At 48.8% G+C, this 70,700-nt stretch overlaps 2 protein-coding genes across 2 annotated transcripts; one reads left to right on the forward strand and one right to left on the reverse strand.

Moving 5' to 3' along the window:
- Positions 1–8,591: 8,591 nt before the first annotated feature.
- Positions 8,592–31,809, forward strand: LOC311197018 (exocyst complex component 3-like protein 2; the record flags this gene model as incomplete). Its single annotated transcript, XM_084270705.1, has 12 exons — positions 8,592–8,877; positions 10,553–11,147; positions 12,976–13,093; positions 17,080–17,154; positions 19,348–19,448; positions 20,474–20,566; positions 21,939–22,071; positions 23,270–23,380; positions 24,895–25,050; positions 28,075–28,196; positions 29,704–29,889; positions 31,778–31,809. 11 exons carry the CDS (start codon positions 8,592–8,594, stop codon positions 29,882–29,884), a joined length of 1,971 nt encoding a protein of 656 aa, XP_084126831.1. The 3' UTR covers positions 29,885–29,889; positions 31,778–31,809.
- A 23,168-nt stretch (positions 31,810–54,977) lies between these two features.
- Positions 54,978–67,925, reverse strand: LOC311196948 (tumor necrosis factor alpha-induced protein 2-like; the record flags this gene model as incomplete). Its single annotated transcript, XM_084270621.1, has 11 exons — positions 54,978–56,866; positions 57,271–57,392; positions 58,450–58,605; positions 59,509–59,631; positions 60,592–60,715; positions 60,900–60,998; positions 61,083–61,183; positions 61,993–62,118; positions 63,365–63,479; positions 65,041–65,668; positions 67,586–67,925. The coding sequence occupies 11 exons, from the start codon at positions 67,923–67,925 to the stop codon at positions 56,725–56,727; spliced, it is 2,076 nt and encodes a 691-aa protein (XP_084126747.1). The 3' UTR covers positions 54,978–56,724.
- Positions 67,926–70,700: the final 2,775 nt, after the last annotated feature.

Below are 70,700 nucleotides of genomic sequence, written 5' to 3' on the forward strand. Positions count from 1 at the left end.
GAGTCTGAGCTCTTGATGACCAATAAGTAACGTGTCTAATGGCATGGATAACATGCTTATTCACGATGGGAGGGGGGGGGGGGGGAAGCCTGGTTCCTTTTTTTAATTTGCTTGATAATTTAGAAAGATCCTCACAAGTTACCTAATTTTGATTCCTCGAGGACCAGATCTAACTCCTTTGCAGGGAAAAACTTGCTGTGAGCGCTGAGCGCTGGCAGAGTGGTTGTGATGAAGGCGGCAGAGGAACGGGGCCAATGTGCTGGCAGTGGGAGCTGCACAGCTCTCTGGAGCTGGGTTAGTGTCTCTGAATCTTTTTATAGTGCTCCCTCCACTATGCTGAGAAGTGGGAAGCAGCAGAAGGATGAGATACATCCTGATACTGGCAGCAGATGAAGGCATTACAAATGCTCTTCCTTTCCCTTTCCTTCTCCCTGCCTGTATCTGATGCCTGCCCACCACGTTCTGCCCACCTCTTGCTTTGTCACTATTTCTTTCATTCCTGTGAGAGAAGATCAGGTCAGAAAATGTTGAAGACTCTCAGGGAGCTTCCACATCATGTAGCAGGGCTGAATTTTCTAGTGCCATGCCTTCTCTAAATGCTCTTCTGGTTTGGGGAGAAAAGAACAGTGGTGGCATGAAAAGTTTTATCCCCGTGTATTTGGGAGGCCTGCTTTATTTGTCCTGAACTTGTGCTGATAAAAATTCAGTGCTTCTCTTTGTGCTCACACAGAGTTCCTCCCCAGGGTATTTTTCTGAAACAGTTTGAGCAGATAACTGGCTTTCCCCTCGGACTCTTTTGGGTTCCTCTTGCTATAGCTGACCCCACACTGTACCTAGCTAGCTCCAGTGGTTAGAGATTGCAAAAATCTTTCAAAACTGACCTTTTTGCAGCATGACATGGCATCTTCTTTGATATTCTCAGCTTTATCAGGGCTAGTGGTTAAACCAGCTCCCTGCTCGCTGTGGGGTGGGGATGGAAGTGACAGGAGGAGATGCTAGGTGCTGAGTCTTCCTGCAAATGTGATTTATTTGTGTGTCTATACAGAAGCTGATCTCCTTTCTCTCACCTCCTCTCATTGTTCAGCAATGAGGACAAGGGCCCTGAGCTGTAAGTATGCCCCATCCCACACAACAACTCCTTGACAGTGCAGGTTCCTGCTGTAGTTTGTAGCCAGAGATACCCACTGTGAGCGCTGAGGGGAGAAATGGTCGAATTTCGACCTTGAGTTAATATTTAAACGTGCTCAGCTCCTGCCTGAGAGGTCTGGGGATGTCCTGGAAGCCAGTGTGTAGTTATGAGTTTTAACCTCCAGATGGTGCCTGACAGATGTGCCCAGGGAGCTGTGCTGGTACCATGGGGTGAAACACAGGAAATGACACAGTGACCAGCCCGTGGCAGCAGGGAAATCATGTAAATGATGTCATGGGAATTTTCGGTCCCAAATCTCTGCATATGCTGCTCCGTGCAGGGCTGTGGGTACAGATGTGTGTAGGAAGTTTCCTGCAAAGTTGAACCTGAAGTTTTTACTGCTGGAAAGAATCTATGTAAAAATGCACAGAGGAATGAATGCTGTCAATCTAAGCCAAATGAAAAAGACATGAATAAAATAATTTCAGGCTCCTCTGTCCAAATGGAGATGGAATATTCATGATACAAGAAGAAAATCCTCTGGATAAAATCATGAATCATCTTGAAAAGAGGCATGGTGATGGTTGAAGTAATGCATTCTTTACCACCCTAATGAACAATACCCATGGTTTATTTTTTCAAAAAACTCTTTTCAACCCAGGGACAACATTTAAATTGTAGTTTTCCTCCAGTGGACTTGCCCCATGAGCCTCCCTTGGATAACTCTTCTGTTAGCTCTTGGGATTAGAAACCAAGCTGTTGGGTGCCTGCTCTTCTGGGGATGTGGCCAGACTGACACCTGTAGCACTGTGGTGTTGCTGTGGCAGAAACGTTTCCCTGAGCTGCTGCAAACAGAGCTTGCAGGACTGGGGCTGAAGTAACAGGAGATAAGACATGAAAAAACTACTTCTGGGATATTTTTCCTTCATATTTTCCTCATCCCTTTTGAGGCAGAGAGGCCAGGTCACCTGTCCTTCAAGGCCCTTCTGATTGCAGTACACTTTGCAGTTTGGCATGGGGCTTATATTGTTTATACAGAGGTATCCATGGTAGGAGAACATGGTGAGACAGTATCTCTTCTCCACCTGCTGCCCACACAGGACTCCAGAAGCCCTGGAAAACACAGATTTGGTCAGCCTGTCTCACTTTGTGCCCCTGATGTTTTCCATGCCAGCTGTTTTCCTTGGTACCTTCTTGTCCATGGAGAAATTGGAAAATAGCCTTCAAACCTTTACAGGAACTTCCACATCCTGCCCAGCCCACCCTGTAGCAAGTGGAGTGTGTGTGTGGGCTTCTACCAAACTGGAGTGCATGGGGAGAGGGGATGGAGCCCACCAGCTCTGTCCCCTCTCTGACTGGGGTCCATGGGCTCCCTTCTCTCCCACTGTCCCTGCCAGTGCCACACAGAGGGCTGCAGTCCCTGTCCCTCCACACCAATAATGCCAAACCAGCTGCTGGCCTCCTGCTGCTGGCTATTTCTGTGCCTCCCCACAGCTAAATATAACCTGGCTCTGAGTGGGGCCTTGGGCCTATTAAACAGGGAAAATTAACGAGTTTGCTTTGAAATATTAAATTGTCCCAGTGTTTGGTTGAACCTTACCACCTATTTTTGTGGTCTGGAGAAACTCTTTCTTTAACCAGTCTGTGTTGTGTGCTATATACTCTGGTGGGTAACTTTTCCTCACTCTCCCGCTGATGCTGAAGGAAAACAGGAGGGATCTGCAATGACTACAGTGTTCTCAGTCCTTGCAAGAGACCTGCATGGCAAAATCAGAGAGTGGGAATTCCCAGCTTGGTCTCAGTTTCTTTACTGAAGACTAAACCACTAGATCAGAAGTATTGCTTTACTCTGCTTTACATGGATTGCAGGGAGATTCAGGCTTACTTTGAATGTGCCTATTGCTTGGCTTTCTACAGTTCATCTTTAAAATTTTGGGGGGTTGTGATTTATTTATTTGTTACTACTACTGTTGTTACTGTTGTCAGAAGGGGAAACAGCTTCCTTAAAGCAATGCTTGTTTCATTCTGGAAAAAACCCTACCAGAATTAGGCAGAATCCCCAGGAATTAGCTAAAAATGTTCTGAAGGAATGGCAAAGTAGGTTACTAATTAAGTGAAAATCGAGGTCAGTTTGCAATGGGGTCCTCACAATCAGGAGGAAAACAGAGCCAGTGAATTTGGACTTGATGTACAATTGGTTTGAGTATTCAGGGCAGGGGAAGGGGCAGCGCTCAGTTCTTCGGGGAATTTATTCTTGGGACATCAGTGTGGTTTCTGAAACTGCTGGGGCCATGCAGTCTGTAAATCTATCTGTCTCCTTCTAATAAACCAAATTCCTCCAGTTTCAGAAAAATCCAGAGCAGGAGAGAAGTCCCAGATTGACCTCAGGAAAACGTGATGAACATCAGCAGCTGAGCAGACTGGAGCTACTCAAGTGAACACCCTCAGTAAGAGAAAGGAATAGGATTCTTTCTTTCCCTTTTGCTCCAACCATGGCAGTTGGGCAGCAACAGTGGCTCCAAATTATCTCCAGACTTGCAGCTTTTTTGCCCATTTTGGGTAACGGGGATGTTGGGAAGGGAAGGGGGTGCAGCTGGTGACAAGGCACCACCAGGAAGCAGCTTCATTTCAGCTGTTGCTGTGGGAAGGGTTGCTTGTATTAAATATTTGTGCTGCTTTATTTACTCTTGCACACATATGGGTTAGCTGCAGAGTAAGCAGGGGATTTAGTGAGCAACAGAGGCAAGGAAACCATCTCTGTGTACCTTCAGATTGAGTTGCCAGGTGGAGTCTCTGATGTCTAATAAAGGCTGAGTTCATGCCATGTTTTGTTCCTCAGCAGGAGCAGTGAAAGTCCCTCCTCTCTCCTCAGCCATGTATTTTCACAAAGTGGTAAGGATGTACTATTTTGTGCCAGCCACCCCTTGTCAGTTTGATTAAAACTAGCTTTAAAATTGGTTAAAACTGACTTAAAACTCACTTAAGTGCATTAGGGCAGGAGATCAGATGGAGAGATGCGTGCAACCTGTGGCTACACTGTCTCATCTCCTTAGGAAATGGGGTTATCCTCAGAAAATAAAAATAAATATCAGCTTTCCACAGCATGATGAACAGCTAATTTTGCACGAATAGCAAAACTGCCTCTTGCATATGACCATCATGGCAATGCTGGTTGGCAGTGTCAGACTGGTGGGGAAGGGGCTTTTTGTTTGTTTGTTTAAAGCCCACCACCTCACTTACAATACAGACTGGCTGTTCTTTGACTTCTGATGAAATCAAAGATGCTGTGAGTGGGTGGAGGAGCACGTTGTCAGACCACAGCATCGTTGCACAGAGTGCTTTTCCATGGCTTTATAACCTAAGGCACCGCCGTGTTTCTGTGCCATGACCTGCATGTTGTATTGTTGCAGTTAATATTCTTTTCTGCCATCTTTCATGCCTTTGGTTCAGAGTGGTGGAGAGTGCCAGCATGTTCTGGAAACAGAGAAGGAGGTGGAAAACCCCTAGATCTTTGTCTCTCTCTCTCTCTCTCTCTGCAGATACAGCACATCCAGCTTGCCTGTTAGGATTCAAGTGCGTTTCATAGAACAGATGCTCCTGAGCACAAAGTTTCTGTTGTTTATGCCTGACTGTGCTCATGTGGAGTCCCTGCAAAGCAAGCAGGGCATCACTGCGTTGCTGGAATGGGAATATTAATGTAATCGGACTCTGGCAAAGTCATTGCATTTGAAGTGCTAATAGTCTGACTTCATCCCATTAGCATGCAGACCGAGCGGCTATTGTTCCAGTCAGGCACACAATCCACTTAGTATGAAGAGATTTTATCTGTAGGGGCAAAAGAAATGGGAAGCAGCAAGATAAAGCTTTAAGTCAACACAGAAACAATGTAAAAATGTATCCAAGATATTAACTTGTTTAGTGAAAGATCCCAAAGACAAAGGAGCTACAGTTTTTCCGAGATAGAAAGACAGTCTTGGTGACGTGGGGAGGCTGTGGGCCTTTCCAGGAGCTCCAGGCAATGGGGGAAAGCCCCAAATGCTGGGGGTGTTTCCAGAGGACCATTATGCAGAAGAGAAAATGCTTTTCTTTTTCAGTGAGCATAGCAAGGGTCAGCAGAAAGGAGAAGGACCCCAATAGAGAACATGACATGGTGGATAAATAGAGGCATTGAAACACCAGGAAGGTGTTTGGAGGGGCAGGGTTCCAATAAGTGGCTTGTGAGGAAGAAGGTCATTTGATACACCTGACAAAGGAGAATTGTGCTTGTTCCAGCGCTGTGTCCGTGTTGTTGCCTACTGCCCTTGCCCTTCTTTCTGCTTGGAAGGATTCTCCTTGGGTGGGCATACAGCAGCCCATGGAAGGGGCATGTGAAATGTAGCAGTGCCCCAACTGCCCTGCTAGAAACAATGGGTTTGGACAGCGAATAGTCCCTTTGCATTATGTTAATGCTTGGTGAAAGACTTTTGTCCCAGTTTGGTCTTGACATTTTCAGCTCCTCTGCTGTAAAGGTGTGGGTTCCCTGGGGGCTGCACTTGTCTAGATAAAGCCATTCATGGAAGCACTGTGGTAGAGGATGTTCCTATGGGTGGATTCAAATCATCCTCATGTTTTAGATGGACAGAGACTCTTTATAGGGGACTGGAGTGATAGGACAAGGGGTAAGGGCTTTGAACTGAAGAAGGGCAGATTTAGATTAGATATACAGAAAAAAATCTTTACTGTGGGGGCAGTGAGGCCCTGGCACAGGCTGCCCAGAGAAGCTGTGGCTGCCCCCTCCCTGGCAGTGTTCAAGGCCAGGCTGGGTGGGGCTTTGGGCAACCTGGGCTGTTGGAGGGTGTCCATGCCCATGGCAGGGGGTTGGGACTAGATGAGCTTTGAGGTCCCCTCCAACCCAAACCAGTCTGGGATTCTATGCAGAACTTCAGCCTGAGCAGTAAAAGAGCAATAAGAGACAGAGAGGAGAGAGCTGTGCACTCCACATGTGTGGTTAAGGCACACAAAGACAAACAGGTTGCTGGTGGCCTTCTGGCAGCTCGTCTGTGGTACTGTGTACTGTACTCTGGACAGTGCATTCCAGCTGACTGACACCATCCTTCAACCTTGCCTTTGGAAAGTAATGGTGGGCTGGTGTATCCAGAGTGTGTAAAGGTGGGTGGCGGGTCCTGCTGCAGCAGGAGGGATGGGGCATCACCTCGTGTTGCTGAGAGGAGCTCAGCACCCATGGTCAGAAAGGCCATCTGCAAATTGCTGTCCCTTCTTAGGGTGTTCATAGCAGCTTGCTCCCCTAAGCAACTGCCTGCTTTGCTGATACAGACACCACACCTGATTTGTGAGCCAGGTAAAGGTAGAAGAGATGAGGGTTGTCAGCGCTGTGGTGCTCTGATGGGGTGTGCCCTGAAGGGATTCATCTTGGGGAGCACTGACCATGGCTTTGATTGAGTGGATCGAGTGGGCCATGGAGCAAGAGATGGTCCTAGCCTCAGGAAGGCTATCCATCTCTGCTCAGCCACTCCCTGCTTTCCACAGGCTCGTATTATGTTACTCCCTTGAAAGAAGCTTTCTGGGAAAATGCAGCAATTCCCATGCATCAGGTGTGGCATGATCTGCAGTTGTAGTGTGTTCAGAATCCGTGTGCTGCAGAGAATCTTGCCTGCAGGGTTGGCACTTTGACATCCAATTTCCTTCTGCAGAGAAGTCTGGGGAAATTATTTTTCTTAGAGCTGGTCTTGTTGGAAAAATGCTGATGAAGTGAAACATAAACACATTGTGTTGGAATTTTCATGGGAAAACATTGCTGAGGGGTTTAAGCCCGCCTGGAATGTACTAACCCTCTCCCTCTGCCCTGTATGCATATATAGTGCAACTATAACCTTCCAAAGGAAACATTTTAATGATGAGTTAAAAATTAAAGTGAAAATGGAATGTAGATAAAGCTTCTCCATTTTCGACTCTTTTCACAGCCTGGGAAAGCACTGTGTTTTGCAACCTCAGTATTTCCTACTGGCAGTAGCTCAAATGTATGACCACTGCTGGAATTTCTGTTTGTCCATCCAAATGAAATGTATTTATTTCCTCCTTCCTACCCTTCCTAATGAATCAAAAAGCTCTGTGATAACGTGCTGGTGGAATTATGCACTGAGTAAAATAGCCAGAACAACATAACATTTACTTGGTTTCCAAGTAGGAAACTAGTGGAATTTTACTGTCATGAAAATGTAGAAAATCTTGGAAGAAACAGCAAGCATCAAACTTGGGAAGATGAAGGCATGTATTTGGATTAATCTAGATGCTGTGTAAAGAATTGTCCCTTAAATTCACAGCCTCCAAAATAATTCCTGAACAGTGTAGTGATGTGAATCAGCACAGCTTGTAATGGCCAATATGAGACTGTCCTCAGCTGATGAAAATCCTAACATTCTCAATTTCATTTTATGGAGAAATAAAACCCAGTTTGTAACTACCTATTGAAGAGAAGGTGGTTAAGAACAGCATTTCAGCTTATCTCCAAGTCCTTCTCACAGCAGTGCAGGGACTTTTTCAAAATCTATGTTAAACGTGAGCTCCTGGAGCGAAATGGTGTTTTCTGTGTAGGAAGCTGTTGCAGGTCTGTGGTGAGAAGCCCTGGCAGGCCTGGGCTCACTCCTGCCATCCTTGTTTCTCTCCACTGCTGATGCTGGCTGGCAAATAGACCTATATGTGTGCACACACACATTTATGGGGATTGCTGTAATGTTATGCCTTTTATATATATGTATATCTGTGTGCATATAAATATAAAATAATATATAAAAGTATATATGTAGTTGCTGGAAAATGGCACAGTCCAGAAGGCTGAGATTGCTCTTACCTCCTCTGAATGGTTCAGACAAAATAAGAAAACCAGCACCTGTTCTCCACAGGGCTTGACTTCCCTGTTGGCTAACAGTAGGCTTTCTGGGATGTGGGGAGAAATTTGGCTCCGAAGCCAGGCATGATCTCCTTGCCAAAGAAGAACTTGGGTGTAGCCGGGGCGCGTGGGGTGGGTGGGGAGTGAGGTGTGCTTCATAGAAGCTGTTAATAATCAACTCCCTTAAGCTGATAGGATTGTCATCAAAATAACTGGCAGCATGCAGGGATAGTTTAATGATTTAGAAAACGCCAAAAATCCCACTGGCTTTCCCCCAGTGCTTGTGGTGAGATTGTGTGCATGGTTTTTGACATTATTTTCCTAGAAGAGAGAGATTACATAAGAGGGCTGGCAGCCTATATAAATGTTCTCCCTCACTGCGGGCAGAACCAGGTTAGACTTCTTAGAAGGCAGCTGAAGCCTGTAGGCACACACAAAAAACCATAAATCCCAGAAGAAATATCTTCTCTGGAGGACAGCTGCTGAGATCCCCTGGCACAGAAGGGTTTCTAACTTTATTTTTTTCATCTGATAGCATTCTCAGTTGGACAGAAAGTGTCTGAGTCTGCTGGGATCATGAGGAAGACAAAGTATTCCTGGGGAACCTTTGTGGGAAGAGGCAGCAAGTGGGAGAAAATGGCCGGGGAAAGCGCAAGGATGCTGCCCAAGGCCGTGCATGAGGAGAGGAAGAGGCAGGAAGCCAAGAGGAGAGGGAAACTGAAAACCATGGCAGGCAAATTGCTGAAGGCTGTGGGTAGTGGGAAAGAGGCAGCAGAGAAGAAGGCTGGCGGTGAGGATGTGGCAGGGAGCTTGCTGAAGGTGCCCACCAGTAGGAAGGAACCAGAGGAAGAGATACCTGCAGGTAACCTTGAAGTTATCTCTGTGTCCAGCCCTGGACCTTCTCAGCTTCTCCCAGCCCTGCAGGCTCTTGTTCTGGTTAGCTTCTGGAGCAGGTGCTTTACACTCTCCTCTTCTTCACCCTCCACCTGAGTTCTTGTGCCTTCTGATCTCTACACTGGCTCCTCTGGAAAATTCCATTTCCTTTTCCTGTTGCCTCATGAGTACTTCATTTTGCTATTCTTATTTTTATCCCTGCAAAGACTCCTGCTGTGTCTTGTGAGAAGGATGATGTAGGTGGGACTGACACCCTGTTGGGTGTGAGTGTGCTGTTCTTCTACAGATGAGGAGGGAGAAATAGGTTGTACATGAGCTAACTGCATGGAGTAAACATTCCCGATGTGTCGCATGTGTCGAGGCAGGTCGAGTGCAGCTGCTAGACCCTTCCTGAGCAGCTTGCCCATCGCTCTGCTGAAGATCCTTGCATCAACCATTCTCCATTTTGTGTCACGTTCCTCCCTCCAGTCCTGTTTGATTGAATCCTTGATGCACAGACGAGGTGGTGTCATAGAGGAAAGCAAGGATACGGGTGAGAGATGAAAGCTCGTGCTCTTTCATTCCTCACTCCACACCCAAAGCTGTATCCTGAATTAATTTCAGAGCCCCACAGCTTCTGGCTTTGCTTAATGCTCCCTGGGTTCTCATTGAGTTTGATATTTCCTCTGGGCTCTGCTCCAGATACCTTTGGGCAAATCTTGCTAACCCTTTGCTGCTCAGTTTCATTGTCTGTGAAACACACAGGAGAAAATGCAAAGCTCTGTGCGGCTGTTGTGAGGTTGTGTTTAACTCTTCGTGGTGGGCTGTGTGTGATGGATGAGATACTTTGGAAGCAAGCAGTGGTGAAAACCTTCTCCTTCCAGCTTCTGAACTTCAAAGATTTTGTAACTGCCTTGTTGGGGTGTCTGGTGATGAGGGCAGTGGCTCAGTCACCACAGCTTCTTGCAGACATGGAAGTCATGGGGAGTTATGTGAATCCCCGTTGCTGAGACGCTGCGGATAGCCAGCTCGCTTCCTTGGTTTTCACCTTGGTGTGGAATAGCACACGTAGGTGTTTGGCTTAGTTTAAAAAGCCCTGGTAAAGAGGGGCTCTAGCCTGCGCTGACCAGCCTTGGTCTAAGATGAGAGCTCACTGGCAGGGGTGATGCCCTCTGTGTAGTCGTGCCAGACTGCAGCCAGGAGGGAGGAACACTGAGAATTTGCAGCACTTCGGTCCTGCTAGGTTTTCTGTAGAGAAGACAGAGGATTCCTTCTAGGCTTGATGTTCAGCTGCTGGCTGTGTCAGAAGATGTCTTTTCTCTAATGCTTTTCTTGTGGACAAAAGGTGCATTCTTTAAAGAAAGACTGTAATTAATGAACCTGCATTGCCTACATGAGGAGGTCTACTGGGATGATGACAGACAGCTGCAGAATAGTAGTCTGCAGGCTTAGTTAGCCCGGAGGAGAAAGGATGAAAGAAAGAAAAAGAAAATGCTTGCTCTGAGGAAACTCAGAGTTCCTAGTGCTAGAGGTGATCTTGAGTAGATCCTGAGGAACTTCTGGATACGTGTAAACTACATGCTTCAGTACTCAGATATTAAAGTGATGGATGCTATAAAAGCATGAACAAACATCAAGTTGTCTTGCTACTCTCTCTGTTGCAGAGGAAACCATCTGTGGATTCATTGAGCAAGGGAGATTTTTTGAAGCTTGTGATCATATTTATGATCTGGAGCATTCTGGAAGCGATGGTGTGGGAAAGTCTGAATCACTTTATGCACTACTGGCTGAACGAATGTGGACTGTGGTGGGAGAAGCGCTCAGTGGAACTGGTGGGATGCTCCTGGAGCCGTTGCAGTCAGTGGGGAAATCACTGAAGTGGGAGAAGCAGAAAGAAGTGGAGTTGCTTGGCAGCTGCCAAGAGATGGAGTCTGTTTCCACCTGGAGTCCAAACTTCTGGAGGAAGGATCTGGAGGAAAAACTAATACAATACATGATGGCCCAGATTCCCCCCTTTGGTTCTTCTAGTAACACAGACCAGACTGCACTAAAACAGCATCTGAGTCAGCTGGAAACGACATTTCTCCCCAGCCTGGAGCACAGAAGTGGTTTCTTCAAGGAAGCAGGACTGCTTGTCACCTATGCCCATTGCTGTAATGCCTCTTTGTCTTCTCACATTTCTGCTCTTACTGACAGTGACCATTTCAGCTTCAGCCAATGTCTTTTAGTTTATGAATGGGTCCTTAAAATGTACAAAAGGTATGTTTGAAGGATTTCTTTTTCTCTACAGTTTTTCTGTCTCTCTGTTCTTCAGTTCTAAGCACAATCCCTGCTTCCTATTAAGGCAGTGCTGCTCAGGACTCTTGCTGAGTTTAGACTTGCCCACTGCCTGGTTTATCTTCTGTGCTCTCAGAATAAGAGCCTTTTTGCATTGCAGTACTGCCTCTTTCTAAATCCTTAGCATCAGACTCAGGAGTAGGCAGGTATTTCTCCACTGAACTCCTGTTGGATATGCACAGTGTCCTGCTTTCCTGAACAATTCATTTTCTTGCATCAAACCTTCTTTAGCAAGGTCCATAATACTCTGATTACTCCAGAATGTTCTTCTCTTGCCTTTATGTCAGCATTATTCTCTGTGAACTTCTCTTGCCATCTCCTTGGTTCTCCTGCCACATTATTTGGCTTGTAGTTTGACCACTTGTTTCCATATTTCCTGCACTAATGTCCCAATCACAGGAAAAACACATAGCAGATCATTAAATTCTGGCCTGACTTTGGGGAAACGGATGTGGCTTTCCCCATGATCTGAAGAGCGACACATCTGGGACCTTTTGGCCCAATGTGAATTCAAAGCTTGTGGTTGTCATCAAAGCCTGGAGCTTTCTTGTGATTTCTTTTTGTACCAGAGCAGTAGACGAGGTGTTTAATTCTGTGTCCATGGTTACTTTGCTACTTTACAGCTCCAATCCACTTCTTTCCTAATAGTTTTCAGCCCTTTTGGGTTATCTGATTGCTTCCATCCAACCCTAGAGCTTCTCTGTTCCTTGTATTAATTATACTAACAAACCCTCGATTAGCTCATAAACTGTTCATCGGGTGGGCTCTTCCCCTCACCAGCTCCCCAAGGAGGGAGGCAGGGAAGTGTGTACACGCTGGTGCGTGCTGTCCTCAGACACATGGGAGACACATGGCTGGGATGCATCCCTTCTACTGCTCCTTTTATGAGTTTAAAATGGTAAAACTTTGGGTTTCACTAAGAGTAATGGATTGATGAAATATTGAGAACTTACATGAAACTGGAGGTTAATAGCTGTATGATGGAAATACATAGTGAAAAGCCCAAAGATAGGGAAAGATATAAGTGTTATGGTTTCCTGAAAAAAAAAAACAAACCAAACTTGGAACTGTATAATGGTCAGAATGTAGTGAGGAAAGTGGAAATGAGAAGAGCAAAGATGCCAGACATAACTATTAATATTTTCCTCTCAGAATAGTTACAACCTTGATGAAAGCTCCTGTCCAGATGCAGTTATCCTGATATATAGCTGCTTTTTATTCCATTGTAAGAGAATATGTGACACTTGCAAACTTGTGCATCTGTGGAAGTGTGTTTGGGTGACTGTGGCCAAGCCAAAGGAATTCAGCAGCAGGACTGAGGAAAGGGGAGAGGGAAATGGTGAGCCAGAAGTGTCATTTGGGCAGCAAATTTAGGAAGAAGGAAAAGAAACAGCACAAAAAAATAGCTGAAAAGAGGGCACAATAAAGGTCATCTACCATGTTGTGGCTGCCCCCACACTGCAGACACCACCGGTGCTTGCTGGGCACCCAGTTAGCCCGAGGCTGTGGTGCCAGGGTGTGGGTGTGGGGCAGGCTGTGGTGCCAGGCTGGGGCTGCGGGGCAAGGCTGGGGGTGTGGGGCAGGCTGTGGTGCCAGGCTGGGGGTGTGGGGCAAGGCTGGGGGTGTGGGGCAGGCTGTGGTGTCAGGCTGGGGGTACAGGGCAGGCTGTGGTGCCAGGCTGGGGGTACAGGGCAGGCTGTGGGCCAGTGGGGAGCTGCTCCTCTGTCTGAGTTCTTGTTTCTGTACGCAGTGGCGGCGAGACGTGCCTGAGCCCCCGGCAGACCCCCCAGCCCAGCCTTTCCCTCGGCGTACAGCATCTCACACGGATTGTTTTGAAGACTGAGGAAAGGTTACTTGCAGTCGCCCAGGTAAGAACTCAGGGGTTTTACCCCAACCTGCCTGGTTTATTCCCACCGTTTTAAGATAATGAATGCCCTTGTTAAATTAGCTGCTGCCTTCTAGCTGAGCCAGTTCTGCTCAGTGGTGCATGAACCCCAAGGTCTCCGTCTTGGCCGTAGTTCAGTGCAGAGCCCTGCTCTGAAGATCCATGACTCTCTTCAGCCACTGAGATGCTGCTCACCCTGTCCTTACTCCTTAGCAAAGAGATGTGGGGATGTTTGCAAATCTCTCTCCATCCTGTTGCTGCATCTTCGTGCTGCTGCAGACTACGCTGCTCAGATGCCGATGTATCTGGAGAAAAGGGAGGCTATGGGTGAAATCTTCTCTCCAGCTGTTAATGAGCCCAGAGTGTGCAACAGGGTGTGGGGTTTTGTGGGTTTTTTCCCTTTCTTATATAGCCCTCAGCTGTGCAGGGTGCTGGTGTGTGGAGCCCTCTCAGCACTCTCCAGCCTGCTGCACTGACACTGCTGAGGTTATAGAAAAGATTATCTCCAGAGCCCAGCACAAGAAATCATGATGCTGGTGCACACCCAGCACAGCTCTCTTATAAGGTTGGAGCTGAGTACCCTGCCTTGTGAGGTCCCACGGGTCACCTCAGCTCTGGGGCTGTAGGATTTCTTCCTTTTCTCAGCAAATCTCCTCCTCCTTGAACAATGCTGGAATACAAACAATGTGGGGAAGGTGCATTGTAGCAATGGGGAGCACCAGAGGAAACCATGCTATTTGGAAAACTCAGCGGGGTTTTTAGTATCAGCTTAAACCTGAAATGCAGCAGCAGAAGTTACCACACTCATCTCTAGCTTTCCCTTCCTGCCAGCCACGGGGAGCAGCGGAGGGGAAATGCCATGGCAAACCTCTCAGTCACCTCAGGGAAAGTACTCTAAATTGCAGAAGTTTTCCTCAAGACCTCTCCCTGAAGGAGAACACCGAGGTAGTCACAAACAGGGAAGTAGAGGTGCCAGTTGGTGACAATATGCTGAAAACCTACTAATTTCAGTGTTTTACATTATGTGTTTTCAGGGGATGTTTCTAATCATTACCTAGGGAAGACCACATGTTCCTGAGGTCTGTTTTTAGCACCTATTTCAGTAAAAGAAGTGACTTTGTGCAGGGTAGTGCTGGTGAGGTTATCTTAGAGCATGGCACTGAGTCATTGTCAAGCTCTCACAGATGCTGAGTAACAGTGACAGAGAATTTAACTTTTTTAGTTCCCTCTCATAGCTGGAGAAAACTTTTGTTTACCCTGGGCTTTCAGCTTTCCCAATACCCCATGTGCTGAGCAGGCTCACCGCTGGCAGTGGTTACAAGCTCTTGTGCCATGCTGCCCTGAGTTGGCTGCGTTTTCACATGCTGCCTTGGATCTGGAAATGTTGCAGCTCTACAGAGTGCTGCACTGTACACAGACAACAGAGCTGGAAGTGCTGGAGAGCATGGTTACAGCAGTGCCTCAGCTCGCTTCAAACCTGGCCAGTTTATGACCAGCTCCATGTTCAAGCTAATGAGCTTAAGTGGACAGGAGCTGACTCCATATGGGAAAATTATGGATGTCCCTTCACTCAGCTCAGTGGTGTAGCTTAAAAAGCCTGCTTTATCCCTCTATTTCTTCTTCCAGTATACTCCAGCCCTGTGTATTCCAAATATACAGGAGGCTGCTGTTGAGCAAATGCCCTGTCAGTTATCTCTGAGTGATTGTGATATATAAGCGTGACTGTAAACCACATGGTGCAGGCTTTGCCACTTCAGTGGATGGCTACATTTTTCTAAATGAAAAGAGCCTGACCAGAACAAGCTGTGGTTTGCTTTGCCTATGAATACCTGCTCCATCACTGGGTGTGCCAGCCTGGTATCTGTGCAAGCTAAAAGCACTTAAAGCAGAAATGAGTGACGAGAACTGTGTCCACATCTGAAGGTGCCGAGAGCTCAGGTGCCACGTAGGGTTCAAAACCACTTCCAGGCACCGCTGAGGGGAACTTGGCCAGCACTACACACCTGAGGGCTGGGTTCCCTCAGCCTGGATGTGTCTAGAGCAGGGGGACTTAGTGCCTTTTGGGGCTGCAGGGTTGGTGAAGTGGTGCCATTGATTGTGTTGTTGATGCATCAGCCCTGCCCTTGCTGTGGCAGGGAATTTGACGTGAGTGCAAGCTGAACCTTCTGGCATGACACCAGGGTTCATTCTGATACTGAGAGGTGGAACATGAGCTTTCTGTCCCCTGCTCCTGCAGCTTCAGCTCAAAACTGACTCCTTGTCCAAAACTGGAGATGGCAGAACCAGGCGTCCGCACCTAGACAAAATCTCAAGGAGTATTTACACTGACCTGCAAAGGATATTCGAATCTCTGTCTCCCTCCTTCCCTTTTTTCAAGTAGACAGAAGGAGACCTGAGAAGTGGTTGTGCTTTGGAGCATTTGGGCTGAGGACCTGCCACTTCCCAGAAGAGTAAGGCTGGGCGGTTTTCTGCCCACCTGAGTTCCCATGTATCAGTGGTGCCTTCCCAGCCATGTTGAGCATCTTAACCAATTTTGACTGCACTTGGTAATGAGTTAGAGGTCTCAAAGATAGAAGTTCTTGCATGTTTTGAAGTAGCAACTGGAAAAATGGTAGGGACCCAAGTTATAACTCAGCTCCATGTAATTTCTGAAAGGAAGCATCTGGCTGAGCAGTCAGCACCAGCAGGCTGGCCACCCATGGATCCAAAGCTTTATGACATGGTGTGTAGTGTCTTGGTCAGGCAGTGAGGAACAAGGAGGAAACTGGGCCTGTTTGTTACAGAAGAAATTCTGGTCCTCTCCACCTTGGTGTTGCCACCAGAGGAGCTACGTATGTGCAAGCTCATGCAGACACATCATCTTATCCGACATAACTAAGTGCTGTGGCTCAGCATGTTATTGCCTTGCAGTTACTAACTAGATGTGTGCTTTGTCTCACTGGGGAGCAAGACCGTGTTGGCTTTAGCTGACACACTTTGCTGTGCAGCTGGGGCAGGCTTGATGTATTTGTGCAGCTCGGCTGGGATGTGTTATCTCAGCACATCGTGTTCACACAGTTGCTCACAGTCAGGTGATGGCACTCGGGAGGAAAGGAATTTTTGGGGGGGTTGTTTACATCTGCTTATTTGTCTTTGATTAACAGTTTTCGACGAGCATGGCAGAGCAGTTGTTTTGAATATACTTTTGATTAAGTTCTTCAGTGACAGACACAAATTACCTAATTCATCAGACAGAAAAGAACAAAGACAAAATAAAGATTGGACTTTACATTCTTTCTAATTCCTTGGAGGAAGATACAGAAATGAAAAGAATAAATAAGCGAGCCAGGCTTTTGAGTTTAAAGCTTCTCTAAAGGTCAAATCACCTTTTAAGCAATGAGCCCTTTCTCTGCAGTGTTAGTTTTGTTTTTACGCCCATGCAAACTAACATAAACCAGCCAAGTCTTGGGAAATTTCCCATTGTGCAGCTTCATGGGGCTCACCTCACGGTGACAGTAGCTCTAAACACTAACCCAACTCCTCTTTGCCCTCACAAGTCCCTGGCTCAAGTGAGGGAATGCTTTTAATTAGCGCTGGCTGGTTTATGTGGGTGCCAGTTGGAGCTAGGAAGGGTGGAAAATCTCAGCTACAGTAGCTGGCAGCCCAGCGTTGTGCCTAAGCATTGTTTTGCTGTGTGGGCGCCTTCATTTGAGCTAAGCTAACTAGGGAAGACTGTAGATAACCCGAGCTGACACTGGGATGAAAGGAAGCAGCAAATCATTTAAAGTCAAACAAACAATATAGAACAAAAGAGAACAATGTTATTAGGTCAGCTGGAAAATAGCCAGGCTTTGGGTTAAAGGAGGCGGCCGAAAAAATAAAGGCAGAAATTCATCTAGTCCAAACGCATAACGAGAGGCTGGGAAGCCTAACTCAGTATGAATGCCACTGCACATCAACTGTTCTTTTTTCCTTTCTTTTGATATTTAGGAGGAAGTAGGGAAAGCCCTGAAAGAAGCCTTTGCTATTGGGAAACCCCCTTGTGCAGATGCTGCAGTCATTCAGGTAAAGGGGGGGGACGGGACAGGACGGTAAAGCTCTCATCCTTGGGGCAGTCATGCTTTTGCATCTAAGTACACAGGTATTTGGCAGGACATGGTCTTGGGATAAGCTCAGTGTTTTACAGGCTTGGAAGTTCACTGCCGGACTTAAACTGCATCTGTTTGCTCCCACACCTGTTTTTTCTCTTGTGTGTGTGTGTAGACAAAACTAAACTAGCTAAAACAGTATGTGCCTGAGATTAGCTGATGCCTGCTGAAGCTGTGTTTTCCTTACTGCGCTTTTATCTCCATGTAACCTTCTGGGAAGTCATGCTGTATGTTAACCAGACTGCTCCATGTGGGTTCTGTACAGCACTCACATAAAAGCAGAGAGAGCTGCTGAGCCATAGCAGGCCCTTGCATCCAGCAGTGCAAACACAGGCAGCTCGCTGCCCACTTACGTGCTGGGTGCAGCTGCAACTGGTGCACTGAGGACAGGCTGGGCAGTGGGGGACTGTGGCAGAGCAAGCGAAGCCTCGTGCTCGGGGGGCATGGCAGGAGCACACCGCTGATTCGGGAGTGGTATGTACCCTGGCTGTGCGGATAAAGACCCACAGAAGGCTTAAAATAAACCCTGGATAATAAACATTTATACTCAAGTGATGTTAGAGATCAGGGGCAGGTCTTGGGCCACTGTGACAGTATCTTTCTCCTGCCCCCCTTCTCCGCTGCCACCGCCCCCAGTAGCAGTCCTGCTTCATGTCACCAGCAAGGGAAGTAGCCTCAGGGTGCTTTGTGATGCCTGACAGCCTCAGGCACCCCATAGGAGGCTGGTGGTAGGCATCACAGATCATCATCAGCAGAGCGTGCTTGTGAGGATACAGCTTAAGCTGGCAAAAAAAGGCTTTTCTGCCCTACCTCAATCCCAGGCACTGAGTGCAGAGCTCACAGAGTGCTCCCTCACCTTGTTCTGTGCTCACTGGAGCAGTGATGTGGTGATGCACCTGTGCTAGGGTGGCTTTTAGCTACCTATCTGGCTATTTCCTCCCCCCACCACCCCCTGCTTCTGGTTGACAGAGCAAAGGTTTCCAAGAAAGACCAGGCCAAAGCTTGGTTTGAATGCTGTGGTCCTCATATCTGCAACATCTGGCCGTGTTTCTGCATGAGTGGTTTTGCTCTGCTTTGTGTGTAGCTGACAGGTTTGAATGCACTGGGGTAGGTGATGGAAAACCCTGGATGAATAGGCAAGCCTTATGAAATTACCGCCTCCTCAGTTTTCTCAGGCTGACACTTAAAGATCAGATAGAAAATGAACAAGGTGTCATGGAAACTCATCAGCCATGGCTTCCTGACACTTTGGGGTGGTGTGTTTTATCCTGTCCCTTTGGGTGAACTTTTACATCTGCTGTGAGCAGTGGAAAAAACCCATTCACAGTGTGAGTCACCCTTTGTCTCTGGCTGACGCTTCCCAGAGCACTGGGAGAGCACAGCCTAAGAGTCCATCTGTCTGCTTTTATCCATCTGGCTCTCCTCTCCTTGGAAGCTTTTGTTTCCACAGAGAACTAATGGACAGCATTAAGTTGCCACCTGCTCAAGCCTGCCCAATATGGGGCCGATTTTTAGCTGTCTGGCACAACCCACCTCCTGCAGACACCTGGGCCACCCAACTGGGGTCAGCGGGGTGAGACAGGCGCCGTGGGGTTTAACACGCGTTGTTGTGTCAGGCGTGAGCGGTGGTGGCTGCCAGCTGACACCCATCTTCTTCAGACATCCCTGGCAGAGGGATGGGATGTGTGCAGTGTGCACAGACAGAGCTGACTCACCTGCTATTTTAGGGGCTGCACCCCGGTTTATCTGCGAGGGTGAGCCATGTAGAAGCACAGGTGCTCTGTCGGGTCTTGGTGTGAGCTGAGCTGCTGGGATGGACATTGCTAGCAGAGAACATCTGTAGGGACAGGCTTTCTCCAAGGGCAGGACTTGACTCCAGCCCACCCACCACAGTGAAGGCAGCAGTAGCAGAGGGGCAGGATCCAGCATTAAAATCCCACTCCTAAAAAGATTTGTATTTCCACAAGGGCTCTGAACACATGAAACAAGAGTTTGCTGCCCGGAAGGCAGAGTGATTTGCAGTGGGGAGAGGGATGGGATGTGTTCCTATTCACTGCACAGGGGACAAATGGCTTTGGCCTGCTCTCCTCTCATGCCTTGAAATCCACAGGTATTAACAGAGAAGACCGAGGCAGCCTCACGTGTCAGTGAAAGCCTGAGTGAGAAGGTGGAAGCTGTGTGTCTGGAAGAGTGCCTGAGGTTCCTGGAGAGGTAGGAAGGATGCTGTTTTCCTCCTTGGCAATATCCTCAGTGTTCAAAAGAAAGAAATCCTGATGAAGCGACTGACAATGCTGCGTTCACCAGGATCTGCCCTTGCTCCTCTTTAGTCTGATGGCAGTTTCCCATCAAAATGTTGCTGGAGAGACAGCTCTTTGCTGCTCTTTATGTGCTCAGCATTTGCTGCTGGAATGAAGCTGGGGGAGCAAAGTGCACCTGGACTTACCTGGGCAGGTTAAAACCTTAGGGGATGTTTATTTTGGAGAGGCTCAGACCTTCAAAACAGCCAGAAAAGAGGGGCAGCCACAAGGCCAGTGCCCAGTTTGGCTCTTCCTACCCTGGCTGTGCCTTCCCAGGCATGGTGCTTTCTCTTGGGAGGGTGAGTAGCTTTGTCCTGTCCTGCTTCTCCGAGGAGGATGACTGTTGTGTTCTCTCTGCCCTCTCACCATTTCCTCTGGCTCCCTTTACCTGCTTTTTGTTCCTGGGTATCTCTCTCCCCATGTATCCCCTTCTGCAGAAAATGCCGGTTGTAGGTGAGTATTTCAGAAGGAGATTTGATTTAAGATCCTCAGCCCTTCACAGCATGAGGAAGGAAAATCCTATAAAGTGGAGCTATTTGTGCCACTGAAGCTGCGATGAAGCAGTTGACCCTCTTTGTAGGTTACTCATACACACTGAGGCTTTATTCTGCAACTTTAGCAGCAAAGCCTGAGTTGCTTCCCAGAAACAAGTGTTGTGGCAGTGGTAAAAGGGACATCATGCTTCTTGATCCCTGGGCCCATGGCACCCAGCAGCTCGAGGGCCCTCCCTGTGCCATTCCTGTGCTCTCCCTTCTTGCCAGCTGGGCAGGACAGAGACCATCTCTGCCCTGCTGTAGATCCCACCTTGGGGAGTGAAACCACACGTGCTCAAAAGACAAATACTCACAGAATGTTTCTCCCATTTGCTGCTGGGTTAATGCTGTCAGATGTGTTATGGAGCATGTCAGCTTAAAGATATATGTTCCTGTTTGAATTTAGCTATGGAAATGAAGTAAGAAGCTTTCTCCAGCTCGATGGCTGCCCAGGGATCTGCAGGAGCTTACGAATCCTGGAGAACTGCTGCATTCTCAGGTTAGAAACCAGAACCTGGTGGCACGGGAAAAACAAATGAATTTTCTGCTGTCTGATCTTCTAACACAGCTGTGGGGTCAGCCTTGCCTCCAGCTGGATCTGAGCATCCAACCCCATGCACACCAACCCTTAAGCATGGAGGGACCCAGCTGGGGCCAGCAAGACCCCTTCAGGACTGCCCCAGCAAGCGGGAGACTCAGGTAGCAGCTGTGGCTGTGAGCAGAGCCAGGACTGCTGGGCTGGCAGCATGATACTTCTGCCTGTCTGCTTCCAGGCCCAGTGGGTGCAAGGGCCATAGCCTGTGGTCCACCATCATGCTGCTCCTGGTGCCCACAGCACTGAGCAGGAGGTGGGCAGCAATGCCATGTTGCACGTGGGGACATTATCCTAGACAACCCTGCCATGTGTTATGATGGGGTTCCTTTCCCTGGCCTGATTCTCCTTAATTAAGAAAGCCTCATAGATGTTGCTCTGAGATGCATGTGCTAGCACACTGCAAGGTAGGCCCAGGCTTCAGTGCTTTGCTGAATGAAACCCAGTCAAACATGCCAGGCTTACCCGGGGTGGCTAGGAAGGAGGGAAGCAAAGCACAGAAGGGTGGGGGAGGCTGTTGGCACCTATGAGCTAATTTCAGAAGTTCTTGCAGCGATGGAGAAAACAAGGTTGCTTTTCTTCTTCCCATGTAAAATTATCTGGGGATCTCTGGAGTCAGCAGAACGCCCAAATACGGCATATTCACGGTGCTTACTTGACATTGGAGCCTTGTGCTGAGCCTAGGTAGCTGTTCTGTATGTTGTATTTGCATGTTGCTGATGCTGGATCCTAGGCTGAATACTTAACCAGGCTCTTTTATGTAATTCCTTACAGTGATACTGAGTGAAGTTATACACTGAGCTTTTCCAGAATGTAAAATATGTGGTTTCAAGCTGGTGGTCATTTTACACAGGATTTGCTGACCTGAGGACTGTCCTGATGGAAGATAATTGTTTATCTTATATTTGTAAGGTATTGGAGCACACAGGATGCTTACCCAACCTCCATCTGTCAAGGCTACTTCGTGCCTACTCATTTTTGAGAATACTGGGTTTTTTATATCTCACTAGTGATGGGTACAAGTGGCATTTGTGTGCATTGAGCTTTCCTGTCCTTGTGGCAGTATCTTAATGAGAGCCACCCAAAAGATGGATGCACATATGTGGGTCACTGAGCTAGCCACAGACCTGGGCATGTGTCCATTCAATTACCCAGGCAGTCGTGTTGATTACTGTAGGAAGAGTTTTGATCTGAGAGAAGAGCCCGATTTGATCTGATCAATAGTTTCCATATCCCTCCCCTTTTATTCTAGTATTTATTTTATTTATTTTTTTAACAGGACTGTCTGGCATCAGCTAACGTACATTTGCAGCACCAGCACTGCTCAGGATGCTAAGGTCAATGGATTTCTAGGCAGGATGGAAGATGAGATTACAGACCATTTTCTGCAGACAGTCACTTCTAAAGTCAAGGTATGGGAGACCCACATTAACACTGGGTATTTTCAGAGTATAGGGCAGGCACACACTTCACTCTCATGTCCAGATTTGGAAAGAGTGAAATGACAGATGATCCCTCAGGCCCAGTGCCTTCCTCTGCATTGCCTGAAGCTGTTCATTGACAGCTTCATCTTTTCCAACTTTTGGTATCCCAGTGCCACTGTTCACAGTATTTGCTGTTGTGCTATGGTACCCCATGGTGCCCCTGGGCACCCAGATGGGTCCCCAAGGGTTGAACTTGACCTGGTACCTACTTATCCCCAGCAGCCAGACATCTTCTGGGGCAGTGCTAGCTCACAGAGCCTAAGGCTGTGGTGGGTAGTCAGGATCTAGAGAAGCCTGCCCAGAAGTGTATCCCCCTCCCTTTGTACTTTCTAATCTTAGACTAGTAGCTTGGACACCCACCTTTGCATCCTGGGCTCCATGCCTAGGTAACACACACCTGCAGGCTCCCAATAGCATGTGCTGTTGTGCATTTCCTTGGGAAGCTCCCTTGAGCATCTTCAGGCTCATTGCACAGGCTCCCTTGAGCATGCTGAAGGCTGCAAAAGGAAAATGACAAAAGAAACCCTGGGTTCACTATGCAGTTTTGGTCTTCAGAGCTCATTGCCAGCCCATCCCATGGGCCAGTATGCTGAGATGGGAGCTGGGAGTGGTTCTGACAGGGAGCATGGACAACCCTGGGGAGGAAAAGGAGGGCTAGGGCTAAGGTTTTCAGTCCATCTCTGCCTGTGATGACATGAGCTTTGAAAGACAGTGTTCATCCCCTGCCTGCCTGCTAAATGATCCTTATACTTTCCCATTGAATCAGAGGCAATGACCATGCTGGGAGCAGGATGCCGGAGCAGAAGGGCGCAGGATGGCTGGCCCTTCCTGCACTCCCCATCCGTAGGGGCACACAGCCCCTGAGTTAGAGCTATTTCCACCCATTTTTTTGTAGATTTTGGTCTTCCAGGTTTGGGCTTAAGAACTTAATACATCCTTCCTGAGTTTGAATTGTTTCTTTCTTTCATGTTTTGCTTTTCTTTGAAATGAAGGCACAGGATGCTGCAGCTCATGGACAAGTCTGTTTCCAAGAGCAGAAAGAGCAAAAGCACAATCATCTGTGTCTGCTGTCTGTGCAGTGTCTCTGTGTGTACACCCTTTGAATCTGTCTGTCCCTTTTCCTCAGGGAACACTGAAGGAGCACTTTAAAAAGTGTGACAGCGGTTTTGACCACATCCTTGAATCCTTAAAGCAAAGCTTCTTGGCATTTGGGAAGAAGAAAACACACATGTATGAGGTAAGGAGTAAGCAAGAAAGTAAGAGCAAGTTATTACCCAGGAACACTAAAACTAGTTCTTGAACCTCTGGATGACATGGTGTTTAACATTAATCCAAACTGCGATTTTTCTCTGTTGTTAAAAAAGGGCTTTTGAAAGGTCAAGTGGTTGCAGTCTAGTTCCTCTGTCCATCAGAGCTGGGTATCTTCTTCATTGTGACAGCTCGTACCTTTCTGTAATCTCAGTAGAGAAACCAACAAGTGAAGAAATGGGAAAACTGGATGTATCTCCCAAATACAGAGCGGGAGTGTTGGGCCACCTCAGATCCTACATTGCCTCAATACCCTTATACTGGAAATTTTCTCAGCTTCTAATGTGCTTCAACCTTAGTTGTTTGGTGGAGAGTGGACACACAGAGATGTGAAAGGTCCAGATCTCCCAAGGACATAGTCTCTCAGGCAGAGTTAAACATGCTGGGGTTGGCAAAGAGCAACCTCACAGAGCATCTACGTTTTTTTCACCTCTACATTGTCCTGAACAGCTTTTCTAGGGCCTTACAACCCCCTGAGTCTGGCTCTTCAGCAGTGAGATGGGTACCTGGGGTCCCTCCTTTTGCACACAGGTTGGATTTGCTGCTGGTACCTGGGCCGCACATGTTGCCCTAATCACTGGACTCCCTTTCTCTTACCCTCCCAGGTCTGCAGGCATTGTCAGTGCTGATTTTAATTAACATTTTGAAATGTGGAAAAAGGTAATGGAACAGAAAAAATTAGAAGCTATTCTGCTGCTGTTCAGAGCCTGTCACTGGACATTATGTCACATTAGTGCTGGGGTGAGCAGCAGCTCTGTGGTAGAGCACTGTGCCAGAGCTGTCTGTCCCTTGCTTTGTCTGTTTTGGACAGGGCTGGGGATTTCCTGTACCTTTGGACTGCAGCCTCAACCTGCTCTGATTTCAATTGGTAATGAGACGTGGTTTCTGTGCAGCAGCCTATCTCCCTTAGAAAAAACTCCTCTCCTTTCCCCTTTCAGATGCTGCATGGGCTTGGCACTGGGGTTTCTCAGCAGGTAGTGAGTGGCCCAGAGGTGCCCTGGGGACTTCCCTCTGTGCCCAACCACAACTGTGTGCTCAAGGGTATGGCCTTGGGACATGTCTAGTGGGCATGCTCCAGGGAGGCTGGGTCTGGGTTTGTCTGGAGTCCAAGCTGTCCCCAAGTGACATGTTTGTTATCTTGGGGCTAAGCCAAGTGTCACTCCTGCTCTGGAGTGTGAGTGACCTCTGGGCTCAGCTAGGCGGTCCCATTGCTTTTGGTTGGATGTCTCCACAATTAATCATCGATGTTTGTCATCCACATACAGCAGGGAGGTAATGCATGTGTGAGACCAGGCATTTTAAAGGGGTATGTAAGCAAAGAAATGGGACAGCCATCTGCATGGACCCTGTACCTGCTGTGTACACTGGTCAGAGTCCTGTATCTATGGTCTGGTCCTTGCTTAGTACAAGGGAGTTAATCTGGGCGTCTTTGCTCTGAAACAGGCACTCGTCAAGACTGTGAATGCCATCGTTGTTACAGAATATGTGCAGGCGCTCCTGACCACTTCCAGGAAACCATTTTCTGCACAGAGAAGGAGGATTGTCAGCAAGATAGAAGAAGATCATAGGATGCTGCAAACCATCTTTAAAGAGTGCTTAGTAAGTTTATGATATGGTTACAGTTTTGCTCTCCATCATCCAGAACAGTACCAGCAGGGGAAAAGGCTCTGAAAGCAACAGAAATGCTTAGGAGGTCTTTCCACAGTGGTATCCAACTTCACAGGATGACAATCAGATGTGCTGACGGCCCTTCTGATCTGCCAGAAGCTGTTAGTTTATCGTTCTGAAATGTGTGACTAGAGGAGGCAAGTTTTGCACTCCTGCCACTGAAACAAGAGCGAGGCGCGTTCCTCTGAGCTGGTGAGACAGCTCCAAAGCTGCCAGCTCCCTCAGGCAAGCCTTTGTTACATGGCATGGGGGTGCAGATGAGGAAGAGCTGTGTTCCCCCTTCTTGAGCCTCTGGAGTGATGAACCAAATCATCTGCTCCACATCTTCACCTTCACCATGGATTGCCCTGTACGGCTGCACCTCCTGGGAGATGGGATCTGTGTTGTTACCCCTCTGTCCCACCACCTCCTTCCCTGCAGGCCCTTCCCAGCCCATCAGAGCCAGGCTGGTGGCTGTGTGAGCCGTTTCCCCGTGCTGCAGCATTTCCTGGCAGGTGGAAACACGCTGATGCTGTTGTGGTTGGTGACGGTTGCAGGGAGGAGCGAGTCTTCCTGCAGGGTAAACACCTCGCTTCGTTAGGAGGTAAAGATGCACTGCAGAAGGGATAGACTGCATGTAGAAGCAGAGCCAGACCTTTAAAGAAAACTTGTGGAAAAATGCTAGATCTGATCTGTGGGAGCAACTTTGGAAGCTTAAAAAAGCCTCTTTGCTTAATTCATAATCCGGTGTAATTGGCAGCGCTGCAGACAGCACCTGCAGGTGCCACCAGGCTGTCACATGGGTCCCTTGATCACCCAAGTCAAGGACTCAATGCCAGCAGCATCCCCTCCCATGGCTGCTCCAGACAGAGAATCACTGCCATGCAAAGGCCCCTGGCACAGCCCTTTTGCAAATCCAGGCTGAGAGTGCCCAGGCATAGCACTTGATAAGAGGCTGGACCGAGTATCACATTAATGGTTGCAAAGTCAGTGTGGTAACAGGACCCAGATGTGAACGAGCAGCTGATAGACAACCTTGGCTTTATTGGTTTTAATAATTTAATTCTGAGTTTTTCTCAGGACTTGTGAATTTAAGTGCTAGGGACTGGAAATCTATCTTCTCCCAGATGAGCCACCCTGCAAGTCATTTGTCAGCAATTCTTACTTTCTCTGAAGAATAAAATGAAATCAAAATGATCATCTCTGTGCTCCTCTAAAAAGCTCTCAGACCCATTGCAGTTAATGCATTAGCTTCATGGTGGAAAGCTGGAAGCTGGCAGTGCTTTTAGCTGAAGACCCGCCTCTCCTGGGGTGATCAATCAGAGACAAATCAGTGCTTTGAGCAATTGAGCCGTCAGGGAATAGCAGGAGGATTCTCTAATCTTAACTCCAAAGTTTACCAGTAGTGCTGGGCTCAGCATCAGCTCTGGATGCAATGTGCAAGGAAAGCTGGTTTGAGAGTGTAAAGGAGCTACAGGAAATCTAATTATCTGCTAAGCCCCTGCATTCAGCTCCGGTGAAAGGCGTTACCACCGCTTCCCTTGTGTCCCGGCTCTGTTGGCTTTCCCACTTGATGCGGGAGCACCGAAAACCTCTGCGGAGGGAAACGCGCAAGTGACCTGCCGGGGCCAGGCTGATCCTCAGTCAGATGAGGGTTCTGCATGCACACTGTGTGCTCGGCTGCAGGCTGAATCTGTGTGCAACCGCTGCCCAGGCTGCACCTGCTCCCTGCCCCGCTCTGCCCCCTCTTCAGCCTCTTCCTTCCTCACACCACTTTAGGAAACACCTCGCTGCTCCCCTAAGACCAGAACCGTGCCAAAGGCACTTAAACACCATCAACAAGACACCTCTTTTTTTTTTTGTCCTTTTAGATTGCAGGCTGCTTACCCTTGACCTTGTCCACTTACCTAACATCTGACACCTTCAAATTAATTAGCGTTTTGCAACGGTGAGCTTGCCAAGTATGAAGCTGCCCAGCGTTGGTGCCTCAGGAGCTGGGTGCAGAGTGAGCTGTGCAGCGTGTCTGCAGTGCAGAGGCAGAGCAGGCTGGCTCCCAGTACTACTGGTTTTAATTTATGTCCAATGCGGAGGTGAGCTGCGCTGAGAATGCAGCCTGCTGCTTCTAGAGCCCAGGGGAGCCTGGGATTCTCCTGCCCCGGCTTGGCAGCCTGTTCTCCAGGTTTGCTTTGTCACGGAGCCTCTGTTGACGTGATGGGATCAATAATTCAGAGGAGGGATTTAATCACATTACTGCACCAGTGAAAAAATGTGAGCAAGACCTGAAGCTCTCTCTTGGCAGTTTACCTGCACTCTGCTTCCTCCAGCTTTGCTAAAAACGCTGTGTGTTTCTTGACAAGGCTTTCTTCTTCTGTGTGCTCCAGTTTAGAGGGAGCTGACCATATGCAGCAGCTACCACCCATGTCGTATCCTTTACAGCATCTGGCCCTGCTTCCCATTTTTTCTGTTACAGGATCTGTGTGCCCTCACCCCAAGGTTGCTTTTCTGGCCCTTGGCTTGGTCCAGGGCAGCAGAAATGCCATCATTTCTGGCCAACAGCATTTGTTTTCACATAAGCAGAGGGCTGTGCTTACCTCTGGAAGTTAAACACTTCCCAAAGGGTGTAATGGCATGAGAGAGGACAGGCGATGTAGGGAAAAATGAGATACATCTGCCCACTGTGCCAAAGGAAACACAGGAGGGGATTATGCTCTGCTGAAGGCAGTTGTCCAGCTGCCCTGGAAGCAGTCTGTGGCTATGCCCCAGGTTCTTTTCTCCTTTCCTGGAGGGAACAGTTGGACTTGATGGTATAAAAGGTCTTTTCCACCTTAAACGATTCTGTGATGCTATGCAGACAGGCTCCTGTACATGCACAGACAGTCCTGCAAAGCTCCTAACCTGTGCAATGAGAGCTCCAGGCTGATGTGAATCCAAATGCTACTTCCCCTGCCCTGAACACACCTTGGCTTCTCTCCCCAGGGTCCTGCAGCTGGTCCTGTCAAGGATCCTATAAAAGCAATTTTAGAACTTATTCAAACTTCCGATGCGGAGGGGATGAAAATAGCCCTTCTGCCCATTCTCAAAGAGTTTCCTGGTCTCAGGTAAGGCCTTTCTTTGGTTTGACTTCTGCAGTTTCTTGTGTGATTGCTTGCCACCAGAACACCTACAGCAGCATTAGTGCTGTGATGCTTTTTGTAGCGTGCTGGGCTGGGCACAGTGCTTACCTATGGTACTGCCAGTTTGCTGATGCTGATTAGCATAGTTTATAACCTTGCCAGACATTAACCAGGGGAGTGGAGATGTCCTTCTGAAAAGGTGAAGGATGGATAAAATGGCTGTCAACAAAGCAGGAATACTGTAGAAAAATACAACATGAATGGACATAGTGAATTTCTGGGCACGTGTGTGTCAAGTGTAGGTTTTAAGAACATCCTTAACTCAGGCATTTCCGAACTTCCGAGCACTTGGCTTTTGGCTGTAACACTTCACTAACCCTTTTCTAGGCATAACTATTTCCAGCAAGAATATACACGTCCATTTCTCACAGGAAGCTCTTAACAGAAATGAAAACCAACTTATATTAGGAAGGTGAGATCTTAGATAACTGCATTTTTTCCAGAGTCTGTAGTTTATTACATCTATCTTTTGTTCCAGTGTCTTGTGGTAGTGACTGTATTTTTCCAAGTTAACATGATTACAGCATAGAGCTCTTTGTCACAGGATGCTGTGAAGGCCAAAAGTGTGAAAAGCTTCAAGCAGGGAGCAGACAGTTCGTGGGAGATAATTATTTCAGTGCCTGTTCAACATGACAGTCATGATATAACCCCCAGTGAAGGAAGGCCCCAAACTGAACACTGCCAGAAGCAAAAAATAATCCCCACAAAAGACAGAGAGATCATGTTATGCTTCATCTGATTCATCTGGTTTCTATATCCTTTTCCTAATCATTTACTACTTTTGAAGATGCTGTTGAGCTCAAAAGCTGCTTATCTGATACAGCATAGCAAGTCTTGAACTATATATTTACACACACATATAAATAGCAATAAATGCATAACTATGTTTATATAGATATATAGTATAAGAAGTGGGAGCAGGAAGTACTCAGAAGAAGATTATTTCGATGCAGATCTCAGAGGATGTCACCCTGGTGCGAGTAGGTGCACTGCTCTTGACTTCAGCACGTTTCCCATATGTTTAAAACTGATTTGCTCAGGTATGTTTGTTAATCTGACTGTTAATCAGGCTAATGTGGTGTGGCCCTGCTCAGCAAAGCAATGCTGTGTAGAACAAAAATCCTCCAGCCTTCCCAGTGAACAAGAAGCAGCTCCGTCTGAGGGGAGAAAAGGTATAAAAAATGCTTCCAAGTGGTCAAATGCAGAGTTACCTGAGACCTGCAATGGTGGATACAGATCTTCTAGGAGAAAACTGAGGCTCGGGACCCACGTGGCTCTTGTGACATGGTCTCTTCTTTAGGTCATCAGAGGGTGTCAAAAAGCAGCTCAGCAGCTTCCAGTCCTTGGTCTGGCCCAGCAAAACTGAGTGATAGGTAGCAAGCTTTTTGTCCTTGACTCGTTTGCTGACCTGCCCTCTTATCCTTTTGGGAAGGAAGGAACACTTGAGTGCAGTGCTGGACATCAAAGACACGCTCAGCCGGGAGGACAGAGCTGCTCTCCTGAAGGCGTTTCACGATAACTGCCAGGGATGGGAAGCAGGAACCAACTTGCTCTTTGCAGATATAGAAGTAACATCCAGAAAATATGGACTCTGTGCCTGCCTCTGCTGTTAGCAAAGGTAGGGGTGTGTGTGAGAGTGTCCTCATGTGCAATATGTGTACCTGCACGGGCATAGGCATTCCTGCTTTCAGGGAAGGGGAGCAATGATGGCCATAGCATCACCTCCTTGAGGTCCTCATTGCTGTGTAAGCCAGTTACTCTTTCCTCTCTCTGCCTGCAAATTTCCACATCATGAAGCATCACATCATAGGCAGTGCAGGGCACCAAGTGCTTAGACATGTGGTTCAGGTTACTGCAGGAACAAAGGAGAAGGCAGGGAGGGCTCTTCTTCCCTGTCCTTCGCCCCTGTCTGTGTGTCCCTGCAGCAAGGTCTCTCTGCAGCACCCCCTCCTTCCCTCCCAGCACTGGCATGTGTGCATGGGCAGGGGCTCCCAGGCAAGTCCTACTGCCTCCTGGCAGGGCACGCTGAGGGATTTTCTTTCTCCTCTGCGTGTCGCTGCTTTCCTGGTGCTGAGGGAGAGGGGTATGTCAGCCCCACTGCTGCCCCTCTCTGTGAGAGCTGTATTAATTAAACCAGGCTCCATCCTGTCCAGGTGACTGTGCTGTGCTGCAGGCACCAGAGCATTGCCCCTTCTTGCTGGAAGCAGCAGCTGGTGGCAGAAGGGAGGAGGGATAAAAGTCAGAAGGATGACTGTCACTGTAATGTCTTAAATCCCTTTGGCATGAATTGCCAGGGCTCATCTGGAGCACCTGCAATCTCCTTTCAGTTTTCCCAGTGATTCCTGCAGTCACAAACTGGGGATTTTTGGGGATAAGCTGCAGCAGATCTTGAAACTAAGCAGGTCCTCATGGTTTAAAAATACTTCTTAGTGGAGAACATGCAGCTGTTCGCTTCACTTCAAATAATCTGTGGCTCCAGTTCAGAGCCAGAGAAATTTGTTTTATCTTTGCCAGGCCGAGCCCTTGGCTATCTGAAATCATCTTTCTCAGTTAATATTTACAGACTGTCATCAATCACCTTCTGTTGGGTAAGCTGACTAGACTGAGTGTCTCAGGTTGAGCAGCACAGTCCCTTTCCATCTCCTCCTCTGCTCTTCGGTGTCACCATTTATTTATAGTTCCCCGTGTTAGCTGATCAAGGGTGCGTTACGCAGGGCTCTGACCCGGAGCCTCAGGGCACAGGCAGACAGCAGCTACCCAGTTAGCAGGGAGAGAAAGCAATTAGAGAAAGAATTAATAAGCACAAAGATTTTCCCTTCCTGATGAAAACTGATTCTGATATAATGAACTGGCTATCAGCCACCTGCTTTTATATCCTCCTCTTAAAGAAATGACCCACCTTTGCTTTAGGAAAGATATTCAGGAATGTGTTTTTAAAACACTGTGAGACACCTCGTTTCCCATTTGCTGAAATTCCCTGGGTAAACAGGCTCCTGAATCCCTGGAGACCTGGCTGTGTCTGCAGAACATGTGAGCAGCACAGGTTTGCACCTGAGCCCGGGGTAGCAGTAACGGTGACATCAGTGGTGGGATGTGCTCAAAGGGAGGTCACCTTCCTCCTTCATCCCAGCCCCATGATTTCTCAGCCACGTGCTGGGGTATGACCTGCAGGTACATTGGGAATCACCTGCTTTCTCCCAGCCAGGAGTGCAGAAGCTGCACATATTTGTCCCTCCTGTAGGCAGAGGTGGGAGGACTTTGGAAAGGTGTTATCTCTATCCATTAGTGTGTGGAATGACCTCCCAGAAGAGGAGTGAGCAGGTTTGGCTCGAGCAGCCAGGATGCTGCCCAGAGTAGCCCAGGGACTGGAGATTTTCGGCAGGTAAATGTTAATACAGCTTCATGTCAGAGTCTGTGCAGAGGAGGGATATTTCTGCTGTCTGACTCTTGCCCGTGTTCTGACGAGTGCTGTTTAATTACCCAGGTTTTTTCTTGCTTTCCCTCAGGCCTGCTGTGAGAAACAAGAAGTCTCAGTCCCATGTGGCAGCGTCTGCAGTCACAGGTCCTTGGAGGCTTTGGGGACCGTGCAGATGGGTGCACAGAGAAGCCTGACAGCTATGGAAGACACAGTTCCTGCACTTTTGCAGGAAAACCACACGGCCCAAATCCTAATTGTCTGTACAATGTCCAGGCAGAGGATGAACAGGATATGGCAAAAAGATGTTCTTTCAGAATTTCCTAGAGATTGCAGCTTAGCTGAGTCCTGATGGTTATTCCCAGGATGTGGCATGATGATATGTGTAAGAGGAGGAAGGTTCCCCCTTGCCAGATTCCTCTGTTTCCATACGAGGTTTCATGCAGTCTCACAGGAAACCAGGGACTGCTGCACCACATAGTGACCTAGCAAGTGACATGGCATTGCAACCTCTTCAGGGACCCAGGACCATCCCTTAAGGAATCCTGCCTAGCCCATGGTGCCGGTATGGTTTTGGGCACCTGGATCCATGCTCAGAGCCTGACCTGCAACCAGGAGGGGTGCAGACAGAGCTGCTTCTTCCCTCTCTCCCCATGCATGGAGGCTGTGACCAGGTTTGGGAGCTTTTGACCTCCTCCCGTATGAGTTTTCTGGCTGGTTCTGGAGCAGAGTCTTGTATTCATTTTTATACCTACCTCATTTACTGGAAATTTCCTCTTGGAGAGGGAGGGGGAAGCCTCGTGGGAAGCAGGCAGTGAAAGGAGCTGCTTATCCCAGCCTCCCGGCAAGGTTTGTGCTCTTTTCAGATGTAAATAGGCAGTTCCGCAGGAAAACACTGAGTTTTCTTCCTGCTTATCTAGGGACTGGTCACAACCTCCACGCTGGATCTGGTTCAAGACCCTCCTTTGCTATTGTGTTGATACAGGCCGGTACTGCTCTTCTCTGGCTGCATAAACAAGCAAAACAGCTCTGCTACCCTTGACATGCCAGTACTTTTCTGAGCAGCCATTCCCCCTCCAATCTGCTTTCCTAACAAGAAAAGGGGCAAATCTGGTCATAGCCTGTCAATGCACGAGGCAGGGGACATGTCACGCCGTGGGACCCTGGGAGAGCGCAGGCTTGGGTGGGTGCTGCCATGCTCCGTGGTGTTGTCACCCTAGGGATACGAGTGTCCTGCCTCAGGGGCAGCTGATCTGCCCCAAGCCCTTCATGCAGACAAGGTCCTGTGAGCTTGGCAGGAGCAGGAATGGTTTTATACTTGTCATGAGCTTTTCTCCTGGCTCACTGCTGAGTGTAAGGCAAGTAAGTGCTAGGGAAGCAGGAAGAAACAGGCTCCTCCATCTGCAGAGAATCCTCCATGGGCTTTCGGGCACCATGAGACCTTGGCATCATTACATTCCATCTCTCACACCATTAAAGGGCAGTGAGAGCGCCCTGTAGCCTGCCTGCCCTTCCTCACTGCATGTCTGCTCCGAAGGCCCAGCTCCTGTGTCCCTTCCCTTCTATAGCTGTCCGTGGCGGCTTTGGTGGGACCTTTCCCGGGATGTGGGGAGGCTGGGGGAGCAGGTGGAGCTGCAGCCTGGCCTGGATGGGCTGTGGGGCTGGGGGGATGTCTACCCTCCAAGGGGTGCCAGCCCTGCTGGGCATGCTGGGCCAGGCTCCCTCCTCATCTGCCTAATTGCATGATTTTTTCAAGGGTGGGGAGGGATGACAGACCCTGCTGCCCCAGCGGGGTCCAAGTCAGCCCCTGATGGTGGGGGTGTCAGCCAACCTTTCAGAGACAATAAAGAAACCCCCCCTCTGCCATTTTAGTCAAGGTTGGGCTAAAAGTAATCCCAGAGCACATGGCTGGCTCCTGCCACGTACATGCTGATGCCTGTGGATGTCTTTGCCATGTGCTGTTCACAGCCAGACAGGTATCTTCTGCTTGCAAGCAGTGGCTGGGAAGCCATGGGGGACACCCAGCTTCCCACTGCTGACCCTGAGACAGCTGAGAACAAGCCCTCCTGTGCCATCATAGCTGCTGCTGTTGCCTGTCATCCCTGGGTGGACAGGGGATGTGCAGCACCTCCTGCTTGATGTGTGTGTGTGCAGAGAAGCACCAGCTTCAATGAAGTTTCTTTGCACCAAGTTTCTGCAGCCTGTGTGGAGCATCCAGTCTTGGAGAAGGCAAATAAAGACTTGCATTCACACATGAGGTCTAGTGCCCACAGCACACGTGAGGTTTTCCAGAGCTGGAGGGTGCAGGGATGTTGGCTGGGGTAGTCATGGGTGGGGGATAGGGAGAAGTCGCCTGGTGTGGAGGCAGATGGTGTGGGAGGGATGTCCTCAGCCACCTGCAAGTCGCCTGGGGAGAGCAGATGGTGTGTGGGGAGGCTCCCTGTGGCTAGTGGGTTCCTGGGAGGGGAGGCTGGGTTGCTCCCTGGTGCTGCCTGGGGTGATCAGGAAGGTGAGGGGAGGCTGTGGGGAAGGGGACTGAGGGATTTCCCTTCTTTGGGGGATTTTAATTCACTCTGCCCTGGGCTCTGAGCTTCCCAAGTGACCCAGCCTCCCCTTTCTAGCCTTCACCCTAGGCTGGGGTTAAAGCACTCAGGAGGGATTTGCGGTGCCCTCTGCAGAGGGCTGGGAAGCGAGGTCACATTTAGGATCCTTCTGCAGGATTATTTCTTGGCCTGAGGGTGTGGGCAGGGGTGGCACTGCCATTGCTGACAGCCCCGCAGGGCCACCGTGGAGCTGTGCTGAGCATCTCCCACTTGTCCTGGTGTCCAGTGGCTCTACCACCACAAGCAGGACAGGATCACTCATGGCTCAGCACCCAGAGACTCCCTGCACAAAGACCCTCTCCCATTCCCTCTGCACCCAAGGTTTTCTGGGGATCCCTTTAGCACCAGGATCATGCCACTGTCATGCTCACACACCACCCAGACATGCCAGCCCTGGGGACGTGGGCAGCAAGGAGTCACATCCTGCAGGTTTGATGCTCTGGCTTTTTTTAGGAGCTGCTTTCTGCCCATTCCCTCTCTGGCTCTGCACCGGACCAACAGGTTGTGTGGTGAGCAACGATTTGTCACCCATGTCCCCCACACTGCCCTGGAGGGGGTTTGGCCGCTTTGAAGTGCTGCATGCGGCAGAGCCTGGCCAGCCACCCCTGTCATTTGAGCTCCTGTCTCCAGGGGTCACCTTCAGTGCTGGATGCTGAAGACAGTGGAAAACAGATGCTCCTTGATTATGCAGCAGGTCTGAGGCAAGGCCTGACATTTGCTGAGGTGCCACCTGCGCTTCTAAAATTTACTTAGTGGCTCTGCCAAGGGTGTGTGACAGTGAATGGAGGGCTTGATGATACTGAGGGTCTGGGACACGCTGAGCTGTTGGATAGCAAATGTACACGCAGAGAATTGATCCCTAAAACCCTGAGACCTCGGAGTGGGCAAGCCTCTCGCTGGCCACAAAATGAGAGGGTGAATTGTGCTTTATTCCCTTTCCTCCCTGCTCCCAAGAGGAGCCTGCTGATGCTGGGGAGCTCAGGCATGGTTCCCAGTATTAACTGGAACAACTTGTGGCTGCCTCCGAGGCTTTTCCTTCCCAGCCTTGGGCTCTGCCAGCACCCAACTGGGGGGCCATGTCTGACCCCTGGGTGGGGATGGGTGCGTATGCAGGACCTGCAGTGTGGCTGAAGCCACCACAGGTAACTCCTCCATGGGGAAACACCCCAGTGCATGGCTGAAGGTTTGATTTTGAGGTTCAAACGCCTGCCTTTACCCCCGGTCCGTGCTGAGGTCTCTTGCTCCGCACCAAGGGCTGGGCTGGGTGCTCCCAGTATCCCCCAGTTTCCCCCGGGGACACCCTGGGCTGGGAAGGGTACACACCTGGTGCCATCTAGTGGCACCGGGGCTCGGAAAGTGCCGTCGCTCTTGTCTATCATTTTTACCTTTATGACAGGGTATCACGGGGGTACACGGCTTCATGGGCTGTGAGACACCCCTTAAAGGGGTGTGAGACTTGCAGGGGAACAGCAGTTTGGCACCTCTGGTGTAAAGTGGGATGCACGGAGCATGTAGATAGGCCTGCCAGCGGTTTTGTGGGAAGAATGCAAAAAAGAGTGCTGAGCAGAACTGTCCCAATCAGTCCTGTGCTCTATAAGAGCAGTGGGAGCCGGCAAGTGCATGGAGGGGAGGTCGAGAGACAGCACCGCGGAGCTGGGACCCCAGGGACCAACGTCTTCCCTGTCCAGTCGGAGTTCCTGCTGCAGTGAAGGGCATTAGGATGGGGTTTTGTCGGCTCAGTCTGACCCAATATTGGCACCAGAAGATGGGAGATCATGGGGCTGCGGTGCCACATGTACCTGCCTGTCCTGTCCACCCTGGCAGGGGCACAGGGATGCTGTGTAGTGCCCAGACGGGCTGTTGGAAAGGGGGAAAGGGGCGCCAGGCTGCCAGCAGTTAAAAGAAATGGGCTGGGTGTGAAACAGCTGTTGGGAAAACCCCTGTGCTCCAGGGCTGGGATGATGTAAGGACTTTTGCAAGAGCGGGCGGGCTGGAGCTGTTCGTTATATAACATAACCTGGGAAAAATGTAAAGGAAATCTTGGCTTACAGATGAGTATCCAATTTTTTCCCTTCACTGGATTATACCCTTTGACCTTCTCCACACTGATATTCTGTGTCTAACAAAACAGGCTTGTGCTATGCCAAATAATGTCATTTTATCCCCTTTCCAGACTAAGAAAGATCTGAATCTCCATTCCCAGACACTCCTGCTGATGCTGCCATGTGGTCTGTGCCTGTTTTGCTAATGTCTGCAGGGGTCTCATCCAGCATGAACAAAACTTGGGACAGAGCTGGGTTTGGCAAGGGGAAGGATGAGGCCATGCTGAGCTGAGCTGTTGAAGCCCAGAAAGAAGGGCTGGTCACCCCTAAACATGGGCGCTTCGTTACAAGCTTTGCAGAAGGGGAGAGCATGTCTGTGCACAGGCTGAGGGTCATGCTATGCCCAGCCTGAAGCACCTGTGTGAAGATGAGCACGGAGGAAGCTTTGGCACTGTGTAAGACTGCATTTTGCAATCCTGCCACGTATGTCAGTGGCCTCACCCTTGCTGCACGGGTGACGATGTACCAGGAGTGTCCTGTGTCCTGGGTGGCAGCAGCTGTCTGTGAGTGCAGGCTGTAGGCTGTGGCCACCCCAGACCACCCTCGTCCCCCAAGCTCTGCACTGCTTGTCGCACCCATGGGTGTCCCTGTTGTAGCTCCCAGCAGGCCTACTTGAATGGAGCAGCCAAGGGCTGTTTTGGAGCTGGTGTGTCAGTGGAGATGGGGAGGCTGGGGGCTGCTGCCTTCCCTGAGAGGCAGCAGTGATGGTGCCAGGGCAGGAAGCTAAAGCACACACTGCAATGGGGCGACCCAGCCACAACTGTGGCACTTGTCTGCAGCTTGGTCCTGTGCAGGGTGGAGGGATGTGAAGGACAGTCCCCCACTGAGATGATGATGATGCCTCCTGATCTTCCTGACAGTTTGTAGCCCCTGAGCACTTATTGGAGATGCAGAGCTCTTGCTGGGACCCACTCAGGCAACAATCCATGTAGTGATGGCCTCAGGGGCCTTATTGTAACCATCTTTCATGACTCTTTAATGATGAACTGTCTTTTGCAGGTTCTCAGGGTGCCCTGGATGTGGCCCAGGACTGGCTGCCAGGACACACGGGTGATGGGCTCTTCCAGTTCTCCTTAAAAGCAGCAGCACCAAAGGAGTTGCAAAGACAGGACCACCCCCTCTGCCAAGATGCGATGCTGGGCTGGGGGTGTTGCAACCTCCCCATCCCTTTAATGCATTTCTGCTGTTAATAAGGTCTCTGTTTCACTGGCAGACCGGCTGCTTTCTGTGGCCTGCTCTGGGGCACAGCCCAGACACAGCCCTTGTCCCTCCAAAAGTGAGGAGTCCAGGTTGCCTTAGCCTGAAGCCAAGCTGCTGTCCTCCCTTGGATGCCTCTCCTTTTTCCTTTTTCCTTTTTCTTTTTTCTTTTTCCTTTTTCCTTTTTCCTTTTTTCTTTTTCCTTTTTCCTTTTTCCTTTTTCCCTTTTCCTTTTTCCTTTTCCATTTTCCCTTTTCCCTTTTTTCTCTTTCCTTTTCCCTTTCCTTTTCCTTTTCCTTTTAATTTCCTTCTCTTTTCGTCTGCTTTCTCTCCTCCGTGTCCCCTCCCCGTGCGCGGTGCCCCCGTGACGCCGGGACCCGCCGCTAGATGGGGGTAAAACCCGCGGGAAGGGCCGGGAGCGGCGCTGCGGCGGCGCCAGGTCCACGCGTGGGCTCGGCGGGGATGCGGCAGAGCCGCGGCCCGTGGCGGGCGGCAGGGGTTAGTGGGGGGTATGCCCGTCACGCCGGGGGTGCGCTGGGGGCCGCGGTGACCCTGCCAGCCCCAGGGCCGCCCTGTCCCGCCGCTCTGCCCCAGGCAGCCGCCGGCGTGTGGGGGGCGCGGCTGGAGACGGACAGCGTGGAGGGTTCCCCCTTCCCCACGCGTGCCCAGCGCCAGGCCGACTCTCGCCCCATTGCTGACTGGCTCCCATTATTCTTGAGCCCTGTCCCACGGTGCCCCCGTCCCCCTATCCCATCCTGTCCCTGCCTCCAGGACTCCCTCGCTGGGGCTCCCGTTTGGAGCACTGCAAAACCAACGCGTGTGTGTGTCCTGCCCAAACACCCCGTGCCTGCCCTTGGATGGGCTCTCTGGGCCCTCAGGGGGCTGCGGAGCCCCTCACCCCTCTCCCCTGCCAGGGAGGAGGCTGAGCAGAGCAGGGGCAGCTCTGTGCAGAGGTTTTACTGAAGGGGCAGTTTGCTCCCTGTACTTGTGCAGGTGTTTTCTTCCTTCCCTGTCATTGCTCTTGCTCTGGTTGGATCGCATCCTACTGGGGGGTTTCCTTTTTTCCCTTTTTTCTAGATAACTGCAAGACCAGATCCTGTCCTACCCCTGGCTACCACCTGGCAGTCCCTGAAGCTCTCATGGGCATCCTCTGCAGTTTAGCATCCACACCAGTAATGAGCCTGGCTCAGGCCAGACTCCTGCAGACTGACACTTGCCAACTCGTGCAGTTTTGCTCTGATCACGAATCTCTGTCCAGTTTTGCATCTGCCTCCCAGGAGCTTTGCAAGACCTGCCCCCCAGCCCAAGGTCTGTATGCCCAGACATACATGCGATGCTCCCCAGACCTGGAGTGAGCCAACAGTGACACCCCTCCTGCGCCATCCCTGCTGCCACTGCCAGGGCCAGGGCTTGGCAGCAGCAGGGACCATGGCTCCTAGCTCTCTTAGTTACACGAATGATATTTGAGATGGTGTTAAAAGCTTTACCAAAGTCAAGATTCCCAACATCTGCAGCTGCTGTGCTCTCATGGAAGAGAAACTCCTGCCACAGAGGGAAAGCAAATAGATTTTTGCAGAACAAATTTGATTAAAACAATCTTGGTGTATTGTTCTCATGCTTAAAACTCTTTAATTGAACCAATATTTCCCAGGAAAAAAAAACTCCAAGGCTTATTCCTCCCTCTCTTTTAAGATCAGGGCTGCCTGCCCTTGCCCAGTGAGCTACCTCCCCCTTGGCCACTGCAGTGGGTGGTGGTGAGATGGCTTTGACTGCTTTTCCAAACACGCTGGGACAAGGTAGGTGGATGAAATCCACCTCTGGAAGCTTCTGGTTTATTTAGGCTGCAGTTGGACACAGAGTTTGTTAGCATTACCTTAAGTAATTTAATTTTTGGCAGCATCGTTGGCATAAGCAGCCCCCACTGCATGTGTCATGTCCCCCGCCACCCTCCCAGTGCTAGTGCAGCTGTTGGGGGCTCTGGAGGGGGCAGCAGGGAAGGGGGTGACAGAGGCTGCTTAAGCCAAGTCTGCTGCTGGAGAAGGTGCACCTCCTAGCACCTCCCCTGGTGCTGCTCATCCCTGGGAACTGGCGTCTGTGCCTCAGCTTTCCAGTTGCTCCCCAGATGCTTGTGCCACAGTGTTAAATGAATCTCTTGGAATTTGGATACACTTGCTTTCTGTTATTCCCTCTTAAACTTCAGGGGATTAAGGAATTTAGGATTCATCTGAATTCCCATAGTGCTGCACATCCTCCTTCTGCACTGGGAAATTTCTCCATGCCTTAGATATTATTTCCTTGGGAGCATAGCTCCTCTAAATTCTACCTTTTCCTTTGGCCAACCTGCCCTGGGGTGTCTTCTATCACACTTGTCCTCACTGACTTAATTTTTCCAGCTCCTCCTGTCCTGAGAATCAGTGTCTCTCTGGTCTCCCCATCCCTGGTGCATACCTTCCCCTTCCCAGGGCCAGATCCCTTCTCCCACTCCATGAAGAAGGGGGTCAGAAAAGCGGTGCTGAGCCCTGCATGCTCAGTGTGAGGGTGAGGAGCACTTCCTAAGGCATCCATCAAGGCTGACATGTTATGTATTCCTGTGGTTGAAGCAGGGCAGCCCATGGGCACGGCTAAGTTGACCCTCTCTGGAAGGAGGGGGAAGCTGAGCAAGGGCCCTGGAAAGAGAAGGGAGTCTCCAAAGTAACAGACTGGGGGTTGAAGAGGCCTGAGCAGGAGGATAGCCCAGAAGCAGAGCCTGCCCCATGCACAGGGGTACCTCCAATGCCAACAGCCTCTGGGCTGGCACGGGGCTCTTTTGGGAGCGGGAACTACCTTGAGCGGGTGAACTCCAGGTAAATCACTTCTGCAGCTGAGCTTCAGGTGAAAAGGCTGCAGAACGCCCAGGGAGACCCTGGAATGTGGCCCTGGGATGAGCTGTCAGACAGCAACTCTGTGCCTCGGTGTCCATCGTACAGCCCCAGCAGTGCCATGCTGTGCCAGGCGTGCCCCAGCTGCAGGGAGGGGCAGGGGGCTTGTCTCGCTGTGAGGCCGTGCAGGCAAACCCAAACTGGTGTCTGTCTGTCCTGGCCTTCAGCAGAGGCTGGGCTGCCAAACCCCCTGGGGTGAAAGTGGGTGTTGAGGACTTTCCCTCTCCTGTCCCTGCAGAATGTGGGGCTGTATTTAAGGGCTGGCACGGCTGGAAGGATACAGTAAAAGCAGCGATTCTGCGAAATCACGTGTCTCCCCAGGCTTTTGGAAACAGTTGAGGCTGCCAGGCATGACACAAGCTTGTATTTCTGCATGCTTTAAGGACTGTGTCAAAGCAAGGCTGTAGCTACTGATGAAGGCAGAGCAGGGCTTGAGTCATTTGGTCGGAAACGCTGTACTCTTCCCAGAAAAGCAGCTCTTCCATCCATGGAGAAATGACAGTGCGATACCCCGGAGCAACAGCACTCTGGGGTCATTTAGATACCACCATCTGATTTCTGTTTTCATGAATGCAGAGATGTTTATGTTAGCCTCAAATGTTTTGCACAAGACTGGATTCCTACAGCTTCAGCACTGATGACATTGCCTTTTTGCCTCAGACAGGAGGCAGCTGGGTAGCTCTCCTTGGCCATGAGGGATGGGCACAAGTTCCTCTTCTGGTCAGGTTCTCTTGGGGCTGCCATAAGCTAACTTGTAACTTGTCCCAGCCTTTATGTGTAATGAATCATCACCTGAAAAGAAATAGGAGGTGAAGGCTCTGTGGGATTTGTCTCAAGAGTTATTTTCCCAAGCAAGGTGTAACAGGGAGGCTGATGGAGTGCAGAGCCAGGGTGAAGCACACTCTTATCCATCTGTAATTTTTAAACATTGACCTATTGTACCAAAAGAAAGGGAAATCAAAGAGAGGAAAAACGTAGTTAACATCAGGCCAGAGAGGTTTGCATCTCCTCAAAGTCAGGAGTCTATTTTCTTCACCACACCTCATGCTGGGATGGGACCAGATGGGACAGCCAAAGTCCCTGCCAGGGACCAGATAAGAATATATTGGAAGGATGGGAATTTCCTTTCACCACTGGATGTTCCTTCCCAGTCTGAGGCTTGTTGGCATTGAGGACCTACATTTTTGTATCGGTTCCTGCTAAGAGAGGCCTCTCAAGGCCCCATGGCAAGGGTGGAATTTCCCATAAGCAAACCCCTGCTTTCTCAAGGCATTGAACCAAGAAGTGATGTGTGCTTGACATGACTGGAGCATAAACACATGTCCTTGCTGCACACAGGGTCGGGAGGCAGGGCTCCAGGCTTTCATGAAACCAGAACTCCACTGTGAAAAGATTTGGGAGTTTTTGGTGAGCTGATGAGTTTATTAAATGCAGTTCCTCTCTTACAAAGACATTTTCTATATTTAACATAGTATCATCCCTGTTCTGTTTTTCTACTGGGTGACAAGATGAAAGAGAACAGAAGATTTTTTTTGGGGAAGAACTATGAGAAGACCAATTTACTTTCCAGACTGATTTTGAGCTTTAAAATGAACGTGACTGAAGTTTGGCAGAGCCTGAGGGTGACCTTTCACAGAGCCACTTCCTGCTTCTCCTGAATTCTGGGCACTACATCAAAATTGTTAAAATAAACACAATCCACAAGCCTCAAACATCTGGGGGAGTCTGGGATTGGGTGCAGGACAGCTGCAGGGGTCAAGACAAACATCTCTCCAATCCAGCATCTTCTCCATGACAATGGCCAGAATAGGTATCCAGGGAAAGCAGAAGGAATGGGAGAAGCATGATCATGCCCAGATACTCTCCCAGCCACCAGCAATTTGTGGCATACACACTTCCTGAGCCAGAGTGGTGTCTGTATTTACGTCTTTGATGTAGTTTTATCCTTCTGCCCCCTCTCTGTCCCTGTCTGGCTGCTTTCTGCATACAGCTGAGCTTTTAGCAGCCACAGCGTCCTGCAGCAGGAGCTGCTGCAGCCTAATTATACACTGCCTGGAAAAGGCTCCAGGTTTCTAGTTTTGGGTCTTGCCCCTACTGACTTCATCTGATTCCTCTTGTGTAGGAAGACATAGATTTCCTCTTCCCATCCTTTTTAGTCCTCCACTATTCTGCCAACCCCCATTCTCAGCTGCCCCATTTCCAGCCTGGAGAGTCCTGTTCTGCTCACCCAGAAGCTCTGCCATGTCTGTGTTAACCCCATGCCTCTGCTCTGGACCTTCTCCTCCTTTGCTAGCTCCTCTTTGAGATGGAGGCAGCCAAACTCTGCACAGCCCCTGAGCTGGGGCTGCCACAAGGGTTTGCTATGGCATAATTTCTTGTTCTTTATCTGTCCACTTTCTTCTCTCTTATCTCCTCACATTCAATCTGAGATTTCTCTCTCTTGTACCAGGTAACATTTCCACAGAGCTGCCTGCCCGGGGTCTCACCTGGCTCTCCTGCTTTCTATGTAAAGCAAGGATTTTGCATCCCTTTGCATAGACCTCCTCTGCCACTTGAACACCTGCTTGCTCAGCATCATAAGGTCACCTTTACTGCCTCGAGTCATTTGGTATCACCTGCAAATGCTGTCACCTGCCTGTCCAGCCCTGCCCAGGTTCCTGCAGAGACCCCAGCACAACCCTGCATGGAAGGACATTGCTCACAATATGATAATTGCTCCTTATCATAGAACCACAGAATGTGTAAGGTTGGAAGGGACCTTTAGGGGTCATCTAGTCCAAACCCCCTGCAGTGAGCAGGGACATCTCCACTAGACCAGGTCGCTCAGAGCCACATCCCTTGGAGGGATGGGGCCTCCACTACCTCTCTGGGCAACCTGTTCCAGTGATCCACCACCCACATATTGAAGAATTTTTTCCTAATATCCAACCATAATCCCCTTTTCTAGTTTAAAACCATTGCCCCTCCTCCTACTGCTACATACCCTCATGAACAGTTCTTCCCCAGCTTTCTTATAGGCACCTTGCAAGTACTGGAAGGCTGCTATAAGGCTGATGTGTTCTCCTTGGCCAAGGGCACAGCAGCTTCTCTCTGTTCATTCCTTTCTGTGGGGTAGTTAGAAACTCAGATGCTCCAGTCTGCAAGAGATAATTTACAATGAAGTAACACCTGTCAGGCTGTGACACCCAGCCCTCAGCCAAGCTCACACCTTTGCTGGAATATACCAAAATACTCCAGGAAGAAAATTCTGCCCCAAAACACACTAGCCAGATAAACCTTCAGACAAATAAGCTGCTGCTTCAAGCCCTAATGGTCCCCCACACCCTTGTCCTTTCTTGGCAGCAGCAGCTCAGGGGTGTTTCCTTACACGGGTAGCCAATTAGCCTGTGTTGATTGCATTGAAGCTTCAGCTTGAGCCTGGCAACACAGAGGGTGTCACCAGCCCTCCCAGCTCAACATGAACAGGCACCCTCATGGAAAACAGGGAACTTCCTACTGAACCCGGTGCCATCCGTTCTCTGGCTGTGTGTGAGGTCAGGGGCTTTCAGATAAAGAAGTGAAATGGGTCAAGGCAACAAACAGGGAAAGCCAGGAGTTACCCAGCAGGCAGTCAGTGAGAGTGACGTGGGGAAAGTACAGGGGGGAAGAGCTGTTGTGGCAGAGCCATGAGCTCACTGCAGTACCCAGAGATGGCAAGGCCTTCACCTGCTGATTCACACGTCCATCGTTTCTGGGGGATGACCTGCTGGAGAAGAGCTCAGTGGAGAACGACCTGGGGGTCCTGGTAGATGACAGGTTGGCCATGAGCCAGCAGTGTGCCCTGGTGGCTAAGAGAGCCAGTGGGATCCTGGGGTGCATCCGGAGGAGTATAGCCAGCAGGTCAAAGGAGGTGATCCTTCCCCTCTACTCTGCCCTGGTCAGGCCCCACCTGGAGTATTGTGTCCAGTTCTGGGCTCCTTGGTGTAAATAGGACAGGGATCTCCTGGAGAGAGTCCAAAGAATGGCTACGAAGATGATTAAGGGCCTGGAGCATCTCCCCTATGAGGTAAGGCTGAGTGAGCTGGGACTGTTCAGCCTTGAGAAGAGAAGACTAAGGGGGGACCTAATTAAAGTTTATAATTATCTGAAGCAGGGGATGCAGGGGGGATCAGACAGCACCTTTTCAGTGGTCTGTGGGGACAGGACAAGGGGCAATGGCTGCAAGTTGGAGCACAGGAAGTTCCGCACCAACATGTGGAAAAACTTTTTCCCAGTGAGGGTGACAGAGCCCTGAAACTGTCCATGTAATGTGGGATTAAACTGGCTTATGATATGGATGAGGTGTCCCTTCCTCAGGCACACTGTTATCTTTGCCACAGAAGTTTTGCAACAGTTAAATAAAAACATGAGCTACCTCTGCAAACAAAACCCAGCCATTAGTGGTAGCCAGGGAAGGAATGTGAGACCTGGGCATGCCTGCAGCCATGTTCTCTGCCACATCCAGCCCCTGGCAGCTTGTGACGTGGGGACTTCCTGAGCCACAGCTTGCATCTTCTCGCTGGTGCCTGTTCATCGCAGTGCCATCAGTATTGCACAATGACTGTCAGAAGGGAGGATAGTGGGAGGTTCTTCTCCATTTCCAAGTTCCTGACTCAGCCTGATTGAAAATCTAAGCCCGTCTGGTAGCTGAAGGGTGCACAGGGACCTTGGGCCTGGGCTTCAAGCTCACGATGTGTGTCCAAGGGCAGGTCACATCTGTGTTTCATCTCCTGGACTGTAAAACACAGCACCGCTCTTTTCCCTGGTGCACAGAGAGAGTAAATACTCGGGACTGGGCTGTGCTTCTAGGCACAGGGGCCAGCTAAATAGATGGCTGTTCCAAGGAGGGACAAGGCCAAATACCTCTTCCCCCAGTGAAGCGGCATGTGGTTTGAATCAGTCTGAGCACAGTGTGATTTCCATGGGTTATGGTTATGCATCAGCCCTGAGAAAAGTGCAGTCCACTTTAAGAATTTTTTGACTTGGCTGGATTCAGCTTGTGTTGCAAACTGAGGCACGTGTCAGTGGGAGCAAGCAGCACATTGTACTGGAGATGGACAGCAGACAGCATGCTGTGGTAAAGGCTGTTAAGCCTGGTCATGTCCATCTTACCTACATGTTTAAATCTGTGCAGAAACACGCGACAAACCCACTTGTGTTAAACCTGAGCATAGGTGTAGCTATGTAGCTAGGGGGGATCTTATTAATGTTTATAAATATCTGAAGTATGGGATGCAGGGGGAATCTGCCAGCCCCTTTTCAGTGCTCTGTGGGGACAGGACAAGGGGCAATGGCTGCAAGTTGGAGCACAGGAAGTTCTGCACCAACATGCAGAAGAACTTTTACACAGTGAGGGTGACAGAGCCCTGGGACAGGCTGCCCAGGGAGGTGGTGGAGTCTCCATCTCTGGAGATATTCAAGACCTGTCTGGACACCAACCTGTGCAATATGAGCTGGGGAGCTGCTTTGGCAGGGGGGTTGGACCCAATGATCTCTTGAGGTCCCTTCCAACCCCTGTGATTCCATGATTCCATGATACGGCCTGCATTACACTGACACAGCTTCCCAGGGGTTGACTGAACTGTACAGGCTCTTCGGATTTGGTTTCTCCCTGCCTTTGTTAATGAGACTTGAGGTTGATAAAAGTTCTCTTGCCAGTGCTTTTCTGTAGTGAGGGATAAATTAAAGCAAACAAACACATAGCAAAGGAAAAGCAATTCAGCTGTGTGGAGGAAAGCCAGTAAAAATGACGCCTGATGTCCTCATTGTTTGCTTGATGTGGGATGACCTGGTGGATGCACACTGGGGCTATGTGAGCTGGACCAGGACACAGTGAATTCTGTGCATGCTGCTCTGCCGGAGATGCTTGACAGGTCCACTTATACTAGAAAAATGGGGTTTGCTCAGCACCAAGCCAGCCTCACGCACGATAGCCTCTTCCCCAAAGAGCTGCACGTCAAAGGGCATGTTGAACAGGGCAGAAAAGCAAGAGAGCAAAGGGCAGAGGAAACATGAGACTTGCATTCCTGGGCTGATGAAATCGCTGTATGTCTTGCTTCTGTGCAGGGTAAACACAGTGCCCACAGTCCCGTGGTGGAGGCTGGGGGGAGGCTGAGGACAGCACTTGCCCGCTGCTGGTCTGGTGGATGCTCAGCTGCTGTGGGATCTCTGCTGTCCCACAATAGTCTCTCTAGGCAGCTCTTGGGAGGAGCAGTTCTTGGCCAAAAGTGCAACCGCTCTGGGGTGAGAACACAGAGGTTTCCTTCACGGCTGAGCAGCCACTTGAAAAGGTTACAGACTGTGATGAATTACCTGTCCTTTCTGTATGGTAAGTGACACAGACCAACCTGCTTCCCAGAGCTACCTTGTTCCCCCTGAGACTAACACCTTGTGTCCCTAACAACTGGCTTCAGGAAGCAGTGTGGTGCACACATCATCTTCACCATCTTCTTGCAGTGAGGTCACGAGCATCACAGCATCCATCAGGGCTAAGTGGAGATGGAGGTGACTGATCACCATCCATCAGCAGGTGCTGCATGTCAGCAGGGCTGATGGAGCAGGATCAATGCCCTCCTGGCACCAGCAGACAGAGCTCAATGTATTTCTGGCTTGGTGTAAGTCAGAGGCACTTCTGTGCCCTCTTGGCTCCAGCATCGTGCAACACGTGAATGCTTTGTTATTCTGTGGTCATCTCCTCCTCCCTGCTCCCCCCTGTTAGATCTGCATAATGTGCAGCATTTAGACATTTTGGTCTGATGAGTGATGCTTGATGACCTTCATTAATGGCATTAATTGAATTCAGCTGGATGAAGGACAGACAGTGATGGAAGAGCAGACAACATGCGGAAGAACTTTTACACAGTGAGGGTGACAGAGCACTGGCACAGGCTGCCCAGGGAGGCTGTGGAGTCTCCATCTCTGGAGATATTCAAGACCTGTCTGGAAACCTTTCTGTGCAATATGAGCTGGGGAGCTGCTTTGGACCCAATGATCTCTCGAGGTCCCTTCCAACCCCTATGATTCTGTGATTCTGTGACACATCCTGAGCAACACATTCCTCTGCCATAAAGAAGATGCCTTAATCTGGCAGATGGCAGCTAAACTCAGGGCTAGCAAAGAGCCAAGCAGCTAAAGAAGGGCCTCTGTCTTCCGGATGCTGTGGCTGAAGGCAGGGTTGAGTTCAGATGTTTGTGGGACTGGTTGCTTACCGACTGGTGAAAGTGCATCTCAGGGCTGCGGTTCCTGCTGCTGAGGGGCAGCAGAAGGTAAGGTATTCCCTCCTCCAGCTTCCTCAGCTCACACTTCTGCCTGAAACTTCACCCTTGAAAGCATTTTGGCCACAGGCTGGCTTCTCTGTGCAGTGCAGCTGTGGTGACAGCATGGAAGCTTTGCAGATTGGCAAAAAAGCCTGGCTGGGAAAGGAAACCTCTGCCCCAGGTTGTGGAAATGCCACACTGTTTCTTGGCATGGTTGAACCATGCAGCAGGAGGGAAATAATCTGTTCTCTGCTTGGTTTTGTCCAAGAGAAGTGAAAGTGCATTAGGAACTGTTCATCACATGGGAAGACAGGAGAGTCAAGTGGCCTGACCCTCAATAATGTATCATCTGTCAGTGATGGTGCTCATGTTACCTTTGGTGACGGTTGCCCTGCCTACGGATCAATGGAAAATGAATATTTGCTTCTAGCTAATTGCATCACTGCCAAATATAGAGCCACATGTCCTAAGCTGGTCATTGTCTGACCTTGAAGGCACTGTCTCTCTGGCTTCCAGTTGCAGCTCTGATGTTCCTCCCATGGTTCTACCCATGCTCAGGCACTTGCCCTTGGCTCGTGCTGTGTACCAGAGAGCCCTTGAGGCCCCCAGGAGATGCCTTTGCTGCCCTCACATGTCACGCCCATGGCTAGGAGTATTTGGAGGAGCTGGGGCACTGTGCTACGGTGCTTCAGCCCCTGGTTGTGGCTTTGCCATGTGTTTGGAGGAGGAACTCCACGGGCTGTTTGCCATTGCTTCCCAGTCCACTCACACTGCAGTCATGCAAGCCAAGTTAACAGTAAGAGCATGAGCCCAGCCAGGTGTTCATACGTTATTCCACTTGAGAACATCATTGCAATTGCTCATGAGAGATGCAAATGACCATATGAAAGGTGTGTGAGCATTGCTGCTTGCACTAATGCTACTCTAGCAGGGCTCCCTGCCTCTTCCTGCTCCTGCGCTCTGGCTTGTGCCCATTGGGAGCCTCTGACAGGCAATATTTAAAGAGCTTTGCTCAGAGACCAGCTCTGAGTTCCCCTTCCTGGTGCTGGTGTCAGGTCACCCCTCCCTCCTCTGGCATCATCCCAGGACACCCAGGCAGGTGCCATCTTCCTCCTGGGAACTCTTCCTGTTCCCTCCTTATCCAGGAGATGGACAACCGCTTGATGACAATAGCAGTTGTTTCCCACCCTTACATGTGTAGACAGGGATTCCCTCCTGTCCTTTTGGGCATACTCTGCCTACATTTGCCCTTGTCTACCAGAAGCTTCAGAATTCAGAGGATCCGGAATTTCAGGATTCCCAATTTGTTGGTCCCGAATCCTGAAGTTGAGTAAGACTGGAAGATTGTAACACTTTCTGGTTATTAAATTCACGTTGGGTGGGAGTTGAAAGACTGAAACACTGAGCGTTTTGATGGCTCACAAACATGGAAAAGACAGAGGAGACCTCTGCACAATATTTGTGTTTCTTTAATAATATGTCAAAGCTCCTATAACATTAAAAACTCATATGGCCTGAGGTTTGTGATGTTTTCCTTGAAGAGAAAGTTACCAGAAGGAATAATGACCAAAGCCCACGCTGGGACTCGACTAAGCACACGCTGTGGCAAAGTGTGGGAGGAGGAAGAAGGCTTCACACATTGGCATAATCAGCTTACAGATCCCAGACTTCACAGTTAGAATTTGCCAAACAAAATACCCTGATTTGGCCACTTTCCCTGGAGGAAAATGTTGAATTTCCAGAAGACAGTGTTCTCTGAAGGGCTGAAACTGGGCAAAAGGCTGGATACAGCGAGTCTGCAAGAGAAACAGTTGTGTTGGTGGTAGTGTCTATGTGGGGGCACCGTGTGTGTGTGTGATGCAGGAGTTTTAGGCTAAGAGATGATCTAAGTATCCATTACTACTCCAGGTATTTAGCTGTCAAAAACCTACAGATTTTATTGCCTCCATTTCCATCCTGAGAGCACCCATATGAAGATAATTTCTTTCCTGTGTGCAGAAGTAAACAGATTGCAGAAATCTGCTGTGTGTGCTGATTCTCCTGATGATAATTTCCACATGGACAGGGAAGCATTGCTCATGTACTACTGAAAGGGGAAAAAAAAGGGTTTTCAAGTCAAGATATATTGAAATATATGAAAATGGGCAATTAGTATAATTTGGAATAAGAAACTGAAGCTTGTGGTACTGAGTGGTTCGTATGAGATAGCAGAAACTTGTAATGGAAAGAACATCATCATACCTGGATATAAATAGTGTTATTTTGCACAGAAAGAGTTTTTTATACAGAAATAGTGTGGCATGAAGAGATGGGCTTTTGCCCCTCGCCCACAAGGGGCAAGGAGGATGAGGGTTTTAGGTAGGTGGAAGGAAGGTGCGAGCTTTGCTTTTCTTAACTGGTTTCTACCCAAGAAAAGTTGGCTTAAGAGCTCGTGCTGGATGACAGACAAATCTGGTTTTTCTTCAAAAGCTGCTATTGATTTCATCCTGTACGTGCTGATCTGACAAAACGCTCCCCAAGTAAGTGCAATCTGAGCTCCTTGAGAGAGGCTTCATGGAGAAATCAAATCAAACAAAAATGGGAGCTTGGGCAGTTCACGCATTCCACAGTAATACTTTAGTCTTCATGATATTTTAATGGATCAGAAGGGGATGCTGAGCTGGACAGTTAAACAAAGACCAACAAAAGACTTTTGAGCACAGCCAGAGGCATGGCGGGTACTTGAAGGCTGTTCTCCCACCTTCTCAGTCTCTACTTCTGCAGCCTTGTTTCTCTAGGGCACCTCCTATGTTTCTCTTACTGATACACAGCAAAGGTTATCTGGATTGCTGCTCGTGATGTGTTTTTCCAGCTCCAGAATTAACAGTGTTACCTGTGAGAGCTTTGATAGCTGCCAAGGTTCCTCCAGGAGCAGGTCTTGCCTGCCCAGTGTGTTACCCGGGCTCAGTTGCCCACCCCCACCCCCCACCCCCCCAGTCCCCTTTTCAATAACTCTTACAGGTCTCTTGGCCCTGTGAGATACCAAGACCAATTTGTGGGCTTTACCTGCCTCTCTTGACTTACCTCAATCCCTGCAATCCCTCAGAGGTGGAATGGGATGTCCCTTCCTGAGCATCCTGAGGGAGGGACGCAGGGATGCTCACAAATGCTTTCTGCAAACCACCTGCACCCAGGCAGGACAGCAATGACACCTCTGAATGAAGCATGGTCTCTCTTCACACCTTCACACCTGCTTCATGACCAAAGGACCTCAAGGCTGGTGTGGTCCAGCAGTATCTGCACAAGCTTGTCAAAAGCAGGTGGCTTCCAGGAACGTGCTGGGTTGAATGTCTCTCTTGGGGCATTAGAAATACCTCTGTCACGCCCCACATGTTAAAGAGAGGGAGTGTGCAGCTTCACCCAACCCTTTTGGGTCTGCATCGCCCCATGCAGATTGCAACGGGGCTGTGTCTCAACCCATAAAGCTGGCATTGGGATGTTGCCAATGACAAGGGGTCTGTTGAAAGCTGGAGAATGACTTTTTACAGGGTCATGTGGTGACAGGACAAGGGGTAATGGCCTTAAGCTGAAGGAGGGCAGATTTAGGTTAGATATCAGCATGAAATCCTTTGCTGTGAGGGTGGTGAGGCCCAGGCTGCCCAGGCTGCTGTGGCTGACCCCTCCCTGGCAGTGTTCAAGGCCAGGCTGGATGGGGCTTTGGGCAGCCTGGACTAGTGAAGGGTGTCCCTGCCCATGGCAGGGTTGGGACCAGATGAGCTTTGAGGTCCCTTTCAACCCAAAACAGTCTGACTCTATGGTGTCTGTGAGTGTGAAGTTGACAGTCCCTCCCTCACAGCTCAGAGGGGTATCATCATTTCTTGTGGACATGGTGTAAGGTAGAGGGGACTGAAATGGTACCGAAGAGCAGAAACAACCCTTCATTAACCAGGACATTGTACTGTTATATTTATCCTGATATTTTATCTAATCTGTACACTCAGTTTAGTTCTCAGGCTGCACTGCTCCTGCCAGTGGGACTTGGGGGTTGGCCTCCAGCCTTTGGAATAGGGCTCAAAAGCTCTTGAAGACTCCAGGACCAATATTGTTCTACCCGAGAATCTGTTATAATCTCCGCCCTTTCAGAGTTAATCTCTCTCCATCACAGGCGTTCCAACATTAATGAGTATTTCTGAGAGCTCAGCTTTTCTGTTAAATGTTGTTTTCCTCTTTTATTCCTCCATTAGGAGAGTTATTACAGCTCAAGTGCTTCATCCTATTTGGATGAAAACTACTTAGATAAATAGCAATGAATTCTTCTTCCCCAAATGGTGGCCTTCCTGGGTGCTGGTACATGATGTACCCTGGTGTGTCCCACTTACTGAATAAAGCGTGGGAAGATTGGGAGAATGTGGTCCAAGGGCACTACTTGGAGAGGAGTGTTTGGAGAGGGGCTGGGGTGAACACCTAAGGCTTGTGGAGAGGTGAAAGAAGCAACTGAAAACCTCTGAGGGGACAAGACAGAGTGGAGAGATGGAACATGGTTTTGTAGGGAAGCCTCCAAGTTGGTTAGTTTGAAAGGATTTTTTTAATCTGATTTCTAGAGGAGGAAGCCCTGGGTAGGAAGGAGAAATGGTGTTCAGCAGTGGGAACTTTCACATAGTAGCCTTAAAAACTTCATCTTGCTTTAAAAAAAACCCCAAGTAACCTTTCTTCAGTAATGAGCACCTGGACAGCCTGGTGTGTGTGTGCCTGCCCCATCACAATACCTCCCATTTCCCGCAGGAGGTGAGGTCCCCCGCTCTCCCCAGCAGTGTGGAATCGCACCTTTACGCAGGGGGAAATCTGTGGTTGCTGCACTGATGAGTAATTCTTGAAATCCCCATACATTAGCTGCCACTTCTATTATTGTGGCTACAGAAGAGCTATTCTGTATTTCAAGCATAAGTGGGTGATGTGGCCACATCCTTTTAAGTCAAGCAGGAAGGCAGCAATTACTCCCATGGGTTTCAATCTACAGCATAGTACAGCTTTATGCAGGCAGGATTTGGTAGTCATACTCTGGCTTATCAGCCTCTAGCCTGCTCTGAAATATCCTTCCTCCCCTTCACACAGTGATGCTGACTCCTGCCCATCCGGTCACCAGCACCAGCTTTTGACCCGAACTGTGCAAAGCAGAGGCAGGTGATGGGCAGCACATGAAGCTGTGTGGGAAGATGAAGGATGCTGTGTGCCCTAATTCCCCTGGGGAAGGAGACTCCTTTCCCTGCTCGCTGCAGGACTGCTTTTCCTTTTGGATGCTCCACTCATTACGCTTCATGGTCTCTTCCCACTGGTTTGGGGTTTCCAGGTTTTCTCCTATTAAAGTTCATACCAGCTATACTAAATAGAAGGTTTTGTAACTGGGGGTGAGCCCAACTGCTGCCATGCCCTTTGTGAATATCTAATTGCATGTCCTCTTTGTGCTTTACAGCGATTAGTAGAACAGCTGTATTACCTGTGCATGTCACTGTGTGTGTCACTGAGACCAGGACTGTCCACACAGGGATGTGGGCTGAATTCAGACAGGCCCAGTCACCAAAATGCTTTGGTTTAGTGTGCCTCTCTAAATCAGCACATCAGTAACTCCTATGGCCTTTAGTCCAGTGCTCTGAGTTCTCAGGGAAAGCTGCTGAGAAGATCCAGCCTCAGAGGGAGGAATTCAAGGCATTCTGTTTTTTTAAATCCTCATTTCCAAGTCTGGAGACCGCAAAGTTTCTCATCAGGCTCCAGCTTTTTTTTTTTTCCATCATCCCCAGCCATGGGAGGAGCACAGGAGCTCTCTGGCCATTTTTTGGCTTCCCCTGCAGCAAGGGCAGAGGTTCCCCAGGTGTCACTGGTTCCTGCAGGAACAGAGGAGGCAGGTAACTCCTCGGTCTGCCTCTGGTATGCTGTGGTGTGTCTTTTGCACTGCAGATTGCAAATCTTCTGCCAAATGATGGCAGTGCCTGGTGACATGGATGGGTAGGGACCAAGGAGTGCATGTGCCTATACGTGTGAGCTCAGCTGGGGTGCAATGTGGTGGCTGTTGCAGGCCAATGTGCTGGTGGCACCAATGACAACTGACGAGGAGAGCCGGCAATGTGACAGCAACTGTGTCCAGGAACCAGCTTGCTTAACTGTGCTATAAGAGCTGATTTTATTTTTCTTCTTCTTGGCTATTTGCTGTGCCTCCGAGGAGGGGAAACCATCAACACCAGCATAAGCTGCATGATAAAGAAAATCCAGCCACACTGACCTCAGAAAATTTTATTTAGTCATTTTATAGGAGTGCTGTTTATCAGTATTATTCTAATGCCATTATCAGAACATTCATGCAACCACCTGGAAGTACCTGGCTCTGTGTATTATGCTACACATAAATAAATGCCATTGTAAATGTTGAGTTATACAGGATCATAAATAAATTAGTTTCCAGGGTTCACTGGAGCAGAGAGCTGGGGTTTTATAGCAGGATGAAGAGAGTTGCACAATGCAGTTCCATATGGCTTATGAAATGTGTATGAAGACCATTTTCTCCTACCCATCCTAATTATGATGTATAAATAGATCCACTACTGTCCTTTGAGCACTTGCTTAGCTGGAATCTTTTTTTCTTTTTGAAGAAAGACCAGCACAATCACTTGTGTGCTGCATTTCTGTAGGCACTTAACAGATCTCTAAATCAAAATGCAATTATTTATAGCAATAATATGACCTTTCACTAATTGGGAAAGCAGATGTTGCGCAATAGGGGACAGTTGTCCTGAGCGCTCAGTGCTGTCGGAAGTCATTTCGACATCGGGCTTTACAGTGTAGCAGGGATAAGGGCTTAAATGATGCGTGAGAATTGTTTACATTATGTGTATATATGAGGTTTGTGCAAATGTCAGTGTGCTTATGGAAGAAGAGTTGGGTTTGAACTACCAGTGCCAAGGCAGCAGACGGACACCAAAGCCCAATTAGGTTCCTTCTCCCGGTGTGTGTCGCTGGCCACTGCTAGCTGAGCAGCCCTGAGCGCTCAGCACCCCTTTCATGGCGCAGCAGCAAAGCCGCAGGGGTAACAGCAACTGCACGGAGGGTAACAGGGAGGCAGCTGGGGCAGCTTCTGGTGGGCTGCAGCTCCTAAAGGTGCGTGTGTGCAGGAGGAGACAACGGAGACAGAGGAAGGGGGATGCCAGAGCAGTAAGGATGAGATGCATATCAAATACATAACTTTTTATTATCAAATATTGAGACTGTGGTCTCAGTGCTTAGAGGCTGATGTTTTGGACCTTGCTATAACAGATACCATAATCACGGCACATGTGGCAGTCCTTGCTCCAGAGAGAGACCAATACACAGCACAAACAGCATATGCCTCTGCTTTTCCAGCTTGTCTGTTGTCCAGCAAGACCCTCCCTACCTGGAACCAGTGGGTGACATTCACCAGCGCAGGCTGAGAGTAGCGTAAGAATTGGCCCTTTGCAGAAGTACATAGGACTACATGTGGCAATGCAGTAAACAACAGCCAGACACAGAATATATGAGTCACTTTTCTAGCGTATTTGAATGCTGTTTAAATACAAACATTGCAAATTAATATCTCTCAGGAAAAAATAAAATTGGATGCAAAACCACGCCAGTGGTATACCGCATATGCATATAAATACATTACATGGTTTGCACAGTCATCATGCATCTTCCTTCTGGATTGACTTTCTACAGACTGAAACAAAGTTGAAATAGAAAAAAAGCAGAAAGGAAAGGTCTTCAACTAAACATATTGTTGTTTTGGCAAGTGATTCGCTTCCCAAAAAACTAGGCTGTAAAAAGCCCCATAGTTTCACAACAGACCCATTGGTGTTTTCACCTCACATCTACCTCACAGCAAGAGGGGAAAGAGTGAGCAAGGAAGGGGTGGTGCATAAAGGATGCTCAGTACATTTAATGGCATTTGAGACCACTTTCACCACCCATTCACAGCCTCTGATGTTAACAGGGTCTGGAAAAGTCCTTGTCCTCGATAAGGAGGGCTTAAGTAATATCCAAAGTGCTTTACTAGATGCCGGTGCTTCGCCCACACCATCCATTGCAACAAGCAGTTTGCTCCTGACCCTCTGCTCGCAGGGCGCTGCTCCAGAGGACTCACTGCAGAGGGGCTGGTGGTTTCCCGGGGGGGGGGGGGGTGGAGGGTGGGTCAGGTCCTCCCACCTTGTGGAGGTGAAAGAAGCATATGCTGCCCTGGCCAGCGTTCTGCTGTGGGGACTATCAGGGCTCTTTGAGGCCAGTTCAGAAACTCCAATGCCCCTGGGTATCACTGCTGCCTGGGACACAGCCTGCAGCTAGGGCCTCTCCAAGCCCCAGATCTGGGATTGCAGCAGAGCAGAGGGACAGCAGGAGTCCTGCCATTGCTGAGCCACAGCTCCTCCTGACCCAGAACCTGTTGCCTCTCCCATCAGCCTAAGACAGCTGCCCTCGTCCAGCTCAGAAGGTGGCAGAGGGGGTGCAAGCATGCTCACATGGGACTTTTCCAACATCTCTAAATTTTTGCTTCAGTTTTTCTTTCCTTCCATTTCCTTAGAAGAGAAAGAGCTACATAGGAGGTTTCTGCTTGATCTGGGCTAGCTGGGGAGTCAGCAATGTGGCCTTCGTGGCACCCCGTGAGGTAGATGGAGGTCAGAGCATTAGGCAAATGTCCAGGCAGAGAAGGTGGTGGCACCAAGGAGACCTCGGAGGGAGCCAGTGACTGCTGCAAGGAGCAAGCACTGCTCCTCCCACGGGTGCCCCCTTTCCCCAGCTGTGAACAGAGGACAGGGGTTCCCATAAAGATGCTGAGCACTGGTGTAGGACAAAGTACTTTCCGTAGGAAAAGGCAGCAGTGTGCACTGTGCATCGCTCCAGGCGACAGTCTCCATCCCCAGCTTAGCCCACAGTCTGGCACAAGGCGGGTGCAGAGGGGGGTCTCGGCCTAGGACACATTGATGTTGGAGAAGAGCGGGGCTACGGGCAGCGTGGACGCCGTGCTGTCTGCCAAGTAGCCCAGGATGCTTTTGAGTTCACCACGTGACAAATTGGCTTTGATGTGCAGGAACGCTTCCAGGTGCCTTTTGCTGTGGAAGAGAAACGCCAAGGTGTTACCTCCTCTGGCAGACCTCTGCGCTGGGCCCCTCATGCCAGGAGGAGAGCCTCACCCTGCAGCAGGCACTGAGGTCCTCAGTAGACACCAGGTCAGCATCTGGCAGTCCTACATGGGGGCCAGCACTGCCCTGGGAGGTTTGGGGTAGGGTAGGGACTCTCTAAGGCAAAGGAGAAAGTCAGGCCAGACTTTGCAATACACCAATTGGCCTTTTCCACTTGTTTATTTTGCTGACTGGTGGTGCTGGGGCTGCCACAGCCTCACCTTACCCCCCCACCCCCATTTTTGTAGACTCAGGCGGTAGGAACCTCACTTACACTCACTGGACTAGTTCCTGGCACAATTAAAGTTTCACACAGGTATGTGCAGATCTCTTACCGGATGTCTGGGTATGTCGTGGCGAGTGTCGCAACTTCGATTTTAATAGCACCTAAATCCTGAAGTCGGATTATTTCAGCCAGTTTGGGGAGCGCTGAATTCAGCCATGTGGCTTGAGACCCCTGCCAGGAGAGGAAAAGGTCAGCAGGGCATCGTGGAGGTGCAAACCACCCACCTGCCCAGGAGATGGGTTTCACCAGGGTGCCAGATGGCTCCTCAGGCTGTTTTCTGGTGAGGGGGAAGGACAGACAGGGATTTTAGGTGCCTGTTTTCAGTCATGCTTGTAGCCCAGACTTTGCCTGGGCCAGCCTTAGAGAAACTGGATCAGTTCTGTGGTTGTTTCAAATCCTCCCACACAGTGGTGTAGGGTTTGCCGTATGACTGAGGTTTCCACATCCACCTTGACAGACTCTCTCTGCTCTTCCCTCCCATCTCATTTTCCTTCCCTTGGGTTTCTACACTGCCTGACGTGTATGAGGAGTGATGGGCCAGGTAATGTGTAGCCACATGCTGCTTTCTTGGAGCTCTGCACACAACCCTGCCTTCAGCATTTCCAGACATTGCCAAAATCCTCTCCCTGCCCACTCAGGTAAAACACTGGACCTGGATTTCCCCAGGTGCCCGCTATCTGACCTCCCACCCATGCCAAGTGATGTTCAGGCTTGTTCCTTCTCCAGTAAAACATGCATGGGGTGGGTAAGGACAGGGTTTGGCTTAGCTTTTTAGCAGATAAATTTAGAGGTGTGGAAGAAGAAAAGAGATCTCAGAGGACAGAGAGGGGTCTTGTGAAAGAAACCCTTGTGTACCAGAGACCCCACGCTACCTGTTCCAGCCCTTGCCTGGCCTAACAGCAGCAGAGTGAGGGAAATCAAAGGTGCATGTTGTACTGTGTACTTGTGCAAGTTGTACTGGAACTGGAGAAGATTAGCTAAATCTTCTGACCCCATTAGTATAAATCTTCAAAAGGAAACCAGTTCCTATGGGACAAAGGAGGATGAGATCACTGCTTTCCATCTGGGGGAAGGCAGGCTGGGGCAGGGAACTTGGAGACCTCTTTCTGCCTTACAGGAAATTAAGCTGATTCAGAAAGGTTAATGAGAGGCCCCAGAAAATGCATCTTCCTGTTCTTCAGGGTGTCTGCACCCTATGCTGTTGCAGATGCGATGAGCACTCACTTACATTGCTGGTGCAGAAGGCTTCCAGGTCGGCAGCATTCTTGGATATGTTTTGGGCCAGGTTTTGCTGTTGCCCTGGAGTCTTCAGGCTGACTTTCCTCTTCAGCAGCCTCACAATATACTCTTTAACCAAATGGGCATGGATCTTCTCAACAATAACCTGTTGGGAAGGAGAGAGATCTTCCATCTGGCTTTTTGCTTGGGGACAAAACAAACCATAGGTTTGTCCTCTGTGGGTGGAGGACAAAGATGTCTTAGGTGCTGTAAGACATGAGACACCAAACGCCTGCTGCTGACCACAGGAGAGGCACAGCACTGGTTGCCAGTCTCTTCACAGCTGGTTACGGGACATCCTAGATGCTGAGAATTTCTTTGTACTCAAACTAACAACTTTGGGAATTTCCAAATATTGTTTCCTTCTGGGAAGAGTTGAAGGCATATAAAAGATCTAATGTGTGTTAGAGAAGAAGTAGCAGTACTGCAGAGAAACAGGAATTCATGCTGCTCCTCCTGTTCCTCTAATACTCAAAACATTGTCCTTTTTTCCAGGCAATTAAAAAGACAAAGGCAGGAAATCAAAGACTTTTTAAAGTTGTGATGTTTCATATATACTCAGCACCACTAAAAATATGGTTGTGGCTGAGTTATCTGGGATTTTTCCCAGTTGCATCCATCTCCTCCAGTCTTCAGGGAAATGAAAGGAGCCATGAGATACAATCATGCAATCACATCAGTGTTTCAAAGTTGCTAAACCAAACCCATACAAAAAGAAATCCATATTTTGGGTGATTGCTGGAGCACTTTTTCTCCATAGCAAGGCTGGTTTTCTCAGCCAAGACTGCAGCAGAGTGACAGGTGCCTGCTTCTGCCAGAGAAGAGTAAAACTGATGTGGCTAATCTCTGTAAACTGCATGCTGTTGGCAATCCTGCCTGTGAGGGAGCTCTGCTGCCAGGGCAGCTCACCAGCTTAATGTGGGTCCAGGTAACTCCAATCTCAGAGGATCAGACCTGAAAACATAGCCTCAGCATCCCAGAATCCCTCTAATACTTCTCTTGAACTTACATGGTAGAAAGGGTCCTTTAGGGTCTGGAAGTCTGAAATATGCTTGCTGGTGGTTTTAATGATCTCATTCATAATTTCATTGCTCGAGTCCCATTTATTTTCTGTAAACTTCTTATAAATCGGCTGAAAAAAAAGGAAACTTTGCTTAGATCCTTCAAAACAAATTCTATGCACATGTGTATTTCACATTTCTATATGTACAGTATCCTATGTAGCAACAGTGCAGTGTGCAGTCCTGTGCAGGGACGTGTGACAATGACTTAGGGGGCAGGGGAAGAGTGGGCTGTATTGGGTTTGTGTCCCCATCTTGGTTTCTTGAGCTTGAAAAGCTCATATTGGAGATGCTTTTTTTTTTTATTTCCACATTTTAGTGTTTTGTCCACATCATCTTGTCTGATTAGAGAATTAGAACCATCAGGGGGAAAAAATTAATCATTAGGAGATGTTTTCAGTCTCATTGTGGCCAATTTTTCTTGGCCACAGAAAAGAAATAAAACAGTAAGAAAAGCAGCCTTGCTATGTCAGATGCCTTCCAAAAGGACATCTGACATCTACAGAGAAAGCAGGACAGATTGGGGCAGAGGACTCCTGACTCCTGTGTCTTCCCCTCTGCCACTCTTAAGTTAAAAAGCATGTATGATGGTGTGTTATGTTATAAAAAAAAGGAAGAAAAAAAAGGAGAAAGAAACCAAAAGTGCCTTTCAGGCCATCTCCATGAAGAAGCTAAAAGCCACTTAATTTCACTTCATGTCATTTATGGTTGCTTCCTACAGTTTGGTGTGCAAACACTTGCAGGTTGAGACTCTCCCTCCTGCCTCACTTCTCTCAGGTGTGATCAGCACATTTTACGCTCACTTGCACCATCAGGCCTAAATCCTTTCACTTGTGCCTGCAGGCTTTGGGGCCAGCTGAAGAAGGGGTGACTCAGGGCTTTCTGCCTGATGCTGAGAGGTGACCTGCCCCACAACCCTTCTGAACTTCGCTGCATTCGAATCATTTGGGCTGATGGCATGGCAGGGGAACCTGCCTGGCACAGCACAGGCTGAGCAGTGGGTAAGAGGGTCTGGGGTGCGGATACGGTACCTTCAGCTGCACAAACACCTGCTGAAGCAGCACATCGAAGCCGCCGTTTTCAATGTCACTGAGAGTGCCAAGAATACTGGCTTTATTGTCGTCCTTTTCTGACATGTTTTTCTCTGTATAGTCCCTGCAAGGAAACATCAGCAAGGTCAGAATAATCTGTCCTCAAAAGAAAGGGAGAAGTTCAGAGGTCTTCAGACCTTCCTCTGCAGGCAGATGGACCTTCCTCTGCCCATCTCCCCTCTATCACACCATCATCTGCTGCCTGCAGAGGAAGGGGCAAAGCCTTTTCCAAAGCAGCAAAGCCTCACCTAAAATTCCAGCAGTTGTTAATATTTGCAATCAGTATAGGCTTGTAGTATCTGTGCTTCTTGCTTCTCTCCTTAAAGTCTTCAAAAGCATCCTTGTAGCTGGAGGGGAGATGGGGAGAGGGTAGATGAGTGGGTTCCCTGGGTACTCTGGTAGCCCTGCTGCCCAACCCTGCCTTACCGCACCTTTGTAGGAAGGCAGGCAGCTCCTTCCACAGGCGATGCGACAGCTCCTCACCCACTGCTGGGCTGATGTCCTTGGCCCGCTTCTGCCCACTGTAGATACTCTAACAAACAAACAAGATCAATTTTAAATGCCACCTGCTCCAAAAAGGCCAGGTTTCCCAGTTAAAAATGCTACAGATCCTTAACTGTGGTAACTGCACCCAGCTCTCCTGCATCCTCCCCAAGACTGAGCCAGGGACCTTGAAGAGCAGCCATACTCAGTTGGTGTACTCAAGCCAATTTTGAACTCAATTTTCAAATGGGGAGAGAGGTGAAGAAGCAAGAAGCATTAAAGAAAGCCTATAAAATAGCCGAGAAAGCAGGGAAAGTGACACTTGGGTTCTTTTGCTTTTTTCAGAGATTGCATTAAAAGCCCCAATTTAAGCTCAACCTCAATATATGAAGGGTTTGTTTTTCAAAATATCAACTCTGCTAATCCTCTGCTGACAGAGGAGAGAGAGTGTTGAGCATGGGGAAAGGGCATGAACACTTGGAGCAGCTCGGCCCGTGACAGGGTCTGCGGGCGCAAGCTGGGCAGCAGCACAGCACTACTTCCCTGCTCAGCTAAATCTCTCTTTCTCTGCTGATACATTACCCAAAGCTTGGATTTGGCTGTGGTTCAGAAAAAAACACATAGGCAGAAATGAAGGTAACTTTCTTGCTCATTTTTCTTATGGAGAAACTACTCTGCAGCACATGGAGATGAGGGCCATGGCAGACCATGGGTTAGGGCTCCCCTGTACCACCCACCTCTGCTACTGCCCTACACAAGCACCTTGGCCTTTCGCTTTTCTGTACTGACTACAGTTAGTCTCGAATCCTGGATCCACGCAGGACACAGCTATACATTTATAAGATAGATCTGTGTTACCTGGATAACAAATATTGCTAGTAATTCACTCTGAAAATGTCCGTTTAGTTTCTCTGGTTCTTTGTCTTCTTTCCATCTTTGAACTTCTTTTTCTAAACATCTGCTCAGTGAATTTTTGACAGTAGCCTTTAGGGAAGGAAGAACAACAGCATTTACCACAAAATGGATGTTGCAGTTCCTGCCTTAAGCAGGCTTTACTCACCCACCCACCATTTATCTGGCTGAGCTGATTTTTTTTCCCCCTCGTCCTTGTTTGAGAAATAAAGGCTCTTTGTTACCAGATGCCTCACCCTGCAGCAAGGACAACCCCCTCACAACATCCATCTGTGCAACAGCAAGTTGAGTATTTCAGGGTGAGAATGAAGATCAAGATCCATGTCCCTGCCCTGCATCCCACCACATCAGTGGTGATCGTCAGGGCAGGGGAGCAGCGCGTGAGAAGGCCGCAGGCAGCTACGCGTGCCGGAGCCCAAAATCCCCCAGCCACGCAGCGCCTGCAGGTCACACTCAGTGTTACCCCCCACCCCTGGTTTCGCAATCCTTTTTCAGTAGCACTCCTGACATCTCACGGATGCTGGAGAGCGAAACAGAATGTTCTCAAGGTTTTCCCTGCTCTGAGCCCTCTTGCGCACACGCTGAGCAGGGAATGGCTTTTGAAATGGCCTGTGCGGTGGCTGGTTCTATCTCCAGTCACCAAGTGCTGCATTTGTGTGCTTCACAGCCCTTACACCCACCTCTTCCATCTGCAAACCATCACGGGTTACAGCTAAACCTGGAATTTGCCTTTTCATTTTCCGGGAATTCCAGCCCAGAATGTCAAAGGCATTAAGTTATGAGAATACTGTAAAAGTTGCTTCTTGTTTCCATTAAGGCAGGACCGATCCAAGAGACAGAGCAACTGTTATTTGCTGGGGATCAGACAATCCTCCCTCAAAGACACAGATTTTTCAGGACCAGGCCTGCATGCTTCACACTCACCCAAGGTCTGCAGAGACCAGAACTAATTCTGAAACCATCATCTGCGAGAGGGAGCATAAATCCCTTCAGAGATTTAACAGTTCACCAGAAAGTCACCCACAAAGATTTGTAGTTGGACTTTTTCCCACCTTTCCACCACAAAGTTTGCAAGAACAGAGCAGCTCTTGGATGGCTTCCAGGGCAGAAGGTTGGGCTACCCAGGAGTTTGCTCTGCAAGTTCAGTCTAGCACAAAATTGACCTCAAAAGAAACAAAGACATTCTTGCTTTTGCTTCTCTCTGGAAGGGTGTGTCTGGCTCACAGGTGAGAAGCGTGCATGCAGGACAAGTCAGAGCTCCTCCAAGGAGTTGTATGGGAGCAGTAAAGGGAAGAGGAGGGACTGAACAGATTCTCACCTCTTCACTGTCAAGGTATTTCTTTTCAAGTTTTTTGCTCAGACTTGATGGCAAAAGGCTTCCAAGCTCAATTTTTCCCAACTCCTCTGCTAAAACATGATCTTTTCTCATATCTCTGGAATGAGAAAACCAAACAATCACATTTTCCAAGGGCAGTGTAATTCAAGACAGCTGTTGATGCAAATCACTGAAATTTTTTCAGGAAATTGGTGAAAAAACAGATGGAAATGTGCACGGTCCTTAGTACAGGCAGGACCTGCAGGACCTGAATCTGTGCAAGAGATGGGACCTGTGGGAGCAGGACCCTGAGCAACCTCGGGAACGGGGTCATGTTCTGCCAGCCTCCCGAGCACCAGCCACAGCGCTGGGTGCCCAGAGCAGCAGGAGGGACTAGTCCCAGGACACATGGCTAGCTCGGAATGGAGCAGGTAGTTTCATACCCTGATGTCATGTCTTCAGCATGCCTCCTGAGCTGGGTGCTCCTGAGCAGCTTCGAGGGAAGGGACCTGCCAGCTTTGGGGGGATCGGGCCAGCACTTCACTGGGGACTGATCAGGAAGCAGCCTCTCTTCCTGGAGCTGCACAGAGTAACTCCAAGCATCACTTGATTCCCATGTTTGCACATGACCCAGCTCCACAGGTCACCCACCACCGTGCTTCCCACGCACTGTTTCTGACACGATGCTGGACGTTGAGGTCAGGCTGTTGTGCAACCTTCTTCTTCCTCACTGCTCCCTTCACTGCTGGATCTTGAGAGAAGTGGTCCCTGAGCAGGCACCTGAACCTCTGGAAACACCCAGCAAAGCAGCTGCTGCCCTGGCCAACATAGTCCCCAGCGCCAGGCAGCACTGCTCTGGCTGAGCCCTGCTCCTCACAGCTAATGATTTCCAAACACATGCCAGTTCTGGCCTGAATATCTTGCTGTAGGTAGAGCAAGCACTGGGTCTGGAAGCTTTCCAGACCCAACACTGACTCATTATACCCTGTCAATGAAACAAGAGAAGGAAAAAGTGGAAGTGAAGGTTGAATGGCTTTAGAACTGCGGAAGAAACACCACTGCTGTATTTACTGGTTTTCACCTAAGAAATGAGAGCCCTTAATTCTCCATCCAGTACTATAAGCCACAAAAAAGAATATTTTCCATTCCATAACATACATTGCTAGCAATAATGAAGGGCAACTCTTGGCTGATGATGACCTCTTACAGGAGCTCAACCTTTGGTCTTCTAACCCAGAGGAGAGCACAGGCTGTGGTTGATGACTAAAAAACTTCCTCCAATCCCAGGCTAACTGCATCTCAGATTGTTGTATTTATTGGCAGCCCTCTGGTCCAGAAGGCTAAAATTTCCAAATTTTCCAAGAATGAGTTCAGACCTGCAGCTGGAATGGAGATCACAGCAATGAACCTGGTCAATTTGCCCCACAAGTAAAATATCTGTGTGCACGTCTGTTGCCCAGAAGCTGGAATAGTGGGGTGAGCCCTTGGTTTAGACTAGCAGCCTTGAGTGTGTCCTGGCCAGCCTGTGTACTTCAGTGTGATGCCAGTGACACCAAAGTCTAGCCAGGTGCTAGACTGCTTTGCAGTGACACCGACTCATAAATAGAAAGCATCCAGTTTTGCAGCCAGTGAACTTGTGTTGATCACCAGGGATAAACACATGCAAAATCCTTACTTACTTTGGATAAATGTTGTGTGCCCATGAGAGGAGGAGGTAAATATCCTTGTCTTCCAGATGAGACTCAGCATTTTTCTCTGCCTCAGAGGCAAAATAGTTGTGGTAGAGTTCTGCATAAGTGCTGAACACATTAAACTCAGGAGGATAAAGCTGTTTAATGTACTTTACAACTACTGTCAAATCTTCTTTCATTGTCTTTCCCATGTGCAAGAGGTTCTGGCCAACTGTAGAGAGGTTCTCAGTTCTAGGTGTACGGCTTGTGTCTTTCATTCGAGTTTCTACTGACTCCTTTACTGTAGCCATCCAAAGCTCTTTCCATTTTCTAGGTCTAAATTGCATGTTTTGGTCAGGGGGATTCTCTAATGTGTAGTTCTGATCTTCTCTCTCCTGCTCTTTCAATGCCTCTACTGCCTGCTGCAGCAGTTCTGGGTTTGTTTTCGCCAGGAGTAAAGAGTCTTTCAAGATGCTGAAGACTTTGTGCTTCAGAACTTCATGGACGGACTCGACATCTTGCTGGCTGGTATTCAGCCCCTCCTCACTTTTGCTTGCCAGGCTCTTCTCCAGGACAATCAGATACTGAGCAGCATCGCAAAGCTTGTTGTCCTCAAGGAGATCCATGATTTGTTTGACTGGAGTAAAAAAGAACAGCCTTGTTTTTAATCCAATATCAATGATTTAAATTTGTTTTATATAAAATGATGGCTTTGGAGTACGGTTTTGAAAGATGGTCATGTTTCTATAATGCTATAATAACTAGATATTAGGCTCCTTCACCACACAGCAAATTTTTCTATTTATTTGAAGATCAGATTATTCCTAGCCTGCCTCTAACTGGGGAAGTGGTAATTCCATTAGCATTATGTAAACACCAGCGTGTTGCATATGGAAATAATTTTTTCCCAAACTTTAGATTTGTGGGAATTGATTTATTTATTATCTCCCATCCTATTAATATGACTTCAAGTAAGAAGCATGGCTTTAGGAGAAAAAAAACCCCAAACCCAAGATAGAAAAATGTAAATAAGATGTGCTAGAGGAGATACCACACGGGTTTTCCAGAAATAGACTGGCATAATCTGACCTGTGAGATTTTTTCAGAGGACACATTTAGCAGGCAAGATAAACACAACTGAACTATCCTATCTGAGCTACAGCTAGTGACCCAACACAGTGCAATCTGGAAAATTATTAGTTAAATTGGAGAAGTTATATCTCAAAATAACTTCTGTTAGGCGTGTAAGGTTTGTATAGAAAACCCTGGGTGGAGAAAGCTTACATTATTCATGAAACTCATCGTGCTTCATATTCTCTGTGGAGACCATGGCACAAAAGCTGGGAGTGCCCTATTGGCATCCGCTGATTACACAAAATTCAGAGACATTATGGAGACTGAGGGCTTGGTGCATTATGCAGGAACAAGGGGATAACTTGAATAGCAAACGGGCTGAAATTTAATAGCACACAGTATCAGACACAGATTCAATAGAACAAAAGTTACTTAGCAACAAATAGGATTTTCTGCTGCAAGTTGGACATGAATCAGCCTAGAGGTGGAACAGGAAGAGAGATGCCTGGAGAATTAATAAATCATTACTGTGAGATGATGGCAAAGATGTCACATATGACCCAAGGATGTATCCAGTGAGCAATGTCCAGCTGAGATAGGAAAATGGTAACATATTGCACCAGGCACTGGCATTATCTCACCTGGGTTATTTTCTGCAATTCTGGTTGATTTATTTAAAAGAAAAAGAAAAAAAGAAAAAGAGGGCAATGCAGCAATAAAAACAAAGGCATGAAGGGCCTTTTTTCAGTAGGCTTGTTCATTTCACTGAGCAAATTCAAGGCCGAGAAGGAAAACATCTGGCACATGAAGAAAGAGAAGCCAATTAGCCAGGTAAACGCTTGCCTGGAAATTAGATAATTTGTACTAAAACAATGAGACTTTGGAAGAGCTCCTTCAGTGAAGGAGGTAGGACTAAAAAAATCAACTTGCTCTGAGGTACAGCTTGCTAAGTTTATGAACCAAGTAATGAGACAGGTCACCTGAGGTAGCAGGTGAGCTTTGGAAGTGCCAAGGGGCACTTTCCTGTCCAGTTCTGGGTTTCTCCAAGCAGGGATTTCTCTGCGTCTCTAAGCACTGGAGGAGCTGCATGTTCAGATATCAGTCCCAGGGAAGACCAATGCATGCTGTTTGCTGCTGTCCCTGGGGCAGGAGGAGATTCCACAGGGTGCTGGTTTCATGGAGGAACACAGCAGAGAAGTATGCCTTGGATTCTCACCCACCCACAGACCTCTGTGCCCTCAAGAGAGGAAGAAATAAGTTTTGTTTTGGACAGAAAACTTGCAAACTGGCAGTTCCTCAAGGTACCAAAGGACCAGGGCTTGAGGTCATGCCTATGCTTAGCCTATGTTTCCCCGGGGTCCTTGGCCAAGTCACTTTAATCTGTCAGTGCCATTGTTTCTCCAGGGGACAAGTCTCCATCTCCTGCAGCCCCTCTAGAGATAACTGTGAGCTGGTGCAAGGAGAATGGAGGAGCACTTACCACTGGGTGGCTTGATCTTCTTCATCTTCTTAAATGCATTTGTGAAGATTCCCTTTATTCCTTTCTTCCCCTTTTCAGGGCTGTCTCCAGCAGAGGTGCAGCTCCCATTGCTCGTGATGGAAGATGCACGTGAGGGTCTGCAGGCTGCCTCTGGCCTTTCACTCATCTTCTCCTGATCCCTGGACCAGATTTCGTCTCCAGAAGGTTCAGGACAGTCAGGGACTTGCTCAGCTACTGATGCTGAAGGGTTTTCAAGCTGCCTGTTTGCACCAATGCAACCCTCTGATCCATTGCGTATTCCAAAGGGACCGCTTTGGAAAAAAGGTAACATTTTCATCATTTTCCTTCTACCCTGTAAATTTCAGAAAGAACTGGTCAGATTACAACAGTTTGCATAAAAGCTACCCTGGCACAGTGTGGCAAGGTGTGCTCCCATTAAAGGAACATAATCCTGTAATGAGTTGTCCCTGTGTGGGTGCTGCGGGGAGTGCCAGGCACAACTGGTATGAGCACAGCTCTGTGGAAGAGCTCCTGAGCAATGTCACCCCAGGTGACTGAAAGGATGGATACAGCTCTCAGAGAAAATCAATGAGTGATTTTAAGGGTGATTCACGTGGCCTGATTTGAGCCTGGCTGGATACAGGAGAGCAGAACCCTCCGATAGAATGCTGTGGGAATGTGGATGTGAGCGTGAATGCTGTGTGTGAATGATGTGGGTGGGGTGGGACAAGAGTCCTGTGCCAATTCAAAGGAACCACAAATCTCCCATACTTTTATTTGGAATCAGGATTAATTCCAACCTTCTTTTTATTTTGCTGATGTCGTTTCATCTTGCTGCAGATCTGTTTGTGGAAGCCCCCATGTAGCTACTTGTACACCCAGTTTACCAGTACACACTGGTTTGGGTTGGAAGGGACCTCAAAGCTCATCTAGTTCCAACCCCCTGAATAGAGGGGCAGAACCACATCCCTCAACCTGCTGGTCACCCTGCTTTTGATGCAGCTCAGGATACTGTTGGCTGGGTGATGCTGATTTAACTATGTCCCCACTGAAATCAGTGACAAAATTCCTAGCTTTAAGGAAGGCAATTCCCAGAGAAGGTTCAGGCTGAGAGTTCAGAAGCATCAGGAAAGTGAAAACCATGGGAGTGTGGGAAGCAACAGCAGTATCTCCAGTTATGATGAGTACCATAAGGCTTATGATTTCAGGCCCCAAAATCCCAGTCAGAAGCATGGCTTCAATGCTCTGTGTGCAGCCCACATTCCTGCAGTGGCAGATACAAGCTCAAGGGTGCATTTAGACCCTTCAAACCCACACACAGCCTACATAATCTCATTGTCAAAACAGTCCCAGATTGACTACAGCATCCCCAGACCAGGCAACTTCAGTGCAGCCTGTGGTGATCTCAGTGGAACTATTTGGATGCTTTCAAATACCAGGGAGCAATTATTGTCCTGTTTGTTTTGAAATGTGGGGCCATCGTGCAGGAAGAAATGCCAGTGTAAGGAGGTGGTGGAGGAGGCAAGGTTCTCACAGTCAGGGCTAACCAGACTGGGCTTTTCCCAGAGCTGCTAAATGAAACTGGTGACAGTAACAAGGGCTGCTGCGTGCCCAGAACAGTCCTCACCTGGCTGAGGGGGACATATGAACAAGGCATCAGGATCAGGGTGGTTTAACCTTGTTTAAACAGACATTGTTTTAGTTTTGCCCCCTAAGCCTCTCAATATATATTTTCTCTCCTGTCCAGCTGAAAAGGGGAGTGATGGAGTGGCTTTGGTGGGTGTCTGGCCTCCAGCCAGGGTCAAACCATCACAGCTGTCCTGCCAGTCCTGCTCCACCACAAACACTCCTCTGCTACAAATAATTAATGATAGATAGTTGTTATTGAGAAAACATATTTTTAAAATTTATATTTAGAATTGTTTACATGTAATAGATTGTCACAGGTTTATTTGCATAATGATATGTATTTCTACAATGATTATAACTGTAGTAAATAAACACAGGGACTCCTAGTTTCTAGTCTTTGTTCTAACAGCAGTTTTTGTTAAGTGTCTTTCTGGTAGACACGTGAACTTCTGTATGAAGATGTGTGAGGTAAGTTGTCTTCCTGCATAAGGGGAAAGGAATTAGGCTGTAAATAAAGGAAGAATTTGGCTTCAGTTTTAAGACAACGACACAGTGATTTTCAAATACCCTTGTTAAGTTTATGCTGCTGATACACATCAGGCTGATACAAACCATGATACTTAAAACTGTTTGGATGACTGCGGCTTTTCATTTTAGTTGTGATTCTTCCTGCTGGCTCCTGGTAGCTTGGAGAGCTTTGAAGCATTGAGCTGGTGGTAGCAGCTGGGTGGTACAGAGAGCAATCAAGAGCCTAGCATCACCAAAAACCTTTCCCACTCCATGCTTTGGCTGCCAGGTTGCACCAGCATTAGTAATGTTGATGCTTTTCAAGCACAACAAAGGTGAAAACTTATTTGGGAAGGACAGAAAGGGGTGTGGGTGTGTGTGATCTGGTTGGCTCTGGGACGAACTGGTGGTCTGTGACCCGTGGCAGAGTGGAAAGCTGAACTAAAGGTCTTGCTATGGCTGCGTGAGATGGCAGTGCCGGCTGAGAGGCGTCGGGTCGCTGCTCTACAGAGCCCTTGTGCCCCAGCACTGCGGGGCAGCTCGTGTGGGTGAGCAAAGGGGGCCTGGGCACCAGAGCTGCCCAGTGAGCACAGAGTATGGCTGGAGGAAGCTATGCACTGGCTTCTACCACAGTTACCGGGAAGGGAGGAAAAACCCTTGCAGTTCACTCTGGCTACTCTAGGCAGAATACCCCGTTAAAATCCTAAAAATGCAGGAAAAGAGCTCCTTTTTCTTTTATTTCCATTACAAATAAAATACTGTGGTAACAGGGATTCTCCATGCGTGCTTGGGACTTTCCAGATTTATGTAGGGCAGTTTTCCTAGCCTCATTTCCCAATATGACATTGTGTTTAGATTAATTCTGCCAAATCCCTTCCTGTTTGTTCAAGCACAGACTCAGCCGAGCCTTTTTTCTCTCTGCCATTACTCCAAACAAATAATTTATTGTTCTAGGCTTGGGGTTTTTTTTGTGTGTGTG

The sequence above is a fragment of the Gallinula chloropus genome, assembly GCF_964237585.1.
Source record: "Gallinula chloropus genome assembly, chromosome: 14".
Taxonomy (NCBI): Eukaryota; Metazoa; Chordata; class Aves; order Gruiformes; family Rallidae; genus Gallinula; species Gallinula chloropus.